Source organism: Mauremys mutica, chromosome 23 (genome assembly GCF_020497125.1).
Source record: "Mauremys mutica isolate MM-2020 ecotype Southern chromosome 23, ASM2049712v1, whole genome shotgun sequence".
NCBI lineage: Eukaryota > Metazoa > Chordata > Testudines > Geoemydidae > Mauremys > Mauremys mutica.
The window spans coordinates 6,472,108-6,542,980 of record NC_059094.1 but is presented as its reverse complement, the minus strand read 5'-3'; the positions used below and the strand labels follow the sequence as shown (position 1 = coordinate 6,542,980).

The 70,873-nt window shown below is 51.1% G+C and overlaps 1 protein-coding gene across 1 annotated transcript; it reads left to right on the top strand.

Annotated features, from left to right (window-relative positions):
• Positions 1-15,414: 15,414 nt before the first annotated feature.
• Positions 15,415-47,611, top strand: SERINC2 (serine incorporator 2). Its single transcript, XM_044998153.1, has 10 exons — positions 15,415-15,562; positions 32,363-32,524; positions 34,268-34,455; positions 35,510-35,589; positions 40,340-40,477; positions 40,919-41,088; positions 42,595-42,685; positions 43,627-43,762; positions 44,224-44,436; positions 46,262-47,611. Exons 1-10 carry the CDS (start codon positions 15,524-15,526, stop codon positions 46,398-46,400), a joined length of 1,356 nt encoding a protein of 451 aa, XP_044854088.1. The 5' UTR covers positions 15,415-15,523; the 3' UTR covers positions 46,401-47,611.
• Positions 47,612-70,873: the final 23,262 nt, after the last annotated feature.

The following is a 70,873-nucleotide window of genomic DNA, read 5'->3' as shown; positions in this document are numbered from 1 at the left end:
ATTTTATCAGTTCCTCTAACTCTTTGTTAGTCAACGTTTCTCTATGGTTCTCAATTAATTCTTCAATTTCTTCCTCAAGGATGTCGATGAAGCCATCACTACCCACTTGTCTGCCACCTTAACGATGCGTTTCACTTCTTTGTCAATGGTTGGGAAACCCTTAAAAGCACTCACACATTCTTTCGATAGGTTTTGCCAACATGCATTGAGTGTTTCAGGTTTGATTGCATCCATTGCCTGTTTAATATAAGTGATGCAATTGGCAATGTTGAAGGACTTCCAACACTCCATCACGTTAAGATTGGGATCAGCATCTGTGAGAACGTAAACCTCATGTACGTTGCCTTGAAACAGCGAGTCACTCCTTGGTCGAGAGGTTGGAGGATGGAGGTGGTATTGGGCGAGAGAAAGACGACTTCAATGTCGTTATGTGCAATCCGGAGTGCTGCAGGGTGGCCAGGAGCATTGTCTATGATTGGCAACACTTTAAAGTCAAGTCCTTTCTCTTCGAGGTACCACTTGACCTCTGGAATGAAACACTTGTGGAACCAACCCAGAAATAATGCTGCCATCACCCAAGCCTTTTTATTTGATTGCCAGAACACAGGCAGGAGATTTTTGTTCTTGCCTTTTAAGGCACAGGGATTTGCAGCCCTGTAGAGCAAGCCCAGCTTTATTAAATGCCCAGCTGCATTGCCACAAAACAACACAGTCGCATGGTCTTTAGCTGCTTTGAAGCCAGGGGCTTGTCTTTCTGATTTCGAAATGTAAGTGCGGTTGGGCATTTTTTTCCAGAAGAGCCCAGTCTCGTCAGCATTAAAAACTTGTTCTGGAAGGTAGCCCTTTTCTTCTATGATTTTCTTTAACTGTTCGGGCAGATGCAGCTTCACCAGTCGTCTGCACGTTTTTGAGGCTGAAGTGGTTCCTAAAACTGTTAACCCAACCTTGGCTGGCTTTGAATTCCTTCTCATCAGAAGGCTGTCCCTCTTCGGCAGGAGGTTTAAACAGCGCGTAGAGGCTAAGAGTCTTTCCTCGCAATGCGTTGCCATTGATAGGCACTCCTTTACGGTTCATGTCTTCCAGCCATAAGCTTAATGCCATTTCAGTCTTCACTAAAGTCACCTGGCTCGTCACCTTAGCAGTTATTGGAGCACTTGATGCCACGGCTTGACTAATTTCTCTCTCTCGAATCTAGCATCCATTGTGGCCATATTTAAGCGCCACATTAGAGACTGACATATCATCTCTCAATAAGTCCAACTCAGCCAGTTTTTCCTCCAGCCTTGGAACAGATCGCTGTTTCTTCGGCTGAGCACCAGATGAAGTAGTTGACTTGCGTTTAGGGGCCGTATTGTACAAAAAATACATATCTTTAAATACTAGAATCACACTCAGCGCGGTGAGATGCTCACACTATGAGAGGCACATGGGAACTGAGACCAACTGAGGGAACAGCAGATTCACATCTCCCATCTCACACTCACTCTGGGGCATATGCCTGCACTATTTACAGGTATCTTGTTTTTTGTTTTTTTGCAGAGCACATATAGTTGAATTTGCATAAGTTACATGCGCGTATGATGCAACTCACCTGTACATGCTCTGTGTGGGGGCACAGATCACAGTCTCTATAATCCTAATAAGATCCCAGCCCTTTACCATGTTTCCTTATGTTTTATTTTGATCTTTCCCAATAGCTCTGCAATAGGAGTCATTTTGGGGAAGTTCTATGGCCCGTGGTATATAACATATCAGACTAGATGATCACAATGGTTCCTTCTAGCCTGGGAATCTATGAATCTACTGTGGCATAACTCAGGGCAGGATTTGGCCTATAGCTCCTGAAATCAGCTATTCCCCAAGTTCCCTCCCTGCCCAGGGTTTCCTACTGTGCCCCCTCTAACTCCATCCAATCTACAAAGAATGACCATTGTCCCCTATGATCATAGAATCATAGGACTGGAAGGGACCTCGAGAGGTCATCTAGTCCAGTCCCCTGCTCACCTACTGGGTTGTTTCTCACACTGACTCCAGCAGGTAAGAATCATTTATCACAGGCGTTTCTTTCCCGCCAACCTTTTTCTCATACCAAAGACTTGGAAAGCTGAGGAGATGTGTGTGTGTGTGCGCGTGCGCACACTGCCAGTGAATTAATTGCTGCTGAAAGGTGTTGGATTAGCAGCCCTAGGGAGGAATCCTCTGTCTATCCCTGGAGCAGGGAAAGCAGCAGCGAGAGCATCACCCAGCATCACCTGCAGAGATGAGAGGGGAGGGAGGTCAGGCTCCATGGTGTACACAGGCTTCTGCCTAGGGGACAATGAACACCAGCTGGGTGTTGCAATCTGAGCCCCTGCCCTCCGGGTACTGGAGCAAGGCCCAGTAGATTGGGGCCCACAAACCACTGAACAGTCACCATAGCAACAATTTTCAACCTGTGTTGACATAGGTCCAATACAGAGCAATGACCTAGAGATGGGAGTTTCTGGGTATCCATTTCCTAAGCCCCCGAGCCAGCCAGAGTCCTTCCCCTCACCACCCTTCTGAAAACATGCAGCAGCCTGCTGCTACTAAGCAGCTGGGCTGGGCGTCTGGCAAGTCTACATCAGTACCCCCTCTCTAGCTCCCAGGCAGACTGCACTCTCTGCAGCCCACCTGCTGAGCAGAGCAAGCTCCCAGATTCCCGTTACCAGGCAAGTTGTCGATGCGCTGAAAAGGCTGCAGCTGTGCTGCTTCTCCAGATGAAGACAGGCCCTGAAATGCCTCTCCAGCTCCACACAGACAGCCTGGAGCTACCCTGCACCTCAGTGCATGGGACGCCAGCCGGGCAGGAGACAGCTCCCTGAGAGCAGGCCAGGGAACTGGTTGTCAGTTTCAGGCTAAATGCACCTGTATTTCCCCCTCTGTGGTCCTTCGAGGGCATCCAGGTAAGGTTTCTAGCTCCCAGGCATCACTGCTCTTGGGTGGAGACCTGTGTCTCTCTCCCTTCTGACTGGGGGGTTTTAAGGGTGGCTCCTCGCCTGCGCTGTGATATCACCAGCAAGTCAGGCTGCCTAAAGGCCAGTTCCTGCACATTACTTTCTCTCCAAAGGTTATGACCCATGTATTGTCAGCAGTTACAAATGACCATCCAACTCCTCCAGGCAAGCACCTTTATTCTTAAGGTAAAAGCACTACTAAGAAAACATAAAAACAATACCAGTTCCCATATGCATGTTAAATGCTCACCAGAGGTCACCCATCAGCCTTATGGGGCTTCAGTGGGCCAAAGATTTTCCAACTCTTCTGCAAGGGCGGGGCCCTTGAACTGGAGGTCCTGTCCGTTTGCTGGATCAGAAAGAAGTCCCTGAAGCAATGTAAACCCAGCCTTTTTATGCCAAAAGCCCTTTCTAGCTCTGTTGGTCTCTGGAAAATCCAGTATGAACCAGTCTATGCAGCCCCCGCCCCCCAAGTGTGGTATCTCTCTGGAGGTGTTTACAACCTGAGTGATTCTCCTGGATCACCTTCCGCTGTTCTTAGTTCCTGGCGGAGTTCCCACTTTGAGCTGCATACATAGATCTTCCAGATACTTATGCAATATGCTCCCCAAAGCTATTGCAGGCAACGTGTGTCACCCTGGTGACCCCCCACACTTTCTCTTCTCAGTCCATTACCCCAGCCTTCTCAGTAATGCCTGGCTGGAGGCATTTGGCAACACAAAGGGTTGGGGTGTTTCCTGCAGTTCTAGAACCCAGACATATTGCCAGGCAAACCCTCTTAAATCTGGATTTACTTTGGAAACATGGCCAAATGGATGAAGAGGATCTGATGCATTCCCCGAGGCAGGTGTGGGAGAGAGCCGGTACCTGGTGGGCTGCCTTCCCGGCAGCGTCTGCAATAGCCAAAACTAAAATTCAGAGCCTCACTCACACTGGTTTTACATCAGTGCAACTCAATTGACTTCAATGGAGTTACTCCTGATTTACACCAGTGTAAATGAGATGCATATCAGTCCCTAAACCTCCACCCTTATGGTTGCAAAGAAAACATTCCACATGTGATCCGATGCAGGCCCATCTGCCTGAGTCTGCAGACAGCCTGAAACCATAGCTCAGAGAATTGCCCCCAGTTAAGTCTGACGCATAATGTCAACAATGCACATGGTGGATGGGATTTTCAAAGGACCAAAAGGAGCTGGGTGTCAAAATCCCAATGAAATTCAATGAGAGGTGCGTCTAAGGGTCTGTCTCCACCGCAGCGGAAGTGAGTCTCCCAGCCTAGGTAGACAGATTTGTGCTAGCGGGGCCCAAGCTAGTGCTCTAAAAACAGCAACATGGATGTTCCACCAGGCTCTCCAGCCCCCCAGCCACGTAGGTGTCAGAGCCCAAGCTCCAGCCTGATCCAGAACATCCACCCTGCTGGTGTGCGTCTGTCTACCCCGGGCTGGGAGGCTCACTTACCCACTTAGGCCTCCCTGCTATAAATGATTTAATTCCTCTCAGGCAGACCAGCACCGACACACTGTTTGCTATCTTGAGTTAATTGCAATCAATGAGCTCAAATTAAAAGGACTCGGGTCTAGCTAAACCCTTTCGCCGTGTGGCTCCATTACACCAGGGAATGACAAAGGGGAAGAAAGGAGAGTCAGTAGCCAGAATACTGGTTTGAAGGTGGTCTAGCGGAGTGGTTCTCAACCAGGGGTCAGGGAGCCCCTGGGGGGCCATGAAAATAAACCAGAGAGGGGCTGGCAGTAGACTCGGTGGGGCCCAGCGCAGAAAGCTGAAGCCCAGGCCGCACCGCCCAGAGCTGAAGCCGAAGCCTGAGCGACTTGGCTTCACGGGCCCCCCTGTGGCGTGGCAATTGCCCTCCTCGCTACCCCCTAATGCTGGCCCCGGCGTTTAATCCACTGATATGCAGGAAAACAGCTGTGGCACAAGTGGGCTGCGGGAGTTTTTATAGCGTGTTGGGGATTGGGCCTCAGAAAGAAAAAAGTTGAGAACCCCTCGTCTAGTGATTAGGGCACGAAGCGGACCCAGGATGCCTGGGTTCTGGTCCTGGCTCTCTGACCTGGGCGGGGAGGGGAAAATCTCAGTATCTCAGCTCCCCGTCTCTAAAACGGGCTGGTGTGGTGAAACATGGGTCTTTGCTGTTGTGCTGAAGAACAGGGAGGACAGGCGCTAAACCAGGGCAAAAGGTTGCTATTGTACTCAGAGTAAGAAAGGGCAGAAAACAGGGAGATGTCCCTGCACAGAGAGGGGCTCCATGGAAACCCACCTCCAAATGAATTCACAAGTGGCGAGTGCTTCTATAATTAGTGATACCAGTCAGCTCTGTGTTCTTGGAGAACCAGGGCGCAGTATCCAGCCTGTCTGACTCATGAAAAACACCCCCCCCCCCCAGCCTCTGCTTGAACCAAAACCGATCTGAGAAAAAACTTGCAGAGAGCAATGAAGGGCGTTGGGAGACACACCTAGACCCCTCCTGAAAAGGGTGACAAGATTAAGGCATCCCCATTAGCACACAGAATGGAGAACAGAGGCAACTCCCCCTGCCCCATCTGCATGAAAGATGGGACAGGGAGACATCCCCATTAGCATACAGAATGGAGAACAGAGAACCGCACTGAACTCTGGGACCAGAAAAGCAGGGAAGCAGTGCATCATGGGGAATCTCTGCTCCAGATGTTAATGAACCTATGCTTGTCCATACCCAGCTCAGCAGTTATCAGACCAATTCTAGTAATGAATCCTTGATTGAATCCAAAATACTGAAGCTGCCTAATTGCATTGTGAGCTCCCTGGTAAGAAACACCACCCATAGCCAAGAGTGATCCGCGATAAATTGATCCACGAATCGACGCCCGTACTCCACCTCGGCAGGAGGAGTAAGCAGCGTCAACGGAGGAGCCGCAGCAGTCGACTTGCTGCCATGAGGACGGCCAGATAAGTCGAACTAAGATACTTCGAATTCAGCTACGCGAGTAGCATAGCTGAAGTTGCGAATCTTAGATTGATTCCCGCCCCCCAAGTGTAGACCAGCCCTAAGTGTTCTGATGCTTGGATGGTTCCACTGGGACTCCATCTTCTCCTGACTGATCGTGCTGGGGGCTCTGCCTGTCTCCAGCACTCCAGGCCCTCAGCCACCACCACCACCTGGGAACCCCGACCAGTTCAAGCTTCATGGAATGGGTGAGATCCCCCCCCCCCGTTTTATTTTCTACCTCAGGCAGGTACAGTTTCTATATATGACTTTTGTAACCTTTAATAATGTAACTGTTATGTTGGTTTAGGCTGCTTGTGTAGTTATCGCTATGGGCTGGCCTACACTGGGGTCGGGGGGGGGGGGTCGATCTAAGATACGCAACTTCAGCTACGCTATTCGTGTAGCTGAAGTTGAAGTATCTTAGTTCAACTTACCTGGCTGTCCTCATGGCGGCGAGTCGACTGCCACGGCTCCCCTGTCGATGCTGCTTACTCCTCCTGCCGAGGTGGACTACAGGCATCAATTCGGGGATCGATCTGGTGGGTAGTATGGACATACCCTATTATTCAATAAAGAACTTTTATGGTTAAGCTGGTTGCTTCTTTCTCTCTCTCTCTCTCTCTCTCTGAACTTTACTCTTTTGTGTCTTTAGCTTTCCCATTTACTCTTCAGCAACGCTTCATTGACCTAAGCCAAAGATCCCTGTAGCGCCCAAAAATACGGTGGGGTTTGCTCATCAAGTGGGTTACTATCAGTACAATTGTGATGTGAAAGTGGGGATAGGGACGTGCTGAACCTGTGACATATGAGGGCGGCAGCTTGAAAGTGCTGCTCGACCCAGGATACCGAGTCCAGGAGCATATAAGGGTGGTAGCCTGGAAGTGCTGTTCGACCCAGCCTGCTCAGGCTTACTCTATTCCGGTGCGGTACCTTGGGCACATAAGGGTGGCAGCTTGAAAGTGCTGCTTGGCCCAGCCCACTGAGTCCAGGGACATAGAAGGGGTCAGCTTGAAAGTGCTGATTAACCCAGTCCACTCAGACTTGTGTGTGTGTGTGTGTGTGTGTGTGTGTGTTGATCCGGTTCTGGGGCTGGAGGAACCCAGCCCTGGGGAACCCAGGTCCTGCAGGATAGCTCCATTGGGAAAGGACCTTGCAGCAGGAGGAGTACAGCTCCATATGAAAACACACGTGACACAAGCAGCACATTGATAGAATTACAGAACTCTCCCCCCCCGAAAGAGTAACCCTAATAAATGAGTGTACCCCAAAGTAACGGGCAAGTCTGGTAACATTAGTGTTACACAACTAGGACTCTGCATCATCAGTCTGTCATGCCAAGGCCTCCTCAGAGACCATCCCGAAAGCTGGTGCAGTCAGGCTGGGAGAGGACGAGTGTGTACAATGCCTGACAACAAAGCCATTGCTACTTATGTGTGGGCCCGATCCTGAGCACACTGACCCTGGTGTGAATCAGGAGTGACTCCACTGAGGTCCCTGGAGTTACAATGCTGATCCCCTAGTGTCAGGGAGATCAGAATCAGGCCCCCTATGGTAGGAAGAAAGAAACATGAAAATGCAAAAAACGACTAGCTGCTCTCTTTACAAATGCAGGGATCACAAATCTACAGCACCTTAACTCCCCCAGCAGAGCCAGTGCCTGCTGCCCTGCACGACTGCCCCCTCTTCTAGGGGACCCTCAAATGCTCCCTCCCCCCGGAACTGTGCTCTCTCTGGATAGCTTGCTGCATTGAGACCCCAACCAGCCTATAGGGAAAGACATTCCAGTAGCATCGCCTGGATACTGCTCCCGCCTTCACCTTTGGTCCATGACCTCTTCCCAATAGCTCCGAGAGCTCCTTGGCCTCAGGCCAGCCCTTCCTTTCATGGCTCCATGGCATCTTTGTCTCCTTTTCTCTAATTTACAGTGGGAAGGGCTGGCTGGTCTGTACGTGTAACTCATCCGCACTCAACACTTCTGTCTCTGTCTCAGCATTTTCCTTGCGACCAGACTAGTGCTTTTTGCCAGAAGTAGACTCACCCTCTTGTCTAGTGACTTACGTAAAATGTCAGAGAAACCCTGGTTCCTATAGATCCTCCAGGCTTCTCTGGATGCACAACCCAAAATCTCATGTATCTTTGATTTGGGTGCACTGCCTAACAAAGGGCAAATTCATCACAGTCATTCTTCACTCCCAAAGTCATATTGCTAGTTTGCCATCTGAATCAGGCCGCCTCCCAGCCTGCTTCATTTTGCATAACATCTTTCATACTCCATGCATACAAAAGGGCTTCCCAGGGGATAAATAACCGAGTTTCAGAGTGAAAGGGTAGATACTAGCTGGAGGAGGGGGAGAGGGAGGAGGTCTCCTAAGGAGCTGATAGGGTGGGAAGATGCTCCAGATGGCAAGATTGGCTCATTCAAAGGAACTAAACCACAGTGTTTCTGAATTTTGTAGGAACTCAGGCCTGGCCTACACTAGAAAATTAGGTTGGTTTAACTACCTGGGTCAACGGTGTAAAAAATCCACCCCCCTGAGTGGAGTAATTAAGCCGACCTAAATCCCCATGCAGACAGCACTAGGGTGATGGTGGAATTCTTCAGTCAACCTAGCAACCACCTCTTGAGGAGGCGGATTACCTATGCCAGTGGGAGAATCCCTGCTGTGGGGTAGCTAGTGTCTTGCTATGGCAGAGCTGCTGCAGCGGAGCAGCTGTGGCACGGTAGGAATTTCAGTGTAGACAAGCCGCCAGAGTCAGCACACTACCCACACAAACGAGGCGTGAGGGACCCAGAGGGAGCTGTAAGAGCTAAGAGGAGGAGCATGCAGAAAGAGGGTTTTAGGTGAGACCAGCCCACCTTAGCTGGGGACAATTCACGGGGCTTCACACAGGGCTGTTTTGTTCATCTGCCGTTGCCTTGAAGAAGTGCTGCATTTTAGGTCCCTGGGCCTGAATACTTTCGAGAGACTTTTCACAGGAAATGGTTTGGTGGGTTTAAATTTAGCTCAGTAACCACCTGAAGATCTGAGGAGTGTAAATGAGGAACAAGACACTGCAGCTGAGAGAACTTTCCCAGCCAGCCAGATTTAGGGCGTCAGAGACTTTCTTTGACTGATGAAATCGCTCCCCGAAAGCAAACGGAACATGGGAATGGGGCAATGAAAGGGAGGGGTCTTGAGGCCCCACAGCTCTGCAGAAACCTGCCCCCTCCCCTCTGGCTTCGGGGTCAGATTCTGTCACCCTTACTCCCATGCCTGGGCACCCGCAGCTCCCATTGACTTTGGATGGAGCTGGGGGCGCTCAGCACCTCTGAGAACCAGGCCAACGGAGGGTGAAATTCCCCGCTGTGCAGAGAGCCCGCACGAGGTCTAGGCACCGCTTTGGAGGCGTTGCGCGAAGCAGTTCCTTGTGCTGGCCCTCTTCAGAGGGATGTATCTGAGCCACTGAGTAGCACCAAACGCCACGAGTAAGACACTACTCACTGTGGGGTGACAGAGAAACTGTTCAGCACGGTCCTAGATGCAAACAAAGGAAAATTGAGGCTGAATGTTAGCGAAAATGCCCTCCTTTTGGAAGCTGCAGAACAGGGTGCATGCGTGTCCCACGGTACGGCCTGCCAGTTAGGGTGCTGGGGTAGAACGGAGAGGTTTGAGGCAGCTGCTCAGAAATCTGCAGCCTTAGGCCGCAGCCTAAAAGTTGGGGGTGAGGAGGTGGGGGGAGCAAACCAAGGTTGTAGGGACAACTGCTGCCCTTCCCACCCCATAGTGAATGACCCCCCTGCTCCCCTCTAGGCACCTAACTTAAAGGGCTGGACTTTCAGTGTCCCAAGGGGAGCTGCTGAGTGCTTTTGAAAATCTGGCTCTACACTGGGATTTTTCAGAACCTAGGGGAATCAGGAACCTCAAATCCCATGGAAACACAATGACAGCTGGGTGCATAACTCCCTTCGGGCCCTTTCACCACCCCTGTGATTTCACAGGTCCCAGGTAAAATCCCTCCTGCTGCTGACCCACCTGGGGACGCAGCATTACTGAGTGGGTGATAGTAACAGTTAAGCTGTTTCCTTCTCCGCAGACGGGAACCCCCTCACCAAGGTCAAGGGAGCCCCAGGCTGGAGCACAACTCCTGCCGGAGCAGTGCTGAGCTAGACAAACAGCGGCAATCAGTTATGGCTGGGCACCTCTTTGCCAGAAGACACGGACGGAGGGAGTTTGGAGAAAAGCGACACAGATTATATGGGGCAGTGGTGAAGGGACTGGTTATGAGGAGAAATCCATGCCTAGCTTGGCTAAGCAACAAGGTGGTTACAGGAGGGGCAGGGGTGGGGGCAGTGAGGTGATTGCGCAAAGTTAAGAGCCGCCCAGCCGCACCTGAAGGGTGTGAACACCAATGTGGGAGAAGAGCTATTCTGGCTCCTGTGAGAGGGTGTAACTAGGAGCTATGGGGGGAACCAAGAAAGGGAAAAGTTAAGATAATGAAATGCAAACCGTCCTGGCAGTGAGATTTGTCAGGGCGTGGAGGGAAGGGGCGGAAGAACCATTTTTCAAGAAGACTGCAGGACAAGGGGTGCTTTCGCAGGCAAGGCAGCGGCTTGCCATGCAGGAGACCTGAGCTGAATTCCTGACTTGGCCCTGAGTTACTGTAAGACCGTAGGGAAGTTACTTTGTTTCAGATTCCCATCTATACAGTGGGGTTAGTAAAACCCTCCTCTCTCACGGGCACTGGGCAGTGCTCGGCAGGAAGGCAATAAGGGCTGTGTACGTACGTCTCTAGTTTGGTTTGGTGGCCAGCACTGCAGTAAATGTGCAATAGGGAACAGGGCTGCTTTGGCAGAGGCACGGACTAGATGCGATTTCTCTCTCTTCAATCTCTGAGCTCTGTGATTTTTTTTTTAAGCTGCAGATTCTCCTCCCCAGTTCAAGGGGAAGCTGCAGTTTAGCATTTCAACAGCTCATAGCACTTTTCATCAGTAGGTCTCAAAGTGCTTTACAAAGGAGGTCACCATCATTATCCCCTTTTTACAGGTGGGGAAACTGAGGCACAGAGCAGTGACTTGACACGCCCAAGGCCACCCGGCTGGCCAGTGGCAGAGTCCCAGTCCAGTGCTCTAGCCAGTAGGACATACTGCCTCATTTAACACCCTGCGTTTACCTTCAGATATATCCATTGCCTCAGGTGAGATTTTTATAATCACCCCTCCATGAATTTCATCTTGCGGATTACTCTGGAGTCATCTTCTTTGTTAATCAGCCAACTCCGGACACTGCAGCTTTGTTACCCTGCTCCTAGGTTTTCTTTTGCACAGAGCAGTTTTCCAGCTTGCTCAGAATGACTCTCATTAGTCACCATTAGCAGAGGCTGCATTCTTCTCCCAGCGCTTCTAGGGGTTTAGCACTGTCAGAATCAGCCCCCAACTCCCCATTATTCCCAGTTGCTCTGAAGCCATCGGTCCTAAATGTATTTTGACACCTGCTCATTATTCACCAATATCAGGTAAGGCAAACGCTGCACCAGATTCTTGGAATAGGAACCTGCTTATAGGGCTCCCAGATCCCTAACAAAGGACCCCCAGCTTCTTCTTATTGCTGTTTGAATTGCAGTAGCAACTAGAGGCCCTAACCCAGACCAGGGCCCCATTGTGCTAGGTGCTGTACAGACAGGCAGTGAGAGATGGTCCCTGCCCTGAGGAGTTTACAACCCAAACAGACAAAGAACTGGTAAAGAATGAAAGGAGAGAGATAGAATTAATGCCAGTCAACGTGGTTCTATGAAAACAGTCTTGTCAAACACACCTGATTGCATTCTTTGAGATTACCATTTTGGCCCATAAAGGTCCCTGTGTAGATGTAACATACTTAGATTTTTCTAAGGTGTTTGAATTACTGCCACATGACATTCTAATTACAGAAATTAGCATGATACAATATCAATGAAGCACATGTTAAATGGATTGAGAACTGGGTAACTGACAGATCTCAAAAAGCAATTGTCAGTGGGAATCATCATCGAATGGGGGCCTTCTTAGCATCTGCACCTGATATAAGAGCTAATATGAACACAGGCAGTGCAGGAAAAGGGTAAAACACCCACCACATAAATATAGTGGATTCCGCTCCTCCAGGCCTTAAATAACAAGGACTGCAGGGAATTGATTTCATGGAATACACTTAATGAGGGTTTTAAAACCCTTTTAAATGGAAACCTTTCAAGCCCTTGTGCTGGGTAACAGGGGCAGCTAGAAGCTGAGGCCAAGAATTTAAAAGATGAGTGTCTAAAGTTTGTCTGTAGAGTCTATAATCAGGTGAATAAAATGGTTTGTTCGCAAAACAAATAATGAACAGCACCCTGTAGGTCAGTTGCTGACAGAGCAACAATAAAACTTATTTGATAGCAGGGAGTCTGAACAAGAGAACAGAAGTAAAAAGCTTCAGAATTTGCAGTTTAGTTTATGCTCAGGCTTATACAGAACATAACCAAAGAGATGCTGTATCTCTATTGGTGTGCATTATTTACTAGACTTCTAGTGTAATAGGGACTAGGATGAGACCTTCACAGGGGGCTGATTATCCCACAGCTGACTAATAACATCTAACTCTTATTCAGTACTTTTTATCCATAGATCTCAAAGCACTTTACAAAGGACAGCAGAATCATTAACGTCATTTCACAGATGGGAAAACTAAGGCACAGGGCGGAGACTGGCCAGTGTTAGAGAGAAGATGCTGAACTAAATGGACCTCAGGTCTTATCCATTCTGGAAATTCCTATGAAAATCCACAGGTCCCTGAGGTTTTGCATTTTACATGCTGGTTCTCCACATTCCCCACCCAGTCCCCCAGGATACAGTTTTGGATGTTTCGTTGCATTCCTCCTCTGTTTGGCAGGCTAGAGAAATGTTCTCCTGGGCTGTGGCCATTCATGGAGGAGAGCTGCTCATTGATAGTTTTTCATTGATTTTTTTTTCAGCTGCAGAGGCCACGTGAAAACCCATACTCCTGTGGTTAAAGCTGTTTAGTTACATTGGGACACGTCGTGGCCACATTTGGATCTCTAAGAAATTAATTCTACTGTACAGGGAGATGGGAGAACCATCTTCCTAGAGTACATTGTTCCCCAGCAGTCTCATTTCTTTAGGGCTCTGCCTGTTCTTACCTTGGGAGAATTTTCCCATGAATCAGTTATACAACCAAATTTTACAAGGTTTCCACATCCTGGAGTTTCTCCACGTACTTTCATTGCTTTCCTAGCAGTATGGAGGAGAATGTGGAAATCTGCATTTGATTGGCTCACCTAACAATCTCATAATCATAGCAACTGTTACTCCTTTTTGATCTGAGCAGTTTGCCAATTTTGGAGGCCTTGCCGGTTGTTTCCATTAGGAGGAGAAATGGATGATATGAATCAGGTATTTCTCTGATGCAATCTTGTTTATTTACAAAGAATGTGCAAAGACCTGTTTTCCTGAACACAATAGGAATTAAACAGTTCAGAGTCCCACGCCACTTTTCAGCTAGCACTCAGCCCCAAAGTTTTCTCTCCAGGTTTTTTCTATGAGTCATGTTCCCTGCACTTGTTCTGTTTATTCCTTAGCATTCTGCTCCTTCTCTGTGTCTGTTTCTGTGTTGCTTCTTGCTGCTTCTCTTCCTTTCTCTCACACACAGACACATTGCTCCAATCCAATCAATCCCCTGCCCCAGCATTTGTTAGCAGATCACAGTAGAACCCCCTTGGGCTGCCTAGCTCGGATCCCAGTCTAGCCTTGCACATGGCTCTGTTTTGGGAAGGGGTCCCTATTATTTCAGCTACCTAGACCACAAAGGAATTCAATTGCTTCTTACAGTTATCCTGGATGAAAGGCAGCTCTTCCGCCCACCAGCTCCAATGAGTTTTAACCCCACTCATACCACACCAGTACTTAAGACTGGCATGGTCCTAAACACCTTAAGAGCAGCATTTCATAAACATTAACCAGTTAAGCCTTGTAACACCCCTCTGAGGTATTTTCCCCATTGTAATCATGGGGAAAATGGGAAACTGAAGCTCGGGAGAGATTTAGGGCTAGATTTTAAGGAACTGAGCCAGGGGTTGGCACCCTCTGGCACCCTGGCAGTCCGGACCAGTTTGTTTACCTGCTGCCTCCACGGGTTCGGCGGGAAGTGGCGCAGGCCGAGGGATGTGCTGGCCGCCCTTCCCGCAGCCCCCATTGGCCCGGAGCGGTGAACCGTGACCAGCGGGAGCCGCGATCGGCTGAACCTGCAGAGGCAGCAGGTAAACAAACAGGTCCAGCCCGCCAAGGTGCTTACCCTGGCGAGTCGCGTGCCAGAGGTTGCCGACCCCTGAACTGAGCTGTTTATTAGTGGAAGCAATTTAGGTTACCTACATTATCAACATCTCTGATTGGGGGCACTCGGAGTGTGTCTACACTGCAGTAAAACACACGCGCTGGTCTGGGTCAGCTGACCTGGGCTCCCAGGACACTGGCTCCAGGGCTATAAAATCACAGTGTAGATGTCTGGGCTTGGACTGGAGCCTGGTGCTGAGACCCCATGAGCAGAGCATGTCTACGGCAGGGATCGGCAACCTTTCAGCAGTGCTGTGCCGAGTCTTCATTTATTCACTCTAATTTAAGGTTTCGCGTGCCAGTCATACATTTTAACATTTTTAGACGATCTCTTTCTATAAGTCTATAATATATAATAAACTATTGTTGTATATAAAGTACATAAGGTTTTTAAAATGTTTAAGAAGCTTCATTTAAAATTAAATTAAAATGCAGAGCCCCCTGGACTGGTGGTCAGGACCCGGGCAGAGTGAGCGCCGCTGAAAATCAGCTCATGTGCTGCCTTTGGCACATGTGCCATAGGTTGCCTACCCCTGAGCTACACTGTGTTTGTTACACCTAGGAGGGAGGGACAGCTCAGTGGTTTGAGCATTGGCCTGCTAAACCCAGGGTTGTGAGTTCAACCCTTGAGGGGGCCACTTAGGGATTTGGGGCAAAATCAGTACTTGGTCCTGCTAGTGAAGGCAGGGGGCTGGACTCAATGACCTTTGACGGTCCTGTCCAGCTCTAGGAGATTGGTAAATCTCCAATTATTACCACCTCTGCCGCCTGGGCTGCAGTCAGGTGAGCCAGGCCAGCTGTGGGGGCTTCACTGCAGGGCAGAGGTTCCCCCAGATGCCTGGCTCGTCCAGCGCGACTATCCTGCGGTGACGGACGCGGTACAGACATGGGCGGTGGGTGCCCAGGACTCACACCCCCGCGAACAGCGATCCGGCCCTTGGACTCACCCCGGCCCCCTCCCATTCCTGGCTGCTCCGCTGCCCCCTGCCCCACTGCGCGCCCCCGGGCTGGTCCCTGCGGGACGGCACCGCCCTTTGCCGAGCCCGAGCCCGGGACCGCCCCAGCGCCGCCCCGGGCCAGGCGTGACTCCGCCCGGCCAGGCAGGTGCTCGGCGGAACGAGCCGAGCGCCGGAGGCGGAAGGGGCCGAAGGGCGGCGGAGCCCAGCGCCGGGACCATTGTAACCGGCTGGAGCGGGGCTCGCTGCGCCCGGATCGTGCCGCGCCATGGGGGCCTGCCTGGGGGTCTGCTCCCTGCTGAGCTGCGTGAGTGCCCAGCCCGGGCAGCGCCCTCCGCGGCGTGCCCCGGCCTCCTCCGCCCTTCTCCGGGGCTCCCTTCTCCCATCGTCCCCTTTTCCTCCCCCGTCCCACTCCCCCTACCCCCGTCCCCGGCTGAGCTCCTCGCTCCGGCTCCTGCTCCTGCTCCTGCCTTCCCCTCCGAGTTCCGTTTGTTCCCGTGTCCGGGGGCTCGGACCTGTTCTCTTCCCCCTGAACTTGGCTCTGTCCCGCTCAGCCTGGTTACCCGCGCCTCGCTGGCTTTAAACCTCTCTCGAGTGGCTGTTTGTTCTGGTTAAAATCATTTGAAAGTGGGATCATTTTTTTTCTTTAATACACGATTGTGTTCTCCACTTCTCGTCTAGACAAAATGCTTCGGTCGCTACGATTTCGTAGTCATCTTTCCAACCTCCTGAAACTTCAGGAGGAAGTCAGCGTAGCACCGTATATTGTGCAACATACAGCTTGTGTGGGAGCCTTTTTGTGTCTCTAAATATTTCTAAAGTGTCTAAAATATTTATTTCAAAGCTTGAGCATGGTATTTAATTTCCTAGCTACAAATTCTTTGCAAATTTTGGATGCTCCCTGATCTCCCTAAACTTAAAAACCCCGAGTGTATAAAATAATACAGAACTGTATGTGGCTTATTGTTAAAGTGACTGGTTAGTTGTTACTCAAAGCTTGAGCGTGCACACACACACACACTCTTTTAAAATGAGAGAGGCTTGTATAGCCAGTTAGAGTAACTCTCGTGGAATCTGTTTCTTGTTCTTTCAAAGCCAGGAATTGCTTGTGTTTGTGGCATGCATCTTTTGTGACTGTTTATGAGACAAACTTCAAGGAAGTTAAGTCTGTGTGGCTTTGTGGCTTAAAGCAGCAGTGTAATGTTTTTACATGTTGACATTTTAAAACAAAATTGCAGATTTTGTTAAGACAAATAAAACTGTGAGGTGTGAGGAATCAGGACCCAATAGGCAAATCGGGACAGTGGGTGGGGGGAAATAGGAGCCTATATGGGACAAAGCCCCAAAAATCGGGACTGCCCTTGTAAAATCGGGACATCTGGTCACCCTAGGACCCAATCCTGCGAACGCAAGAATGAGCACTCCCAGTGGGACAACTCATTGTCAGACTTGAAATTGATAAAGGTGGCACTAGCATAAATTCTTCACAACAGAAAGTAAAGAACTCTTAAAAGGTAAAACACCCTTCCACTGCTCAGATAGGGGATTCTTTTTGGCTAAGTGCTTCTCAAACATTTGTACTGGTGACCCCTTTCACACAGCAAGCCTCTGAGTGCGACCCCCCCCTTAAAAATTAAACACACCTTTTCATATATTTAACACCATTATAAATGCTGGAGGCAAAGCGGGGTTTGGGGTGGAGGCTGACAGCTTGCGATCCCCTAAGGGGTCCCGACCCTCAGTTTGAAACCCCCCGCCCTAAACATTACTAGTTTTTTTTCGTTAATGTAGGTATTTTAGTTAGATCAAGTTAAAATAAGTAATGTGTGTCTATTAAATGCCAGGGCTTTATCAGTTTTTAGTTTTCATTCAGACTGTGCCGTGTGTAATTTTAATGTGTGGGGAGGGTCTTCTAAACTTTTGTGGTAATGTTGTTTGTAAGGTGACCAGATGTCCCAATTTTACAGGGACAGAACTGATTTTTGGGTCTTTTTCTTAAATAGGCTCCTATTACCCCCACCTCCCATCCTGATTTTTCATACTTGCTGTCTGGTCACCCTAGTTGTTTGGGAGTTTTCTTTAGCAACACTGTCATCTGATCCATCTTTTCAGTGGCATGGCCTGTCTTCCCAGTCAAATATTTCCAGTGCTTCAGATCTGTCTATGAGAGGCACAGTGGTTGTGTGAAAATTCTTAGGAGCTTGGAAACACACACGCATAATATACAAAATACATGAATAACTGGGACTGGAGGCAGAGAGCTTTGGCTTCTGAGCTCAGCTAATCAAGGGTGTATGTGCGCTGAATCTTCTTTCTCCTTGAATCACATGTACCTTTGCAATCCACTCACACCCTCCTTGTGTGTGAAATCACCAAGATGTTATTAAAGGGACCCACCCAAGATGGAAGTTTAAACACCAGTTTGTTTTCCTCTAAACACACCCCTACGTGATTACCTGTTGGAAGGAGGCCAATGTAAATTAACTTCAGAACAGGATCATGGGGGCCAACTTGTAGCCTCCACGCCTAGTAATTATTGCAACACAACTGAGAGCAGCATCAGGTGGCTGATACTGGCTGGAACTGAGATGGTTTCTCAACCTGACAAAATGCTCCAAAGGCAGTTGCAACAAGCGGCCTGCAGCCTTCTGCTTTAGGGCATTTAAAGCTCACAGTTTGTATGATTTTGAATAATGTTTGGAGGCCTCAGATAGGAAATGTAGAGCAGACTCTAGCTGCACAAATTCTGTGTGCGCCTACTATGTAAGTGCCAGATAATCAGTCTGTAGTCTGAGAGCACGTGTTGGCAGTTTGCAACCCTAATTCTGGTTTTCTCCCCCAAAAGCCAGAGGGTCATTCTAGGGGGCAGTCTGGAGGCTGGGGCTGTGGTCATTGTGGCAGATCCACAGCTAGCGTAAATGGTGGTGTTTCCATTGACTTCAGTGGAGCTGTGGCAGTTGCCACCAGCTGAGGTTCTGTTCTCTTATGGTGATGCACGTGGGCCCCCCACCAAGTGACAGGAATGAGGCAGCCTCCCTGGCACAGATTATCTGTGCTGCTAGTGGGAATAATCCATGTGGAGGGTGATCCTTTTACCAATCAGGATCTAGTCCTGTACTGTGGTATCTGAGCACACAGCTGTGAGTCTATTTTGGAGCCATTTACACAGTGCACCAGAATTTGGCCCCCAGTGTCAGGTACTGTGATATGACAAAACACATTAGCTGCTCAGTTTAATTTTTGTCTTCTTAAAGCAACCCTTCCTCGCGGTCTTCTGGAGGATGCACTGGTGAGCGGTGGAAGAAAAATGATAGAAAAGGGCAGGGGAGGAGAGATGGGTGTAATGAGTGGGTTCACCAGTCTCAGGTGAAGTGGTTATGGCCAAGCTGCTTCTGTCTAGAAAGTTTTAAAATTCCAAGCACATACGAGAACGGAACTAAATAAGTTCCTGGAGGAAAGGCCCATCAGTGGCTATTAGCCCAGATGGACAGGGATGCAAGCCCATGCTCTGAGTGTTGCTAGCCTCTGTTTGTCAGAAGCTGGGGATGGATGACATGGATCACTTGATGATTGCCTGCTCTGTTCATTCCCTCTGAAACCATTGTTGGAAGACAAGATGGACCATTGGTCCAATCCAGTATGGCTGTTCTTATGTTCTATCTTAAAATGCAGTAGCCTGCTCTGAGAACTAGGAAAGCGACGGTAAGATACCAAAAAACCCACAATGACCAGGGAATCAATTACACTGGAGATTAATTATATTTAATACAAAAAACCTGTTACTGCAACACTATAAAGCAGGGGCTCTCGACATTTCCAGACTACTGCACCCCTTTCAGAAGTCTTTGTCGTGCGTACCCTCAAGTTTCACCTCACTTAAAAACTACTTACTTACAAAATCTGACATAAAAATACAAAAGTGTCCCAGCCACACTATAACCAAACAATTGCTTAGTTTCTCATTTTTACCATATAATTATCAAATAAATCAACTGGAATACAAATATTGTACTTACATTGCAGTCCATAGCATACAGAGCAGTATAAACAAGTCATTGTCTGTATGAAATTTTAGTTTGTACTGACTTCGCTAGTGCTTTTTATGTAGCCTGGTGTAAAACCAGGCAAATCTCTAGATGAGTTGATGGACCCCCTGGAAGAGCTCTGCGTACTCCTAGGGCCACGTGTACCCCCGGTCGAGAACCACTGTTATAGAGCACCCAGCATTTAACCAATAGGTAGTGAATAGTCATGGCCTAGAACAGGGGTCGGCAACCTTTCAGAAGTGCTGTGCCGAGTCTTCATTTATTCACTCTAATTTAAGGTTTCGCGTGCCAGTAATACATTGTAATGTGTTTTAGAAGGTCTCTATAAGTCTATATATTTATATAACTAAACTAGTGTTGTATTGTAAAATAAACAAGGTTTTCAAAATGTTTAAGAAGCGTCATTTAAAATGAAATTAAAATGTTGATCTTATGCCGCCGGCCCGCTCAGCCCGCTGCTGGTCTGGGGTTCTGTTCACCTAGGCCGGCAACGGGCTGAGCGAGGCCTGCGGCCGGGACCCCGCTGGCCAGGGTCCATCAGCCAGAACCCCAGACCAGCAGTGGGCTGTGCAGGGCCGGCAGCCAGGACCCAGAGGGCTGGGGGCAGGCTGGAGTCAGGGCTGGGGGCTGGAGGTGTCAGGGCGGGGGGGGGGCTAGGCATGGGGGGGGTGCCAGCGTCAGGGCTAGGGTTGTGGGGGGGGATGAAGGAGTCAAGCAGAGGGCTGGGTGTGTATGAGGGAGGTACAGGGCTCAGGGCAGGGGCCTGGGGAGGGTGCGGGGCTCAGGGCAGAGGGTGTGGTGTGTGTGTTGGGGGTGTGTCAGGGCTCAGCGGAGAGGGCTGGGTGACTGCCCCCCTAAGAACTCCCAACCCCACTGCTCCTTGTCCCCTGACTACCCCCTCCTGGGACCCCTGCCCCCCAGGACCCCACCCCCTATCTAAGCCTCCCTGTCCCCCGACTGGACCCTACCTGTCCCCTGACTGCCCCGACCCCTATCCACACCCCCATCCCCAAACAGACCCCCAGGACTCCCATGCCTTTCTAACCACTCCCCGCCCCCTGACAGGACCCCCAGAACTCCTAACCCATCCAACCCCCCCCACTCCCCGCTTGCCCCAACCCCTCTCCACACTCCTGCCTCCTGACAGGGCCCCCAGAACTCCCAACTCATACAACCCCCCCAGCTCCTTGTCCCCGGACCACCCCCTCCAGAGACCCCCCCCCAACTGCCCCCTCCAGACCCTCCTTGCTCCCGGTCCGCTGACTGCCCTGACCCCTATCCACCCCCTGCCCCCTCACAAACCCCAGGACTCTCATGCCCCATCCAACCCCCCCTGCTCCCTGACTGCCCCCTGCAGAGACCCCCTCCCCTAACCCCCCCCCAGGACCCCACCCCCCCATCCAACGCACCCTGCTCCCTGTCCCCTGACTGCCCCACCCCTTATCCAACCCCCGCCCCCCAGCCCTGGGCCCTTTACCTTGAGGCTCCACGCAGAGCCAGACACGCGGCCCCGCCCCGGGAGTGTAGACCCCGTGGCTTGCCGTGCCAGGAGAGTGGGGCCATTTGCCCACCCCGTGCGCTCGGCTATGCTTCTGCTCCCTGCCCCTGCTGGGGGAGCAGAGGGCAGAGGAGAGCAGGCTGGGCTGGGCAGGATTTTTAATGGCATGCTGGAGTCCGGACAGGCTCCAGCGTGCCATTAAAAATCGGCTCGCGTGCCGTCTTTGGCACGCATGCCATAGGTTGCCGACCCCTGGCCTAGAATTTAAAATCTGATTCCCTGCTCAGGCTGTGCAAAGTTCTGGATACTCAACCACTGTAACATTATCCCCTTGTTTACATTCTTGTAGATGTTAAATGTTATGCCTTTGCCAACCACATTATTAATATTTTGCAGGTCACCTTTTAAATTCAGTATGAGAACTATAACTTGAGTTTTCTGGCTGTTGTGCCTGTTGGTTCCTGGCTGTAATGCTGCACTTTTGGGGGAGGGGGTAATTTAATTTCTTAGGGGTTTTAAAAAGGAAGAACATGAGTGGCCACTGAAATAAATGTTTGTAGATCAGAGCACGCTTTGGTCTGTAAGGAAAGTAATGTCTGGCAGATGTGTTGCATGTTAAATTCCTTTGTGCAACTTCTTTATTTAAACAACTTTTCTTTTTCAAGCTTAGTAGATCACACATTCTGTAGCGAGAAGATGGCGAATAACTTTTTTGACTATCAGGGGGTAGCCATGTTAGTCTGGATCTGTAGAAAGCAACAGAGTCCTGTGACACCTTAAAGACTAACAGATGTATTGGAGCATAAGCTGTCGTGGGTGAATACCCACTTCGTCAGACACATGTAATGGAAATTTCCAGAGGCAGGTATAACTATGCAGGCAAGAATCAGTCTAGAGATAACGAGGTTAGTTCGATCAGGGAGGGTGAGGCCTTCTTCTAACAGTTGAGGTGTGAACACCAAGGGAGGAGAAACTGCTTTTGTAGTTGGCAAGACATTCACAGTCTTTGTTTAATCCTGAGCTGATGGTGGCAAATTTGCAAATTTTTGACTGAAAATCACAGTTTCTGGGCGATCCAAAAATAAGAAACAGCTACATAAACTTTCAGTCCGGAAGTTCTTTTGTTTGAAATTGATCCGCTGGAAACGGGGGAACGAAAGTACGGTCTCAGCTGTGAATGTAGCTTTGTTGTCAGGAGTAATGTCTCCCAGGCGTGTGATGGTAGCATTGCCCTGTAGTCTGGTGCTGATAGTAACCAGGACGGCACTCTTAGCTCCATACTCAGGCGATGTCTTCCCCGCTAAAGAATGTGTTGCTGTGGGATAACTTAACCAGTGTTGGCTATCCTGCTGGAGAATCCCAGTGGAGGCTATCCGCGAGGTCAGCTCTATACCTGGCCTGCGGATGACCTCACCTGCCTCACGGTAAGTCTCCACTAGCTTTTTTACAGTGGGGTCGCTAACAGTGAAGATGAAACCTTGGAGTCGGATCTTGCTGGACTTCAGTTGGGCTACTTGTGTGAATAAAGTGAGCAGGACTTGGGCCTTTGTCTTGAAAGAGAGCTGCGCAACATGCCACAGCCTGTTCATATTGTAGGTGTCTGTGACTCCCCTCCCCCCCCCCCACGGAATAGCTTTCTAGCTAGAGACATTCCCCACCACCAAGCTTGCTCTGGGCGGTCTGCTGAACTGAAGCCAGCTGTATTTATTTTGCTACTTCTGCCCTGCTAGTGTGGGGGAAGTGAGCTGAACGGAGAGGTAAAGCTTAACTGGGTAGAGATTCTGTTTTAAAATAACAAATCTCTAGACGTCCTGGCTTTAGCGCCTTTAAAAGTCTCCGTCTGCTCTCAGAGGATGCACAAAGCTGAGTGACTTTGCAGCTGGGTTCACTTAAGAAACAATTTATTCAGCTGCTGCTCTCTCTGGAGCTGAAGCACTAAATTCTGACACTTGTACCAACTGGGTTTTACTTAATTGAATCCTCCTTCACTCCTGTATAAAATCTGCTTGAGTTCACCAGCACCCCATCCCCCGGAAGTTCACACCCATGCAGGGTGGACATATACGAGATCATAGGACCTTTTTGCATTTCTCCATAGATGTGCTGGTACGTGGATTTTAAAGACAGACTGGTAACATGTTTCAAAAACATTTTTTAAATTAAACATGAAGACTAATTTGTGCATTGTTATGCTCCGTTACGTAGTCAGAACTCTTGGGCATAAGCTATGTGGTGGTGTTTCCGCGTCCCCTTGAAGCATCTCTGAAGAAGAGTTCTTTGCAGGTTTTGAGCATATGCTACTGACCCACCCCTTGGAAAATCTTGTGTATTTTTGCCTCTCTCCAAAAATATTGTGGATGTATTTTTTTTTCCCTTGAGGATAACAAAAATGTAGCAAGGAACTCAAAACAGCTGTATTTAATTTTGTAATTAGAGTTTGCTCCCAGTATACTTCCTTTGGAATCGATAACAATCCATACATTTAACATCCTGCTGCCCAAGCACTACCCAAACTGCTTACGGCCCCAACCCAGCAAAGCACTGAAGCACATGCTTAACTTCGGTCTTGCACTCTTGTGATTTTTTTCGGTTAGTGTGAAGCCCCAGATGCTTGAAAAGTCATTGCACGAGAATCCCAGCTTTCATTTAAAAATGAAAAGTAAGTATCTAGTTCTCACAGTTGTGGAGAAAAGCCTGAAAATGTGAATCAAGTGTTCGCTAAGGGCTCAGAGCGCAAATAAAAAGAAACCCAAATTAAAAATAATAAAGATCTCATATTTTATTAGTCCCTACACGGTTTAAAAACAAACAAACAAAAAATAAATGTTGGGGTTGAAATGAACAGGACTACTTGTGCTTAAAGATAAACATGTGCTTAAGGACATTGCTGGATCAGGACCTACATTAGTCCGTAGCAATACATCAGAAAATACCCAAGGAAATCACTAAGAAGTGAAATAGTGTAGCATTGCTTTGTTTGAAATACTTTCTTGCATACATTTTAAGTTTCCCGATGTTTGCATCATCAAAAACAAAGAATAGCTATTTAAAAATTGGAAGCAATTGACCTCCCCTCACTCGTGTTTCAGTTCAGCAAACATTAATTTGCATCTTTCTCTCACACAAATGATCCGAACAGAGCTAAACTGAACATAACTTTTATATGTTCAGTGTAGTGATGCTGTCATAGAATCATAGAATATCAGGGTTGGAAGGGACCTCAAAGAAGGACCAACCCAACTAAATCATCCCAGCCAGGGCTTTTCATGCCTGACCTTAAAAACCTCTAAGGAAGGAGATTCCACCACCTTCCTAGGTAATACATTCCAGTGCTTCACCACCCTCCTAGTGAAAAAGTTTTTCCTAATATCCAACCTAAACCTCCCCCACTGCAACTTGAGACCATTACACCTTGTTCTGTCATCTGGTACCACTGAGAACAGCCTAGATCCAGGGCCGGCTCCAGACCCCAGCACACCAAGCGCGCGCTTGGGGCGGCATTTTGCCGGCAGGGCGGCAGGCGGCTCCGGCGGACCTTCCGCAGGCATGACTGCGGAGGGTCCGCTTGTCCCGCGGCTCCAGTCGACCTCCCGCAGGCATGCCTGCGGATGCTCCACCGGAGCCGCGGGACCACAGGACCCTCCGCAGGCACGTCTGCAAGAGGTCCCCCGGAGCCGCGGGACCGGCGTGCTTGGGGCGGCCAAATTCCTAGAGCCGCCCCTGCCTAGATCCCCCTCTTTGGACCCCTCTTTCAGGTAGTTGAAAGCAGCTATCAAATCCCCCCTCATTCTTCTCTTCTGCAGACTAAACAATCCCAGTTCCCTCAGCCTCTCCTCAGAAGTCATGTGCTCCAGCCCCCTAATCATTTTTGTTGCCCTCCACTGGACTCTTTCCAATTTTTCCACATCCTTCTTGTAGTGTGGGGCCCAAAACTGGACACACTACTCCAGATGAGGCCTCACCAATGTCGAATAGAGGGGAATGATCACGTCCCTCGATCTGCTTGCAATGCCCCTACTTATACAGCCCAAAATGCCATTAGCCTTCTTGGCAACAAGGGCACACTGTTGACTCATATCCAGCTTATCGTCCACTATAACCCCTAGGTCCTTTTCTGCAGAACTGCTGCCCAGCCACTCGGTCCCTAGTCTGTAGCGGTGCATGGGATTCTTCTCTCCTAAGTGCAGGACTCTGCACTTCTCCTTGTTGAACCTCATCCGATTTCTTTTGGCCCAATTCTCTAATTTGTCTAGGTCCCTCTGTATCCTATCCCTACCCTCCAGCGTATCTACCACTCCTCCCAGTTTAGTGTCATCTGCAAACTTGCTGAGGGTACAATCCACGCCATCCTCCAGATCATTAATGAAGATATTGAACAAAACTGGCCCCAGGACCAACCCTTGGGGCACTCCGCTTGATACCGGCTGCCAACTAGACATGGAGCAACTAGACATGTTATTTCCAGGGAGAGGCATTTAGCTAATGTGAGCTCCTTCTCACTGGCTGGTTATAGGGATCAGATCAAAAATACTGTAGGCTCAGGATAGGGTGACCAGATGTCCCATTTTTATAAGGACAGTCCCGTTTTTGGGGACTTTTTCTTATATAGGTGCCTATTGCCTCCGCCCCGTTTTTTCACAGTTGCTATCTGGTCACCCTAGCTCAGGATAAACTCTGGCGAACATGTTCCAAATTGACTAACAGTTATTGGTACCCAACTTGGTACCTTAAGGAGATCTCATTTTCAGAAAATTCTGAGTACTTGCCCTCTGAAAAACTTGCCCCTTCTAAGGAGTCCTTTGTCTGGCACTCAAAACCCCTGTTCTTCTGAGAATTGAGGCCTTTGTGTGTCTAAGTACATTCTCAGTGAGCAGGTGGACTATATGGTCAAGTGTTGTAAGATCTCTGGCAATATTAGATGATTCTCTGATTTGACGCTTGCATAATTTTTAATTCAGATTGGGCAAATTAATTCAGATTGGGAAGTTGGGCAAAAATGGGTTTATTCCATTTTTGCTTTTTAATTAGATACGAAAAAAAGTCTGAAAATAGTTTTTTTCCTTTCTCATGTGGGTGGGTGTGGTTCTGCTTAGTTGTTACATTAGAAATTCAGATGGCGTCAATCCTGTTTTTCCTGTTACTCTGTAGATGCCTGGGGGATCAGTAGCATTATTAGGTCACAAATGCCAAGGAAGTGAAACTGTAGCCACTTCTGTACATCATAAAACAAACAAAAAAACCAAAAAGACGCAAGCCCTAATCTTTCCGTTTTAGGTTGTCCTTATCGATGGAACTATTGATCCTTATTGACGTATGGTCCGGCTATTGTCCCATTCGTGGGCATAGCAGGGCTGTTTGCTCCAGTGCCTCACCTTAGCAGTATCACAGGGTGTGACGTTCTGTGCAGGGAACTGATGGGAGGGTGTTACCAGCAGCAGTTATGTTGTAATTCAGTTACACTAATGCTAACATACTGGTTTCCTGACGGTTTTTATCCCCAAATATGGATGTAACATTACTTGGATGTGTCATGCAATCCCCGAGTAAGGTTGTACTGTGCCCACGTCACACAGCAGGAGCAGGAGTGTCCACTAGGGTGCAGGGTGGGAAATAGTTTCTCTTCTGGCTCCTTGTTTTTAGAGACTCCAAAACATGCAGTTTTAGGACTGAAATTTTCCATGGCTAATCTCTGCCCAAGAGAGAGTGAGACTAGCCACTTTTGAAGCAGAAAGTGGGAGAAACAATATTTGTGTTACTGTCTTAAAAAAAAAAAATCACAACTGTTTTTAACCCATTTAAACTATAGGAAAACTGGATGACATTTTAAAATTTAAATTTGGCCCGGAAATGGTGAGAAGTAGCATGGTCCCGTGGACGGGGTCTATTCCTTGTTCTCCCACTTGGGCAAATCACTTAATCTCTCTGTGTCTTGATTTCCCACTTTTTTTGAGCTCTATGGATGACGAGCCCTGTATAAGAGCCATCTGTTAGTATTCGAGTATGGCCTTGATTTGGAAAACAGTGGTTTTGATTTGCCAGAGTTATGGGCACTGCGGAAATTATGTATGACGTGTACATAGGAGAGATTTTCCTTAGCAATTTAGCTTGTGTACATGGCCGCGTTTTGGTCTCTGAGCTGGGGCAGAGCTTGACAACCTTAAACACCCTTAACTTCAAAATTACAGCGGTGACTTTTCATTCCTCATACTTGTCTTGGTGTTCAGCTCTTGATTACGTCTCAAAAGACAAGGTCATTTTTTTGGTTCTCTCGCTTCTCCCAGTAGTTTTGAGCATATGTCAGTCAGTGAAGGGTGGTATCTTTCTCCTCCAGGGTAACGTAATCTTTTCTTCGTGGACATGCTGTCCTAAGAAGGACCCTACTGCTCATGTTAGCTTCCTTCCAGATGGGGTAGTGATCGCTGCTTAGGCGTTATAGATAACAGACACTAATGCTTTTTTATAATTTTATTTTTTATTTTTTCTTAAATCCTCTTTTCCTACTTTAAAAAACAAACCTTTAGAAAGTTCCATACAAATGAGGCACATTCAGAGAGCAATCAAGCTGCACAATGCAGCATTCAAAAAGCCAGGAAATCGGCAAGTTAGAGTAAGGATGAACACGCAACTTTGGCTCTTCCCGCTTGTGTGCATGCAGGGTCACGCTGCTGCTTTAATGAGGCACTGACCATTTTTGCCTAAAAATGTGCAATTTAGTCTCCTTTTAACTCCCGACCGAGTGAAGCGAGGCCTCACCATCCGCTCCAGGCGGCATTTCTCTGTCTGTAACATGATTACTCTTGATCATCACTTCCAAAGTTTCAGGCACCAATAGGCAGAACCCTGTTGATTTGGGTGAATATTGGAATAGCCACTTCTGCATAATGAGAAGTTTAAAACTAGGCAGGTAAAGCATGGCCGTAAGCTGAAAGGTTGGGTAACGGAGCCCAGCCGAGGTAAGCACAGAAGCGTGCGGCCCTGCAAAGAAACTCCAAAGAGGAGAACTTCCTTTCCCAGCCCCTGTCAAGCAGCAGCCAGTCTGTCGTGCTAGGGGTTTTACGGGTTCGCTTTTGCCCCACAAAAATGCTAAAATTTTAAATCAACTTTCAATTCCTGTAACATTCCCCCCATGACTTAACCTCACATGCCCTTGTTTCTTTATGCAGCTTGTCATAGAACGTATACACACACATCTCTGGGAGGCCTCTTCATACACACACATCTCTGGGAGGCCTCTTCAATTGTGTAAGCCGAACAAGACAGTACTTCCACGTCCCATATGACACTAGAGGCTGTCACGCTGTCTGGAGTAGCTCATGACTCTGAGTGCCTACCACAGACAGGGCAGAGTGTTAGACACCCCAAACTAGTGGTGTGTTCTGGAATTAGATTTCACCAAGCCAGTAACCAATGTGATCTCCTGGATTACCATAACCGTCTTACCATGGAGTCACAGACAGTCCCCTTAGACTCTCCTGTCTATCTTGTCACCCAGACAAACTGGACTTATGATAAATGGTCACTTACCCAAAAAACCACACCAGGTTCAGGTTGCATCCAGTCCCAAGAGACCAGTCACTTACTCCCAGATCAGTTGGTGCCCTAGATCTTACACCAAAGACAACGCCTGTAGCTAATCCTGTCATAAACTACCTAGAGGTTTATTAACTAGGAAAAAGGAATACGAGAGTTATTTACAGGTTAAAACAAGCAAACATACACAAACCAACGAGCTACCATCTAAATCCAAAGAGGGACAGAGTTGTAGTGATCTGTCAATTCAGTGTCTTTCAGGGCAGGCCCGGGAGTCAGACCCTGGAGATCTTTCGTTTCAGGTTAGAGCCTCTGGCCCTTTAGAGTTGAAACAGCCAAAAAGATGGAAATTTTTTCTGTGGCTTCGTTTTTATTTTGTTCATTCAGCTTCTAAGCCGACAGGAGGAGCTTCCTTGCAGGTAGCATTTCCCAGGTGTGTTAACCAACCCTTTGTATGGTGATGATTCTTTATGGGCCGTTTGATATCCATGGCCCTTCTAGGTGGGCAGGGTGATGATTCCGGTGCCTGAGTTCACAAGTTCAGAGCAAACACTTTTTAAAGTTATAAATCAAAATGTACGTGTTTTCTTATAGCCTGGAATCCAGACATTACAGGGGAGATAAACGCAGGCAGCAACTGACAAGCATTTCACAGCGTCTAAACACTGAATACATTCTTAGGAGACTAATACCTGCTTTGAGCAAAACGAACATATAGGTGACCTGCGCTGGTCTCTAGTTACGAGATTGTTAGTTCTTAGCGCAGTGGTTCTTAACCTGGGGGTGCGAGATGCCCTTTCTGGGGGTGCGAGACATGCCAGATTTTTTTAGAAGGTAAATAATTGAAAACACAAATTAAGCGTATAATTTTTCATGTATTCTTAATTTTACTGCAAAATTAGAATTATATATATTTATTTTATCTCTTTCACTCTATAGTTATGATATATGTACGTTTAAAGAACTGACCTACTTCAACGATTTTTGATAAGGGGTGCGAGAAGATATATTTTGAGAACCAAAAGGGTGCAGACTGCAGTAAAGGTTCAGAATGCCTGCAGCCTGGGCAACAGCTGGCATCCGGCCTGCCAGCGTCACAGGGTCAGTTTCAGGTATCCTCTCAATCCAGTATTCAGACTCTGTTTGCTTTGCATTCAGGTCCCAGTGGTGCCGGCAGCCTGGGAATCCAGAGCAGACACGGTCTAAATAGGTGAGAGTGGAAGATTGCAGCCACCAACGTTTAAGATTCATGGAGTGGGGGCAGTATGGCCTGGTGGCTAGGGCACTGTACTGAGACTCGAGGCCTGGGGTCTATCCCTGGCTCTGCCACTGGCCTGCTGGCTGATTGTGGACAAATCACTTGATGTGATATGGCCATTAAAAAAGCTAATGCAGTTTTAGGATGCATCAGGTGAGGTATTTCCAGCAAAGATAAGGAGGTGTTAGTACCGTTATATAAGGCACTGGTGAGACCTCATCTGGAATACTGTGTGCAGTTCTGGTCTCCCATGTTTAAGAAGGATGAATTCAAACTGGAACAGGTACAGAGAAGGGCTACTAGGATGATCCAAGGAATGGAAAACCTGTCTTATGAAAGGAAACTGAAAGAGCTTGGCTTGTTTAGCCTAACCAAAAGAAGGCTGAGGGGAGATATGATTGCTCTCTACAAATATATCAGAGGGATTAATATTAGGGAGGAAGAGGAATTATTTAAGCTTAGTACCAATGTGGACACAAGAACAAATGGATATAAACTGGACACTAGGACGTTTAGACTTGAAATTAGACGAAGGTTTCTAACCATTAGAGGAGTGAAGTTCTGGAACAGCCTTCCAAGGGGAGTAGTGGGGGAAAAAAATATCTGGCTTCAAGACTAAGCTTGATAAGTTTATGGAGGGGATGATATGATGGGATAACCTAACTTTGGCAATTAATTTGGCAATTGATCTTTGATTATTAGCAGGTAAATATGCCCAGTGGTCTGTGATGGGATGTTAGATGGGATGGGATCTGAGTTACTACAGAGAATTCTTTCCTGGGTGCTGGCTGGTGAATCTTGCCCACATGCTCAGGGTTTAACTGATCACCATATTTGGGGTCGGGAAAGAATTTTCCTCCAGGGCAGATTGGCAGAGGCCCTGGAAGATTTTCACCTTCCTCTGCAGCGTGGGGCACGGGTCACTTGCTGGAGGATTCTCTGCACCTTGAGGTCTTTAAACCACGATTCGAGGAATTCAATAACTCAGATATAGGTTAGGGATTTGTTACAGGCGTGGGTGGGTGAGATTCTGTGGCCTGCGTTGTGCAGGAGGTCAGACTAGATTATCATAATGGTCCCTTCTGACCTTAGTCTATGAGTCTATGACAGTTCTTTGCCTTAGTTTCTCCATCTGTAAAATGGAGGTAACGACATTGACCTCTTTGTAAAGCACTTTGGGATCTACCGATGAGAAGAGCTAAGAAAAGCTTGGGATAATTATCTACACAAAGCAAATAGCCATGCAGAAGCCCCATTATAGTTCGACCAGCCAATGTGGTTGGGAGCAAATGGTACTAGAACTCCCTATAGCATGCCTGTGCCCGGCTAGGCTGTGTCAGCACTGGCCTTTCCCTTAGGATTTCCCACTTGGGGCAGCTCCTGGGGGAGCCCTGGTGTAGCAGGCTGGGAGTCTAGCGCTGTTCACCTGCTCAGAGCAGAGTTGGACCACATGGTGGTGAAAACACTGGCAGCTAGTCCACACTAGTGGACTAGTGCTTCCATCCTCAGCGCTGCTGTGATGATACCAGCCAGGGACTGGGGAGTTTTAGGTTCAATTCCTGGCTCTGTTACAGACTTGCTGTGTAAGCTGGGAAGCAGTTCCTCTGAGAGGAGACTTGTGGGTGGATGCTCAGCTGGACGTGAACTTCCAGTGCGACGCTGTGGCCAAAAGGGCTAATGCGAGAACAGGAATCTCGAGTGCGAGTAGAGAGGTATTTTACCTCTGTATTTGGCTCCGGGGTGACTGCTGCTCGAACACTGCGTCTAGAACTGGTGCCCACAAGCCAGGAAGGATGTTGATAAATTGGAGAAGGTTCAGAGAAGAGACACAAGAACGATTAAAGGGTTAGAAAACCTGCCTTACAGTGCTGGACTCAAGGAGCTCAATCTATTTAGCCGAACAAAGAGAATGTTCAGGGGTGACTTGATCACGGTCTATAAGTACCGGCACGAGGAACAGATATTTGATCACGGGCTTTTCAGTTTAGCGAACGTATAACAAGATCCAATGGCGGGAAGCATATGCGCCGACTCCGTGGGTGCTGGAGCACCCATGGAAAAAAGTTACTGGGTGCTTTGCACCCACCAGCAGCCAGCTCCCCTTCCCTCACCCTCCCAGCACCTCCCACCCACCACAATCAGCTGTTCCGCAGCATGCAGGAGGTGCTGGGAGGGAGCGGGAGGAGTGGGGATGAGGCGTGCTCGGGGGAGGGAGCAGAACTGGGTGGGAAGAAACGGGGCGGGGTGGGGCCTTGGGGGAAGGGGTGGAGTGGGGGTGGGGTCTGGGGCTGAGCAGGGGTTGAGCACCCCTGGGGAAAGGAGGAAGCCAGCGCCTGTGGCTGGAAGGTGAATCTAACCAAACCCAGAGTGGAAATAAGGTGTAAATCTTTAACCGTTAGGGTAATTAGCCATTGGACGTTTGTGTACAAGATCTGCTCAGTTCATCCAGGACTGAACTCAGGGCAGTGCTCAGGCCTGTGTGACGCACGTCAGACTGGCCTTAGAATCTCTCAGCCTGGGCTCTGCCCATCCCGCTGCTCGTCAGCCAAACCTTGTCAGACCTGCCTGACCCGTACCTTCCCCTTCCCCTCACGGTTCGGTTTGGGGCGACAGAGGGAAGCCCTCTTCTTTTCAGCAACCAGGTGCCATTTCTTCATGGGGGCAGGGACCGGGGAGTCCAGGTTCTATTCCTGTGGCAGGAAACGCATTGGGCACGGCGCCGGGTACCATCTCTTGTTCTGCGCTGTTTGCTCAGTCTGACTCTTCCATTGCCAGGTGTCGTGTCTGTGCGGCTCAGCTCCCTGCCTCCTGTGCGGCTGCTGCCCCTCCACCAGGAACTCCACCATCTCCCGCCTCATCTTCACCTTCTTCCTGTTCCTGGGCACGCTGGTGTCCATTATCATGATCATACCCGGTGTGGAAGAACAGCTGCACAAGGTAAGCAGCATTTCCAACGTCTTGCCCTGCCCCGCTGACGTGGGACCTCTGAGCAAAGGCAGAAGCCAGGAGTGAACTGAAGGCGGGCGGGGGGGCAGGTGTTGGAAAATGTAACAGGGGAAAGAGGATTTAAATATTGAAGTCTCTGACATTTTGAAGAAAGGAAAAATGATGTTAATGCTTAGCACTCAGTGTTCCCGTCCCACCGCCCATAGATCCTAATGTGCTTTATAAAGACAGGGTGTTATTAACTCTCCTTTCAGATAAGGAAACTGAGGCACAGTGAGACAAAGTGACCTATCGCCCAGTTCTCACAACTCGCTGTCCATTGGGCCATGCTGCCTCAGTCCTGTCCTGGCATTGTAACTGGCTGAGTAACCAGCGGGTCATGAAGACTGAATTAATAGATTAAGTCTAAATTATGTTCAGCTCATTTGCCCTGTGTTCTGCAGCTCTTAGAATGTCACCCTGTAATTCCTGCGTGGAGGCCAATTGCTTGTGGTTAACTGAGGGGACCACAGCCAGTCTTCAGATGCCCAGCGATGGAGGATCCACCACATCCCCTGGGAAGATGTTCCAGGGGTTATTCACCCTTGCTGTTAAAAATGTGCATCTTAACTCACCCACCCCCCATTGCTAGAAGTGGCCACTCCATATTAATGCTGAGGCTCACTGGTGGAGATGATACTCCCGCTGCCAGGCTGTCCCTGTCTTGTGCACTGCACCCTGTAGGGCTGCCTGGCTGCACCCTTGCCAGCAGCACGTTCACAAGTGTTTTCCCCCAAAGAGGAACAGTTACGTTTCTGGTGAGAACTTTGTGAATTCTCGTCAGTCCTCGTGTGCAAGCTAGAAAGGGCCATTGTGAAGCCAGTCAGACTCTGGCTACCAGCTCCCTTTGCCTAAACTTGTAGAGAATTAAAGGCCCCTGGCCCTGCAAATTACTCTGCCTCTGCACAGAGCCTGTAAAGGGTTTGCCAGCACAGAGCTGCTTGCAAGACTGGGACTTATTTCCCCTGAAATCCCAGTTAAAAAGGAAAAGCAATTACCTAGCATGGTGGAGTGTCTGGGATATGGGAGGCATGGGTTCATAGACTCTCAGGGTTGGAAGAGACCTCAGGAAGTCATCTAGTCCAACCCCCTGCTCAAAGCAGGACCAAGCCCTAGATGGATTTTTGTCCGAGATCCCTAAATGGCCCCCTCAAGGATTGAACTCACAACCCTGGGTTTAGCAGGCCAATGCTCAAACCAGTGAGCTATCCCTCCCCCCTGTTCTAGTCCTAGTTCTGCTGCTGGCCTGCTATGTGACCTTGGCCAAGTCACTTCCCCTCCCATCCCCCTGTTTGGCCTATTAGCTCAAGGGATGGATTGACTCTTCTTTTGGGTTTGTCTACATGGGGAGTTATTCCAGAATAGCTGTTCCTGATTAACTCAGTTCCAGAATTAGAATGCCTTATTCTAAATCAGCTGAATGCACTTATTTTTTGGAAGTTGGTTAAGCTAATTTGGAGGCACTCGTTCTGGAATAAGAGCATCCACACATGCAGTTGATCTGGAATCATTAATCCACTTCAGATTCACACCTTACTTCATTCTGGATTAATTTTCATGTGTAGACAAGTCCTCTGTGTAAATTCAGTGCCTAGCGCAACGGCCCTGATCTTGGTGGAGTCTTTAGGCGCTGCTCTGAGATAATGTTCTGAGGTGCTCACAGAACTGTTTTCTCCCCGTCTCTCCTTGTAACAGCTTCCTGGCTTTTGTGAAGGAGGCAGTTCAAGTCTAGGCATCCAAGGTCGTGTCAACTGCAAGTCCTTCCTGGGTCATAAGTCTGTGTACCGCATGTGCTTTGCAACGGCTGCTTTCTTCTTCCTCTTCGCCTTGATCATGATCTGTGTGAGGAGCAGTAAGGACCCAAGAGCAGCAATTCAGAATGGGTGAGGCTGCTGTGACTTATCTCGCCTCGCTGATGTTAACAGGAAGCACTTCACTTCAGTCACAATTATTTTAAAATGGCCTTGGCATGTTACTAACAAAGCCACTGATTGTTCGCAATGAAGTAATTCAAAAAAATCTTGTCTGCTTTATACTGTGGATGCTTTTTCATCTCCCTGGTGGGAATCTGCTGGTCAGTTTTCAAGGCTAGAAAGAGATCATCTGGTCTGACCTCTTGTCTAATGCAGACCACAGAACCTCACCAAGGATTTCCTGCAATGAAGGCAATTAGGATTCACTCTCTTTGTAGGGAAGGCTATTGAGTCCAATAACTAGGCAGCACCCTGGTTTTGTGTTCTGTTTCTCATGCTCTAGCCCATTGCACTGTTTAGTTTGCAAACCCTGCAGGGGAAGTGGTGCAAAGGTAAATCTCGTAATGGTAGGTATGTAACATTTCTCTCAAAATAAACAAAACACTTTACATTTTGGCCCTGAACTCCCTGCAGCTCTCATGGTCGAAGCAGATGTTACTGCAGGGTAATAGCGTCCCGCTGCTAGATAAATACTGCAGTTCTTACTCATTGTAAAGCAGGCGTCACTGATCTATGACTGCTCTAGTCCACAGAATGCTGACGGGAGCTTTAATTATTTTCCCTGGCGAATGCTGCTGCAAGAAAGGAACAGTTCTTCTGTCTAGCATTATTTAATAGCTGTATTCTGATTGGCTGCTGCATGTAAACATTCTGTTTTCCAAGCCAATCACAGAGCAGCTTATCAACAAAAGCAGATTTTTTTTTTTTGGAAAGGTAACTAGTTTCCTGACCAGAGAGAAGTGTGAGTTATTTTTGACTGGAAACAGGGCAGGAAGCCAACACCTGCCCTAGATTCTGTGCACTATAAATAGCACGAGTCAACTGCACTCCTGTTCTCTGGTTCAACTCCAAGCAGCATGAGAGAGCGTCAGTGGGTGTAGGACTCGGCCCGGATGGGCCTCACCAGTTTGCTTCCCTTCCTCGGTCTCAGGTGGCTTTTCTTCCCTCTTGTCTTCCCATCCAGGTTTTGGTTCTTCAAATTCCTGATTTTGATTGGAATCACAGTGGGTGCTTTCTATATTCCCAATGGATCGTTCACGACAGGTAAAGACACGTACCTGTGTAAACACACCCATGCCTAGCCGCAGGTTACGTGCAACCTAGGCTGTGCCTTGATATAACTGTACAGTCAGTGCTTACAGGCCGCTCCTGCTGTTGGTCTTTGGAGTCTTGAACAATATCGGGACGTTCTCAGGCGAGGTCCCTGGCCTCTCAGACCCACTTCCCTTGGTGGTCTGCCGGAGCCCAGCTTCAGGTAGCTCAGGGCCTTGGTGCAATGCTGGTTCACACTGAATGAGTGTTATTTTTAATTGGATGTGAGCCCCCCAGGTAATGACACCATAGATACAGGGGTTCTCAGTGAAAATTATTTGGTGGCCTCAGAGTGCAGCCTTGCGGGTGGCTGCTCTCACACGTTGCCCTGAAATACTTCATTAGCTTTAGGAAAAACAAAACAAATATGCACATAGACACGTCCAAATGATTGTCATTTATTTATTGCTAGCTAGTAAGTCTGTTGTGAAGAGTGATATTAACAAACACACAAGTATCACTTTTCACAGTGGACTTACTCAGCCTTGGAAAGCCTGGGGACAAATTAAGCCCTGGATGGGGGCCAGGTGCGATGGGGGTGGGGGAGTGGGTAGCCGGGGGAGGCAGCTGGGGAACAGAGCCTGAAGCCGCGTGGCTGGAGCCTGGGGCCTGCTGCCATGCAGCTCCAGAGCCCAGGACTGGAGCCCGAATCCCCACGACTGGAGCCTGAATCCCCACACCTGCTGGTGGCCCTAGCAACCGACGCCAAATAGTGCACCTAGGAGCACCAGGGAGTGGGAGGGGCCGCTGTGGGTCCCCTCCCACCTCCCCAATCACAGCCCAAGAGGCTGTGACCACAAGAAAAGCCCCGGAGGCCACATTTGAGAAACACTGTCATAGAAATAGCTACAGAACACCCCTCACAGACACACCGTGTGCTTTGGAAGGTCTGATTTCTGGCAGAACATTTTAAATCTTTTTTTTTTTTTTTCTTCATGGTTTTTGGCTGTTAAAAAGTACTACAGAAAAGAGTTCTGCTGCGTAGTGCCCTCTGATGCAGGGAAGGGAAAATGCCCATTGCCTGTTGGACTAGAAGCAAGGCAGATAATTTAACTGGCCAATCACCATCATATTCTTCACTTTCTCTCTTGTCGATACACGGAACTTCTCCAGTTTAAAGGTGTGGGTTTAAACCAATTTAATTATACTGGTGCCACATTCTTATTTTGGTTTCAACCAGGCTTATTTGGTTTAGTTTAATTTGATTAGGAACAGGTATAAATTAAACTGGAATAATAGTGTCCATACATGGCTCTGTACCCGTGCAGCTTTGTGTGCAGACAAAGCCTTCCCCTCTGAGCTGTAGTGAAGCAGTAACTCATGCATGCAAACGGTATCTCAGCTCCACATACAGCACAGGGAACAGCTCTGTTAGCCATCGGCTCTAAAAGTAACGCAAGCGGAGCTGAAATGGAGCTGCTGTTTGCTGTCAGGCTGGTCAGAGCGTCATTATGCTCATTGGCACGAAAGGGCGAGAGTCACAAACAGGAACACGGGGAGTGTCCCTACCAAGTTGCCAAACTTTTGAGCAATGCTCATTCCCCCTAGCTGAGGGCAGTGGTGCTTACTAGCTACAGAAGCGTGGTATTAATGCCCCAACCTGGCATGGATAGGAAAGTCGCTGCTGGTGGGTGTGCACCCTGCGGAGCCAGGACAGGACACAGAAGGAAATGGCTCTCTCCTAGTGGCTGAGGCAGGCTTTAGGATAGCTTAGTTGACTAACCGCAAGAAATAACTCATGAAGCAAACCCAGTACTGATGCTGCTGTAATCCAGCCTGGCTGTATTCTGTGTCTCAGCAACTGGTTCTTGTTTGTGTAAGGGCTGGTCTGCACAGGGGAGTTAATCCAGAATAAGGTAGGGTGTGAATTGGTAGTACTAGGAATATTCTGCTATAGCTGCCTGGGTGGACACTCTGATTCTGGAATAGCTGTTCTGGTCAGTTTTCCTGCGTAGACGAGGCAGAGGAGTTAACAGGGAACAACATGGTGTCTTGCAAGATGCACAGCAACTCTAAGCTGGTTGATAAAGTGTGTCCCTTGACAGCTGCCTTATAGTTGCATGTTCTTGGGCCGGCCCCATTGCACTCTGCCCAGGGCATTCCTGTTTTGCAGACACAGTTATTTGCCCCCGAAGTTGTTACCTAGAGCGCAGCTGCCTTCTGTGGTCGGAGAAAATTTCCCAGCATCCCTCTCTCCGGAGAGAGCAGGGCTTTCATGGCTCCAGATCTTGTTGACAATACCGGCTCATCAGTCTGGTGCAGCAGTTTTCAGTGCTGGGCTTGGAAGCATGGAGACAGCCCCTCAAGGAGGGAGTGGGGACCAACTCTGTCCAGAGTATGCTTCCTAAACCCCCCCATGCCACGCTGATGCTGTGTCTGTTACGGCGCTGTCCTCCGGCCCTGGGCTTGTCATGCCCCCTTTCTGTTCATGCTTCATATTACGCTTCTGTGTATAAAGCGTTCATCTATGTTTGAATCAATTGCAGATGGTCCAGGGGGTCACAAAGTTGCTTATAACCATTTACAACAGCTTCTACTGCTGTGCTTATAACCCTGTGTAAAATACCCTCACTCCTGTCTGCAACATGCTGTAACATCTATTGACCCATTGTCAATGTGGAGCCTTCATGCAAAGTGTTGGCCCAGTTTCCTAGGTTGTGGCCACGGATGGGAATAGTCCGAGTGCTGCGAGAGGGATGTGATGGGGGAGGCACCAGGGGAGCTTTCCGTGCCCCCGTGGGATTGCATGTGCCCCCTCCACAATGTGTGCGATCGCTTCGGAGCTGACTGAGTAAGGAGGCGTGTGGAGAACACACCCAGAGTCCGTAGTGACCCTCCCCCAAGGCAGCTGTGCTACAGCTTCTGCTTTCAAGGAAGGTGAATGGTTTTCACTCTTCCACTAAACGTGAATTTGTTTGCCCGTTACATTAGCTGGAGTTGTTCGCATTGTGAATCAGCAAGTGATGACGTAGGTGAGTGTGCGTGTGATAGAAATATAAAAACAAACCCCTCCATTAGCTGGGGCGAGGACAGAACGTCCATTAGTCCCGCCACAGGAAATTATCTCCCATTTCTCTGCCAAAGCAAAATTCCCATTTGGGAAAAAAAATCTAAGTAGCCCCTGGCACAGCTTCAGCCTTTGGGAGCAGACTGGGATGTAATAGGATCAATACTCTGTGTCTGATCACATGGGCACGCTGGCAGCAGAGCGACATAAGAAAATGACTCTCCGGGACAGAAGGGTTCGTGTGTTCCCTGATCTGGTTCATCCATGCGGTTAGCGCGCTTGTGCTTGGCTGTGAAAAAGAAGCAGGGCGGGAGAGAGCTCCAGTAAATGGAGTAATGCGGCATGGTGCGGGATCCTTCGGGTCCCAGCCTGGCTTTCTGTTGCAGGCGAGGGAGTGGCTGTCTCTAGTGCGGTCCCAGACGAGGTTAATTGATTGTTACAGTGACTCTGTCGCTGGGCTGTTTGATCTCGGACTGGCAGACCGGTCTGTCTATTGCTGGGTGCTCTTTGAAAAGGCTGCCAAAGGTGCATCCGGAGCATTGGATGGACGCTCTTCCGGTAGAGAGTGGTAAAAATCCAGCTGAACAGCAGGGAGAGGGAGCTACTCTCTAGCCAGAAACACGGCGGTTTGTTGACTCTCCCTTGGCGGGTGAGTTCAGATTACAGGTCAACGGGTTCACAGATTCAAGCTAGTTCTTCAACCCCCAGAACAGCCGTATGAGGCATTGCCCAGTCCTGCAGCTCCCCCAGATTGGTCCCATCCTCCCCCGACCCTTCCCGATCCTGCCACAGCTCTTTGCTGGGCCCAGGTCTTAGGGCTTCTTTGGTTTTGCTGATTAACCCAGGTCTTTACAGACATCGTAACCACCTCGCCCCAGCTCTCCCTGGATGCTTGTTCCAGGGCCACGCTCTGGGGGCAGGGACCATCGTTCTTTTCTGTTTGTGCGGGGCCCTGCTCTGTGACTGGAGCTCACAGGCTCCAGTGCAATACAAATACTAACTGATGCTCTAAGCTGAGCCCTAGGATAACCCGCAGATATCTGCGGAGGGCCAAGCTAGCCTTGGTAGATGTGTTCACGGCCCTGAATTGACTGGCAATGGGGTACAAGCTGGTAGGGTGTTATCCCCACCCAGGCGAAGTTGTGTCCTTGACTCAGGTTACCTAAGTCTGGTTAAAATGGCAGTGATGACATGGAAATTCTGCTTTTCACTCAGGATAGCAGCATGAGTTCAGCTCTGGCTCCCAGGTACGCTTTAACCGTTGCAGCGTCTTCCCTGCTGTTTTAAACCCCAGTTAAGAGCACACCTCTTCTGTAGGTTAGCCAGGGACCCAGCATGAGCCAGTGTGTGGGGTGGGGGCTGAGAGAGAAGAGCAGCTGGCCTAAGCCTGCCGATGAAGTCTTAAGCACCTCTCCTGCAATAGGACCCTTCCCTTGTCTCCCAGAGGACGGACAGCTGTCCGTAATCTCTCCTCGGAGCTGATCTCCGTGCAGAGATCATCTCGGGAGGATGCACTGTGGACTTGCATCACTGACACACACTGAGCTGGTGTCCCCTCAGCAGCTCAGTGCTTGGGCAGAGACGCTAGGAAGAAGTCTCTTCTGTTGGCTTCATCCACAAGGGACTCATTGGTATTATCAAGACCGTATAACAATTCCCACCATTAACTCCTTTCTCTCTTTCTCCCCACCCCAGTGTGGTTCTACTTCGGCGTGGTGGGGTCCTTCCTCTTCATCCTCATCCAGCTCATCCTCCTGATTGACTTTGCCCACTCCTGGAGTCAGGTCTGGCTTCGTAATGCGAACGAAGGCAACGCCAAGGGCTGGTATGCAGGTCTGTATGGAGCGTATTCTGGTAGATCCACCCGAGTAGATTCCTGCCTCTTCGTGAAATGGGACAGATAAGCTGATTTTTAGCATTAAAATCCAATCAGCCTAAAAGTTGGGTGAGACTTTGCTCCTGCCCGTTGTGGTGGCTTAAGGACCAGGTTTCCCTGCCGGTAGCGTTTCTCTTCCCTACAGCTGTGGGGCTGTGCAGGAAGACAGGGAAAGGGACCCCACACAAGCTACAAAAACAGACTAACCCCTTCCTGTGACTTCTAGGGATCTCGGGTACCTTGTGCCAATAGCAGGTTAAAACTTTACAGGGTGTGAAACCCATGCAGGGCGTGTGACGTTGAACTCCGGGCTGGTGTCTGAGCCCAGCCCGGTTCTGCCCCCCCTGTGCGGGCCCCCAGAGAGCACTGCACCCAGTTCCATCCTCTCTCCTCCCCAGCCCTCTTCATCTTCACCTTCACCTTCTACGCGGTCTCCCTCGCGGCCGTGGTGCTGCTGTACGTCTACTACACCAAGCCTGACGGCTGCACGGAGAACAAGGTGCTGATCAGCCTCAACCTGATCTTCTGCATCATCGTCTCTGTCGTGTCCATCCTGCCCAAGATCCAGGTGAGGGGGGAAGCGGGCGGCTGCTGGACGCCTGCCGCTGCACAGGCTGCGTCGCCCCCCGCAGCTCGCGCGCCATCTGGTGGCTGAGCAGGGAACAGCAGCTGAGCTGCGTGCATGGGTTAGGCCCAGTTCGTAATGGCGATGAGTTGCTGATGCCGAAGTGGGTACAGCCCAGCCTCTGTGAAACAAAAGCCCCTCATCTGGCATGGAGACCTCCCCGGCTCTGGCCTGGTTTCAGATAACACCTCCCCTGACTTAGCCCTGGGGGAGAACCCCATTTCGGATAACAGAGCCCTGCATTTACAGGGGCCTCGGTCCTGCCGAGCCAGCCAGCCATCGTCTGCAATCAGAGCGAGTCAGCACGCTCTGCAGCCTGCATTCGTGGTGGGGCAGTGGGGCCAGATTCTCCGATTACCCTCCTGCCCCCTGGGGGGCCAGCACCTGTCTCTGCTGGACTGGCTAAAGTGATGGACTCTTGGAAGCAGAGTTAATATTCAAGCAATGGTCTGCAGCAAGGCTGCTCAGATCATGGCTCACAAGCTGTGTGTGGCCATACAGAGCTTCTCAGCAGCTCCAGCAGTGTGTGCTGGGCTCCCTGCACTCTGCCTGTGTCTGTCATTCTCTGTGCTGCCTGATATGGGGAGTGCAGAGTGACTGGGCCTGTAATACGGGGCCCTGCTGTGGGATCTTCTCGTTCCTTGACGCAGCCAGGAGAAGGGGAAGAGGAGAAGGGAGCTTCTGCTGCTCCTCCTGGCAGCCAGCTTGGTGAGATGGGGAAGGGCGGAGGTGCTCTGAGGCTGTGCCATAAGCTGGCATTGGTGGGTAACACTGGTCCAGCCTCCCAGATTGCTGAGCCGAGGTCACCTGGTGCTTTTTGGTCCCTCCGGTCGCTCAGCACCGAGGACCCCTGGCTTGCAGGGCCAACAGGATTGGGCAGGGACGTCTCGCAGGATTGTATGATGCTTCCCATAACCCGGCACAAAATTAACCTGTGGAATTTGCTGCCACAAGACCTCACTGAGGCCAAGCCATGTCTATGAATGATGAGCATATCGCCCGTTACACTACGTAAAACCTTCTGCTTCAGGGCATAGACCAACAACTGACTGTTTGGGATCAGGAAGAAACTTTTCCTTCGGGCAGGTTATCCCAGACCTGCTGCTGCGGCTTCCTTCACCTCCCTCTGAAGCACCTGGTGCTTTCAGTTCAGACTTGCTGGGCTTGAAATCGGTGGCTTGTCAGGGCCTGTCTGGGGCAGGGGGCTAGTCCGGTTGCTCGGGGTCTGGGGCAGGGGCAGGCTAGGCCTAGCTGTGCCGGGGCATACTCAGCAGCAGTAATGGGAGGAAGGTTTTTTCCTTTCCCTCCAAATCCCCCAGGTGCCTCTTGCTGGCATTGCCCTGGGCTGGGCTGGCAGTGCCTGCTGGTGCTGCCGGCTGGGCTGAGCCGGGGGGTTGGTTGTGTTGGGGATGGTGCTGACTTTGAGTGACCTGCTCGCTGCCTTTGCAGGATGCTCAGCCTCACTCTGGCCTGCTGCAGGCCTCCATCATCACCCTCTACACCCTGTTCATCACCTGGTCGGCCCTGGCGAACGTACCGAGTAAGTGACGCTGGCGCTCGAGGGTGAATCACGCGAACCCTGCCTCAGCCTCTGGGGAGACCCTGCCCGTGGAGCTTGGCAAACCAGCGTCTCAGACGAGCAGGGGGAGGTAGGGTTCGAAGGAGCGGATGATTGGCCAGCAGAGGAGCAGCTTGGGGTGGCACCCCCCCATCCAGAAAAGGCTAATGCAGGGGGTGTCTGTCTCCTCACCCCCCTGGCCAGGTCCTCTCCCTGCTCACTCCCCTCTCCCAGTCACTACGTGACCTTTTACTGTCTGGCGTCCAGTTGGCTTCATCGCCCCTCGCTGGCGATTGTTACCAGTTACAAACTGGAACCAAAGCCAGCAAGTCCCAGGAGCTGGAGCTGCGGCTCAGGGCCGACCCGTTCCAGCCCTGCAGCGGGTGGGTTGTAGCTAGAGGCCCCACTGGCTGGGCACTGTGACACAGCCCAGAGGGTGTGGGGTGTGCGCCAGTCCGGGGCTCGTGTGTGTGCCTTTGAGTGGGTGGAAGTTGTCAGTGACATGAGGATCGTTGCCCCCACTTCAGCGCGTGAAGGGGGTCTCAGCTTCAGAGGCCGGGGGTGGGGGAGGCAGTTCAGTATTGTCGGGCATTCACCTTCCGGTCTGTATTGGAAAGCAGCTGGGGGGAGGGACGCAGGACTCTGTGAAATAAGCGGGGTGCAGCGCACACCGAATACCTTTGCAATGGGCTGTCACCTCAACCTTTGTTAGCAACCTCCGCAGGGGTCCCTGAGCTGGTCAGAGCATTGCCCCGACCCTCTCTCCTCCCAGGGCCGGGTTCGCTGGGATGGTGGGAGGAGGAGCAGGGAGCTCTGCCTTTTCTCCGGTCTCCAGGGCCACCGGCCAGAGCCGCAGGCCCCTGCAGGCCCGAGAGGGTGGAAAGGGTCTTGCTGCTTACGCTGGCTTTTGAATTCCTTTTCAGACAAGTACTGTAACCCCACGCTCCTGGTGAGGAACAGCACCACTAGCCTCGTGGCTGACGGGCAGGTGACTCAGTGGTGGGATGCCCCGAGCATTGTGGGATTGGTCATCTTCCTCCTGTGCACACTCTTCATCAGGTGAGGGCTGAGGCTGCTGCGGCTCTCCTGCCAGGGCCGATGGGGCGTGTGTCTGCCCGAGTCGCTGAGCCGGGCGGGGAACCCCCTGGCTCCTTCTCCCCAGCAGTGCTCAGCGTCCTGTCCCCTGCCGCAGAGCAGGGGACTCTGGAAGTCGGCGTGAGGCGTTATAGCAGTGCTGGCCTGGGAGCTCCAGGGCACCCTCCCCACACACAGGGCTTTCTCCCGAGGGTTGTGCAGCCCGGGCTAGACAGAGATGCTCCCTGAGCGAGATGTACCTGAGGGCAGAGCCTGGCCTGCTGTGGCATTTGGCTAACGACCCTGTTCATTGTGAGTGAGCCAGAGGGGTGAGCCAGGAGGGGAGGGGAACTCCCCTGCAGGCAGCATCCAAAGCCGACAGGAGTATAGAGCTGCTGAGCCTCTCTGCAATGGCCTTAACTTCTCCCTGATGTCTCTGCTTCCAGCATCCGCTCCTCAGACCACAGCCAAGTGAACAAGATGATGCTGACTGAGGAGAGCCCGGCCATGCTGAGTGGCGGGGATCCGAGCGTGGAAGATGGGGGACGTCGGGCCTATGACAACGAGCAGGACGGCGTGGCCTACAACTACACCTTCTTCCACATCTGCCTCTTCCTGGCCTCCCTCTACATCATGATGACGCTCACAAACTGGTACAGGTAGGAGCTCCCCACCGTCGCCCTCTGAGTTCGCACCGGGGTCCCGCTGCGAGTGCCAGGAGCCGGTGCTTCTGGCTGGAGGCTGCAGGGCAGAGAAGGGGGTGACGCCTGCATGGGATCAGGCTTGCTTGGCAGCCCAGCATAGTGCCCCAGCAGTGTGGGGGCGTTTCCACCGTGATTTGGGGTGGAGGGAGCAGTCTGTGGAGCCTTCGGGTCCCCAGCCCATGGTGCGGCTGTTGTTCTCCCTCCTTCTCATACAGGGCTAAGGAAGCATCAGACCCCTGATTACTGCTTACAGGAGGGGTCAGGCCTGCATTGAGGCAACGGGGTTATCCCTGAAGCACTTTAATCTCCTCGTGTTCTGGGATTGATGGGTTGGTGGGTGAGGCCCTGGGCTGGAAATCCGGGAACCTGGGTTCTATTCCTGGATCTGCGTTGCAAGAAAAATGCTTCATTGCTCCGTGCCTCCGTTTTCCCTTCAATCAAACAGCGATGATGCCAGTGAGTCACCTTTGATTTCAAGGGCAGGGGAAGGCTGACCCAGACGCAATCTGTGTTGTAAACATGCTGTTGAGCCCACATCGCAGATCCTGAGACACACAGGGACAAACACAAGCAAGCAAGAGATCTCTGAAGGCGAAATTCACGCCAAGCAGAGCCCTGTGAGGCTCCAGCAGGCCTTGCGCTGGTCCTCCGCCCCGGGAGAGTTTCCTCCTGGCTGGCCACAGAGCTGGTAATACAGCCCACGGCTCCATGCCTCTCCCCGTCCTGTCCCTGCCACTCCCCCCAGCAGGCCCGTACGGCGAGAGGCAGATGAGTATTAGGCGTTCTTGGCCTGGTGTGACTGACAGCTTTCCCAGCTAATCAGCAAGCCCTAGCTGCCTGCAGCCTCCCAAGCGGCTCTGTGGCTCTGCTCTGAATGTGGAGTTTCTGGGCTGTGCAGCTTGGTTCGCTGGGGGCATGTGGCTCATGGCAGGCTCCCCCCCCCGCCCACTTCGCTGCCATGATAGCAGGGTTGCCTTGGTAACCAGTGCAGAGCGGCTGCAGCAGCCGTGCAGGCTGGGTCCCCTTGGAGGTGTCCTCAGCTGAACTCTGCCAGACACGCGAGCAGGGAGCTTGCAATGGAGCCTAACCTCTGGTGAGAGTCCAGGTGGGGGCTCTGCAGGCTCCATTGTAAGTCAGGATGATCTGGCTGTTGGAGAACCTCACCTGGGAGACTCTAACTGGGACCCTGAGACGTGTCTGTCACTGCCCCTGTCCTGCCCCTCCCCTCTCTCTCCTTTGTTGTATATAAAGCTCCAGTCGCTCAGGCACTTCTCCGGTCCCTGCTCCGGCAGTGCGGTGCAGTGACTTTGCCGTCAGCCCTGCGCTGACAGTCTGCCTTGCCAATGCACGCGTCCGAGTGAGCTCCAGTTTGCTCCCCAGCAGCTGTGCGGGGTCCAGCGTGCTCTCCCCATAGCTGGGCCCGTGTCCGGCTCTCGCTGTCCGCAGGGCAGCCTTGGTTCTGCTAGGGCAAGTGGGAGCAGGTGCTTTCAATTGGCAGTAATGCAGGCTGGTGTGGAGCGACCAGGGTAGCACCGGTTTAACTAAAGGTGTGAATTGAAACCGGTGCTCGCCTAGTTAAGGGAATCCCCCATGCATGAGTGACCCCTATAGTCAGCTTATCCACTTGGGTACATGGCTTCAGTTCCTTACTTCTCTCCCAGCTACAGAGCTGGGCACAGGCAGGGGAATGGGCAGGAGATTCCATTTGGAACTTGCCTACCTGGTACGTTGCAGTGACCCGATTTCACCTGACTGCGGGGGCTCATGTTTGGTGTTTCAGGCCCGATGAAGGTTCCCAGACGATGACGAGTCCGTGGACTGCAGTCTGGGTGAAGATCTCTTCCAGCTGGGCTGGTCTCCTCCTCTATCTCTGGACTTTAGTGGCCCCCATCCTACTCCCTGGCCGGGAGTTCAGCTGAAAAGGACCTGCAGACAACCATGGTCCAAACCTGCTGGACAGCTCGGACTCTCCAAGCCAAGGAGCTCTGTTGCCAAAGCTTGTCCCTGTATCTAGAGCTGGGTTTGGTTCTCATGGTGGGGAAAGTCCTAGCTATGGATGAATGCTGGGCTCCTGTTTCTGCACCGAGACCAGTTCCTTGGAATTGTGCCTTTCTTTGTTTATTATTTTAAAAGGGAAAAAAGTGCCAAGCAGGAAAAGTCTGTAGCTTGTGGGTGAAGTCGGAAGCGTTGGAGGAAATGTTGCTGGGTTTCTGGGTTGTTTGGGGGTTTATTTTACTATTGTAGACCTTCGCGTTTGTCTGGTGTTTCAGCGTGGCCTCTGTGCTGCTCTTTTGCAAGGAGGCAGTTGAATCACCTTTGAGAATTTTTGTTTTTAAGCAGATGCTTGTACAATGCATTCTTCAACTCGTGTTACCCGGGGAGCATTTTGTATAATTCTTGCACAGCCCATTTTGGCATGGACCTGTCCATGGACCTGCAAAGATTTAAATAAATGGCCAGAATTCAGTATCAATCGGCATTGGTTGAGTATCAACCACCCCTGTGTAATCAGCGATCGGCGCAAGGGAATATTCTAATGTCATAAACCAGCTTTCAATAGATCAAACCGTCTCACGGTTACAAGGCTCCAGGCACGTGGCTGAGGAAGAGTTACAGCCAATTGCAGCCTCGGAAACATACTGGAAACCTTTCACAAATTACACGACTTACACCATCCTTTGTCCACACAGACCCCTCCCAGGAGCAGTCAATGCACTCTGTAGCCCCTCCCTCCAAATCGTTATTCCCTGAAGCCCCGACTCCAAACTGACAGCAATGGGCGCTGTCCAGAGGCCGCCGCGGTGGATTCTGTGTGACGCTCACAAGCGATTGCCTTGGAGAACAAGAATGATACTTACGATATAGGTGTCATTCTGAAACCTCCTTGCCACAGTGTGCTCTCTGCTGTTCACATGACCCCTTACGTAGTCCGCCCTGCACGGGTTATACAAGAACAAAGGCGGGGGAAATGACATGCTGAAATCCAGCCAAATCTTTCCTCGTTAGTGTTCTAGGATGAGACGCTTCAACAGAACTAGGAGCAGAAATGAAAATGGTTGGGCTGTGACTGAAAGAGCCTTACCTGCCTCTTCAGCCCCATGGCACCCCAAGGCCCCGACCCTGTAACTGGATCGGTGTAGGAGCAGCCTACACCCTATGTGGTGCTCCAATGGGAATCCATGGAGGTGCAAGGATCTGCCCTCTCTGGCTGTTTGCAGGATTGGGGCCTAAATCCTGGTTCCCATGTCCTACGAGGACAAGTTTTCCTTTTGGCTGTTGTAACAGGGCGGACTCACCCCTGCGGCGCCTCCTGCTGGTGACTCTGGGAATTAGCTCTGTCCAGCGCTGGAGCGCCCTCTGCAGGCTGGTGATCCACCTGTCTTCAGGCCCCCATGTCCCACCTTGGACCTGGTGCCCTTTTACATGGGGTGCTGTCCCCTAGCAGTAACCCCTTTCTCTCTGGGTCTCCCCTCCTTGGGGAACCCTCACCCTCTATCCCCACCTTGCCTCAGTATTTGGCTACTGCCAGTCATTGTCTAGCCCCACACTCTGGGGCAGACGGCAGTGTCAGCCTATTCATCACTGGCAAGGAGGGTTTGGGCCTGCTGCCTTGGCCTACCCCTGGGCTGCCCTCTGCAACTCCCAGTACCTGTTGGCCCTTCGCTAGGCCGCAGCCTGGGGCTTTCTAGGCTGGAGCTCCCCAGCTCCTCAGCCTTCCCCAGCCCTGCTGCACTCAGGTATCCAGTCTCAAGCTCCTAAGCAGCCAGGTCCGTCTCTCTCTGAAGGCAGAGAGAGACTGTCTCCCTCTAGCAACAGAGAGAGACTGCGTGGGCCTCCTGGCTTCCCTGCCTTCTTATAAGGCCCTGTTCCTCAGTTTGGGGCGTGGCCCCCAGCTGCAGCCACTTCCCCAATCAACTCAGCCTAGAGCAGCAGCTCTCAAGCCCTGCCAGGCCATTTTTTAAACCCCTCACAGCAGGAGCAGGGTCCACCCTGCTACAGCTGTGAAACGTCTTTGCTTGTTTGGTTTGGTTTTTAAAAAGGGAGACTGCTACCAACAAAATCCCTTTGTCCGGCAACGTGTGATGTGTACGGTACTGTCAGTGCCCAGGGAGCAGGCAGAATGTCCACACATGGCCCCCACAGAGAAACTGACACTAAGGTCTTGATGGGCCCAGGGAGCAGTTGGCTGTTATGCAGGCAATGGAGGTGAGGTCAGCGTGGCTGGGATGCTTTGTGCGGCAGGTGAGTTCTCGGGGATTTTTGACGGTGACCTTCATGCAGAAGTGTCTCATGCTTCATCCCAGCAAATGCTGTCTAGAGCAGGGGGCAGTGTTCCCTTTCCTGTCTGCAAGGGGGCCTGTTCTGCTCCCACAAAGGGGTTTCTGCAGGTATGGGGAGAGCTGACCATGAGGCAACATCTGGCTTAGTCCTAGTTTTGCAGTTCAGGACCCTGTCCCTCCCATGCTCTGGGGTTTCTCTCACCATTCTTGGTGCTGCAGGAACCTGCAACCCCCTTGGCTATAGCTTTGGGGGCGGGGGGGGGAGGGGGAGGGTATACAAAAGATGATAAAACCATAAGCATCTAGTATATAAAAAGCAGAACCATAAAGGGGTTATAAAGCATCAGAGCCACGTTAGTGCACTTCCGAGGGGCCCATTCTGCCCACACAAATATCCAGGGCCTGATTCTCCCTTGCTCTGCAGCTTGTATCATTTACACCAGTGCAAAAAAGGTGTAACGCCACCCATGCAGGACAGCTAGTGCTGAGCCCTGGTGGCAATGACAGCCACAAAGTACAGAGGGACAGGATCTGGCCCCCAAGCTCCTCAGTGGATTCAGAGCATGCCAGTGCTGAGACAGAGGCTTGTGCTGGCTGCTGCCCCACCATGAGCTCTCTCCCTTGACCTGCTTCTAGTTCCAGGCAGAAGAGGAGCCTGAGGAACTGCTGAGAGCCTTGTGCCCCCTTCGAGCTGCAGCCATTCCTTACAACACGGCCACTGTGATTGCATGGCTGCGCTCTGAGGCCCAGGACTGGAAAGTCCCAGGCCTTCAAAGCCCATGACCGCTCAGACTGGCAGTTCCCTCTATCTGAGGGCATGTCTGCACTACAAAATTGAGTCGACCTAACTTACGTTGGCATATAGCCGCCGCAGTAATTACATTGCTTACAGTGCCTGTCTATGCTTGCTCCTTGTGTCGGTGGTGCGTATCCTCACCAGGAGCACTTGCACTCATTGAACTGCCAGTGTGGGGCATTGTGGGATGGCTTCTGAAAGCCAGCAACAGTCGATATAAGCAATGCAGTGTCTACACTGATGCTGTGTCGACCTAGTTATGTCGACATTGATTCTATGCCTCTCGTGGAGATGGAATGATTGTCAGTATAGAGGGCAAGTTATGACGGCGGGAGCAAAATTTTACTATAGACACTTCCATAGTTAGATGGTGTAAGCTGCCTTGCATCGACCTAACTCTGCAGTGTAGACCAGGCCTGACAGGGATGCTCTGGAGTTTTTGTTGCTTGGTGCAGAGAGAGTGTCTCATGTACAGCAGGAGCAGCAGGAATCTGGGCTGGGGGCTTTATCCTAGTGGCTCTCAACCTTTCCAGCCTACTGCACCCCTTTCAGGAGTCTGATTTGTCTTGCACACCCCAAGATTCACCACATTTAAAGACGACTTGCTTACAAAATCAGACATAGAAATACCAAAGTGTCCCACCATGTCATTATAAAATGAATCGATTGGAATCTAAATACTGTACTTCCATTGCAGTGTATAGTAGATAGAGCAGTATAAACAAGTTGTCTGTAGGAAATTTTAGTTTGTACTGACTTCGCTGATGCTTTTTAGGTAGCCTGTTGCAGAGCTAGGCCAATCTCTAGATGAGTTGATGTACCTCCTGGAAGAGCTCTGCGCACCCCCAAGGGGGTGTGTACCCTGGGTTGAGAACCGCTGCCTCAGCCTAATCCAGCTCGAATCCAGAACACTATTAAACGGCGGCAAGGGAATGCCAGGAACCAGGTCTCAATTGAGACTTGCTACGGGTTGTAGGCAAGTATAAGTTACATGTTTTTGCCACTAGATGGCGCGCTCAACCTACCTTTGGGAGCCTGTGTGTCGGAGCCCCCAGCAATCAGCTAATTCCAAGGGGGACTGGAGTAAAGGAAGATGTTTTCATGCAACACGCTTCAGTGATGCATAACAAATTCCAAAGGCATTGGCCACATGCTCAATACAGGAGCGCTCCACACCTTGCCATAGCAGGGCTTTGTGCTCCAGCGGTGAAGGCAACTAGTGTGAAATGCTGATCTTAGCTTCCACTTCCCCGGGCCCCATGGAGAATGCCCAGGTCAGTCGCGAGTAAGATCTCCAGCAGGACAAGGCCGTAGACGTCTGAAGGTGGAAGTAACCATTGTTTCCCTTCCATCGCCACTCGTGCACGCTGAGGAGCACTTCACTGAGTGCCAGGACGGCAGGTTGGGATTTGCAGGAGAAGTGATGTCTGAGCTTGATGTACTTCAGCCTCCGTTGTGTGTGTGGCAGGCTGGATGTGTCCTCCTGGCACAAACACGGGGCTGGCACCTCCGGGCGCTCTCCTCTGTGGCAGATCCCAGAGCAGGCAGCTCTCTTCAGCCGCCCAACTTCCTGAGCTGTCTGGCTACGAAAGTGCTAGCTGCCCATTCCCGCAGCTCTGCGCACCTGCCTACGCCCTTACCCTCCAAGAAACCCGCCGCTGCCACCAGCTGGCAAACCACAGATAGTCATGGGCTGAGGGGGGGTTGCATAGCTGGGTGCTGAGGCAGAGAAAAGACTGAGCTGGTGAACCAAAGGTTTGGCGATGGAGGCAGCTGTCATCTTTGCCTGCTCCTAGAGAGGACAACCCCCCCCCCCCAATCAGGTGAGAACAGAACCTTCGGTGGGCACAGGACAGAACTTAAACCAATTCATAGCGTCTACTCTGGGCCTGCTTTGTTGTTGGTACTTTCACTGGTTCACTGCGGCCGCATGAAGCAGAAAAAAGCAAATGCTCTAGCAAGAGGAAGGATGGTCCAGTGGTTAGAGCACTAGCCTAGGATGCTGGAGAACTAGGGTCAAGTCATTGTTCTGCCACAGTCTTCCTGTGTGCCCTTGAGCAAGTCATTTACCCTTTCAGTGCCTCAGTTTCCCATCTGTACAATGGGGATAATAGCACTGCCCTGCCTCCAGGGGTGTGTGAGGTGCCCAGCTCCCCCAGTTAGAGAGAGGGGATAGGTACAGGTCCAATCCCTTACTTATTTCCCTTTGCTGGCAAACTGTGCAGTTAGTCCATGGGACTGGGACTTAGAGCTCGTGAGCTGTAGTCCCAGCCCTGGCACTGACTCACTGTGTCACCCCTGCTGAAGCCACCCGGCGTGGCACCCGGCCTGCCCACGGCTGGGGGCAGCTATGGTTCGTGAGCCAGCTCAAAGCCACTGTCCGGTTTCCCCACTACCCCCTTATCAGGCAGCAAAGAGCCGGAACCCGAGTCAGAGCTGGGGCCCTGCTCCTGAGGCTGAAACGGCGACCGCCAGCAGAGAAGCATTTGCCACAGGCAGGGCACAGGGCCTCGCTGCTGATCCCCGGTGAGGGGGGGGCTCGGCAGCACAGCAGGGTGACAGCTCTGGGCAGAGACTTGACCTCGTCACCCCACTGCATTCACCTCAGGCTGAGCTCCCGGCCCTTCTGTCTGCAGCCCCGTCTGAATGAGCTACGGGGAGGCGGGGCGCAGGGCGCATGGTGTGAGCACAGGAGGGGGGCAGGCAGGAGAGCTGAGTGTGAAGGGGGGCCCTGCCTGCCGGGAACTGCCGGGGGAGTGGGATGAATCACTCGCCAGCTGCTGCTGTGATGCAGGTCTGATGCAGGGCGCTTGCCTGCCCCGCCGCTACGGTGGGTTAACTCTGAACAATGGGGCATGGCCTTGGGCATCTTCCCCAGGAGCGAGGGAGTCCGCTCAGCCGAGCGCTCATGCTGGGGGGAGGGAGAGGACCAGGCACTGCCAGACCTGGGCCAAGGCCTCACCCAATCGGGTGGGAGGGACTGAAAAACCATCACCGTGGCCCTGAAGGCTCCCCTGCCTTTAAAACACCCCCAGCCAAGTGCCTCCTGCTCACACACAGGCCCCCGGGGCCACTGCTGTGCGGGACGGGGGCTGTGTGAGCCAGCCAGGGCCTGACAGGCCTGGTGCTCCGAGGTGCTGGCCCTATGTCCAGCAGGCCAGGTGAGCTGGCCCTGCTCCCTCGCCACCCGGAGCTCAGCCTACACGGGAGACCCAGCCTGGCCCTGGGCGCCTGCCCTGGGCTGGGCTGAGAGTCCTCAGGGCCGGAGAAAGTCTGTGCCCAGCCCCTGTCCTTGCTACCCCCTCCAGCCCCATTTGCCCAGGCAGCTCCGGCTCACAGGCCCATTGCTATTGTGCCTCTGCCTGCCAGCCCGAATACCTGGCTGGAGAGCCCAGGGGTCCGGGAGGGGGAGCTAGGGTTGCCGGGTGTCCCGTTTTTTACCAGAACGCCCGGTCGAAAAGGGACCCTGGTGGCTCCAGTCAGCACTGCTGACTGGAGGGGTTAAAAGTCTGGTCAGCAGCGCAGTGGGGCTAAGACAGGCTAGTCCCTACCTGTCCTGGCTCCACGCAGCTCCCGGAAACAGCGGCATGTCCCCTCTCCAGCTCTTACGCCTAGGGGCAGCCAGGGGGCTCTGCGCGCTGCCCCGTCCACAGGTGCTGGTACCGCAGCTCCCACTGGCCGGGAACCATAGCCAATGGGAGCTGCGGGGGCGGTGCCTGCAGACAGGGCAGCACACAGAGTCATGTGGCTGCACCTCTGCATAGGAGCTAGAAAGGGGACATGCCGCTGCTTCCAGGAGCTGCCTGAGGTAAGCACTGCCCGGAGCCTGCACCCCTGACTCCCCACCCCTGCACCCACAGGCCAGAGCCCATACCCCTTTCCACACCCCAACCCCCACCTCAGCCCAGAGCCCCCTCCCGCACTCGGAACTCCTTGGTCCCAGCCTGGAGCCCCTTCCTGCACCCCAAGCCCCACACCAGATCCCGCACCCCCAGCCGGAGCCCTCACCCCTTCCCGCACCCCAACCCCCTGCCTCAGCCCAGAGCCCCTTCCCATACTCTGAACCCCTAGACTCCACCCCAGAGCACCCTCCTGCCTCCCAAATCCCTCATCCCTGGCCCCACTCCAGAGCCCGCTGTGACGTTGCACCCCATAATGCTTTATGGAAATATGCTTATGAATGTACAGTAACTCCTCACTTAGCGTTGTAGTTACGTTCCTGAAAAATGCAACTTTAAGTGAAACAATGTTAAACGAATCCAACTGTCCCATAAGATGTAATGTAAATGTGGGGGGTTAGGTTCCAAAGAAATTTTTTGGGGGGCAGACAAAAGGCATTATATACTGTACAGCTCTGTACTCTACTGTGGTTGGGAAGTGCCCCTGGCTTACCCCACACAGGCACAGCCCGCCGCAGGCAAGGACGCTAGGAAGCACCTTTGCTGCAGCAGCGTCAGCTTCCCCGGAGAACAGGCTCGGATTTTGCCGGGAATGCTCCAGGCCGCCTCTTCCTGTCCCCGCTCCACTCCAGGCCCACCTCCCCCCCACCCAATCCACCTCCTCTCCAGAGCACGCCACATCCCTCCCCCTCCCCCCCCAAAGTCCTAAGTGCTGCCAAACAGCTGTTTGATGGCACTTAGGACTTTCTGGGAGGGAGCGGGAGGAGTGGAGATGCAGCACTTCCCCACTCCTGCGCCTCCCTCCCAGAAAGGCTTAAGGGGGGAAGCGCTGGGAGGGAGGGGGAGGAGGTGGAGAAGTGGAACTTGCGCGATGCTCCCTTGTAAAGTCGCTGCTCTTCCACAGAATCTTACAAGCAGGCAGCCAAACGCCGTTATAAGGGAGCATTGCACAACTTTAAATGAGCACGTTCCCTAATTGAGCAGGGACGTAGCATTGAAACAACGTTAAGTGGAACAATGTTAAATGAGGAGTTACTGTATATATGATATAACTGGAATATGTTTTATGCCACGTAACATATCTATGTCAAGGTTATGATCTACTGAATGTATTCATCCTATTTGTATGCATGTATCATTTTTGTATTCGAAGTTATGAATATTGGCTGTGTATTTGTTCGATTTTAAGTAGCCTTAGTAAGGAATTTGGTCAGCTTCTTAAGAAAGGAATTTGCAAGTTAAATGCCCAATCAAGAAACGCTTAATGGACAATGGAACCTTGGAAGACTCCAATCCACATAAGAAGTCAACCTGGGGACTTTCAAGATAGCGCGTGAACAATGGCTGCCACCTGTAAAGTTCTAGGTCATGCATGGACATGTGACTTGCCCATGTGACTCCAAAACTCCAGCTTGCAGCTGGATTCTGCATAGGAGAGAGAAGGGGGTCTCCACCCACAAGAGAGAGTTTATTTAAGCCTCTGGGAGACACACACACCCCTTTTGTCTTCAGTTGGCTCAAGAGATAGCCTCTCCACCCCCAAAGGATACCTGAAAGTAACTGGAACAAAGGACAGTAACTACGGGGGTGGGAGTGATTGCTGGACCCAGACTAGAAGGAGGTTAGCCTGTAAAAGAAGCTTATTGGAACATCTCTGAGGATGAGATTTCATCTGTATTCAGTTTCTTACTGTATTAGGTTTAGACTTGCGTGTTTTATTTTATTTTGTTTGGTAATTCACTTTGTTCTGTCTGTTATTACTTGGGACCACTTAAATCCTACTTTCTGTATTTAATAAAATCACTTTTTACTTATTAATTGACCCAGAGTATGTATTAATACCTGGGGGAGTGGGGAAACAGCTGTTCATATCTCTCTATCAGTGTTATAGACAGTGAACACAATTTATGAGTTTATCCTATATAAGCTTTATACAGGGTAAAACGGATTTATTTGGTGTTTGGACCCCATTGGGAGTTGGGCATCTGGGTGTTGGAGACAGGAACACTTCTTAAGCTGTTTTCAGTTAAGCCTGCAGCTTTTGAGGGACGTGGTTCAGATCTGGGTCTGTGGTTGTAGCAGGCAAGTGTGTCTGGCACGACCAGGCAGGGTTCTGAAGTCCCAAGCTGCCAGGGAAAACGGGCTAAGGGGTAGTCTCAGCACATCAGTTGGAAGTCCCAAGGGGATTTCTGTGATCCAACCTGTCACACCTGCACCCCCAGCTGGAGCCATTACCCCTTCCTGCACCCAACCCCCTGCCCCAGCCTGATGATGCCATAGGGTGAGGTGGGCTGAGAGCTGTAGCTGTGGCTACGAGGGGACGCAGGTGCCCAGTTCCTGTGCATGATGGAGTGAGCTGCCTAGCCAAAACACAGGGTGTATGCTGGCTATTTTTATATACTGTGACCTGATTCGCATTGTCCTCCATGCCCAGCCCTGTGTGGGTGTGCAAACCCAGGTTACAGACACAGACTGCTTAGTTAGCCAAATCCATGTGCAAAGCAGGGATTAGCTCACTTGCTCCTGGTTGTGCACGGACAGTTGTGTGTGCACAAGCGCCTGCTGGCTGTGACACTGAACATCAGACCCAGGGCATTTCTATGGCTGTTGATGACCCTGGGATTTTGTGGTTTTTATACCTACCTACGATGAGGTTCTCACATCTGTCTCTGAAGCATCTGGAATGGGCCACTGTCAGAGACAGCACCCTGGCCTAGCTGGCCCTTCTGTCTGAGCCAGTCTGGCAATTCTTTATGTGCAGGCTCTTCTGCATTGTAACAGCCCCTGACTTGCCCACTAGCAAGTTCCCCCAGTCCAGGTCTTCATTCTCATTCCAGTCGCTGCCTTCCCACGTTGGCCTGGCTAGCTGTGAGCCTGGGGCCAAAACTGACACGGCAGCGCGAGAAGAGAGCTCGCCTACCGGCAGCTGAACTCAGGCAGGTGTTTGCACTTACCCCATGAATCCTAGTCTCTTATGATCAGCAGCTTTAATGGGTGAAGCCGCTGCTGTGCCTGGAGCACCCAGAGAGGAGGGCTAGGAGGGAGTGGAAGGGGGAGAGAGATCCTGGCTGGGTCATCCCCACGGCAGAGACTAACAAGGGGAGCAAGGTCTGCGTGCCCTCTTCTCCCCACATCTGGCCAGGGGAAGCTGGAGTTGCCCTCCTCCCATGACGGCCACAGATGTTTAGGAAACATGCTAATTTAATATCAACTCTTAGGCCCCAATTCTCAGGTGTGGGTGACTCCCTTGGGTGCAGGGACCAAGGTGGGGGCATAAGTGGCTTTACACTTGTGACCGGGGTCCTAGTGGGGAGCCAGCTGTGGTCACTCAGTTAGGGTGAACTGCAAGGAATGGGGCAGACAGTCCCCATAGAGCTGGTGGATATTCCAATACTTAGATTTATCAAGACAGAATAAACAGCTTCTTTATTACCTCACTGGTTACTCAGAAGTCCAAACAACACAGTTCCCTTAAAGTGATCCAGCCTCAGGCCTCCATCCAGGTACCCACGTCAAATATGTTGAAAATGTCTGTAAATCTTATTTCATCATATGAAGGTTCTACCAATCCCAGAGGATCGGACACTGTTACCTCCCAGGTTAGTGAATGTTTCAGATCTTACCCAAATACACGCTACAGCCAATTCTTATTAACTGAACTAAAATGTATTAAAAAACAAAAGAGAGAGAGAGAGTATGGTTAAAAGATCAATGTACATACAGACATGAGTTCAATCCATTGAGGTGCAGATTCATAGCAGAGATGGGTGAGCTTCGTAGCTGCAAAGAGTTCCTTTAGAACTCAGTTCATAGGTCATAGTCCAATGTCCAAATCTCATATTCAGGGCGTGCCGGCATAACTGGGACCTCAGTCTTGTGACTCAAACTTCCCCTGATGAAACCTAAGTGGATCTGAGACGACAGAATCAGGACCCAAGGATCTTTTATACAATTTCATGTATTTTGACAAGTTGGGAGTTGCTCGCAGAACAAAAGGTAATTAGGCTGACTTTGAAGGAGGTCCATCACTGGTACTTAGCTATAGAATTAACATAAGGCCATTTGCTTGTTGCTCCACCATTCACAGATTATTTGCTATCCATTTCAAAGAGAGACGAATACCGAGATAGCCCCTGTTTACAATTCATTTAAATGAATGATCAGAATACAGCATGGACAGGGACTGTTGAGTACATTGTTGACCCTACTCATACATATGTAAAAAATACACAAAAACAGAAATATTCTCTCACCGTATGGCTTTTCAGGGTTATTTATTTTGCAGGTTGTTTAACCATTTCTAGCTATGCATCACAACACTCCTTTGTGCTCTCCCATTATGGGGCCTGCCCTGGCGTACATTAGAGCAGCCCCAAGGCCAGGCTGTCCCAGCCCCAGGAATAGCCAGAGTGTAGACATGCTCCAGCTACATCCCCTTTCCCCTGTTATGTCTCCTACCTGCCCCCTATGCCAGGAGCTGCAGGTAGCCTTTACCCTGGCTGTGTCCCACACAAGGATTCCTTCTGCACCAGGGGAATTCCCCAGTAGCCAGACACGCTGACACCGTGGCACAAAGGGTCTGCAGTCTGATAGAAAATCATGCCCTTAGTCACTGCAGCAGTGAGCCCATTAGCTTTCAATCCTAACTCAGGCAATTTCAGCCTTTTCCTCTGCCTGGGAAAGAAGCTGCTAGATGCTCCCTCTGGTCATTTCTTGGGCAGCCAGCTCTGGGGATCATAAGGTTTTTCACCCCCACAGAAGGGGAATTGCTGGGCGGAGGGTGGCCATGGGGATGCTCAGTCAAGGAGCCTTCCCTTGTGGCAGTGTCGGTGCCAGCGTGGGGTATTTGGAAGGCTAATGAGCAGATTGAACACCCAGCTCTAACTCATAAGCAGAACCATAAAACACAGGCGAGACAAATACAGCACCACAGGTGAGAGTAGCCGGGTACCAGCATGCCCTGGCATGGGGGCAGGGGCTCCAGAGACCAGTACCAAGGCCATGCCACATGCAGCTCGGCCAGCGGGCTGGAGCGGGAGAGCCGTGCTAGCACTGGCCACGTTCTGGGAAGCACTGGGTGATGGGGCTGTGTACCACCGAGCAGAGAAAGGGAGGAACATGAGGAGACAGGCAGTGCCCAACATCTCCAACAGCAACGCTCCCCAGCTCAGCAGGAACCAGTGGCCATCAGGACACGGGCCCCAACGCCTCACCAGGAAATGTCGGGTTTCACAGAACACAGTCAAGCATATCATCTGCCAGCCAAAATTCCCAGAGAATGGGCCAGGCCTATCTGCCTCCCCCGGCCCTTCCGTGAGCGAGATGCAGTGTGTCGGCCCTGCCAGGGGAATGGCTGCAGGACCTAATTCCCTACGGGAGCAGCCCAGGCACAACAGCACATGGACTGGCACGTCGGGTCTCTCAACTGCTGCGGGTTTTTTGGTATCTACTGCGGGAAGTGCTCAGCCAAGGGCTGTCTCAAAACAGGGAACAGAGGCTGAGCACTGGCACACTCTCACCTGCATGATATCTGTGCATGTGGTGGTTAGAACAGAGGAGCAGGAATCAGGACTCCTGGGTTCTTTCCTTGTACTCTCCTTGACTCGCAAGTCACTTTGGGCTAGATTTGTAAAGGTATTTAGGTGCCTAACTCCCATTGATATCTATGGGAGTTAGGTGCATAAAACTAGCTCTTTAACTCTGTGCCTCAACTCTCTCCTCTGTAAAACCCAGGCACTAATGCTGAGCTGGCTGGCAGGGCTACAGGCTGACTTAATGGCCCAATGTTTGCAAGAGCTCAGAGACTGCAGGCTAACGGCTGCTATTAAAGTGCCACTTATTGTTACCACGGTAATACTATAACCACTTGGTGCGTGTGAGTGTGTCTCTGTCATCCTCTACTGCTTGGAATCTGTACTTCTGAGCTCTGTGTCATACGCCCTGTACTGTCAACGGCTGACAGGGATTCTTGGTTACCTCCAACGGCAGGGCCGGTGCTTTTGGAGCGGGAGGATCTGGGTCTACCCCTGCCACCCCCCACATGGTCTTGGGGGAGGGGGCATAGTCAGCTGAGCAGTCCTACCTGGCCAGGCTTGTTTCATGCTGTTGGCACCTCCCTCCTGCTGGGGGTTGAGATGACAGGCAGGATGGGACTCCCTTGGCAAAAACTGTTTAACTTCAAGTAGAGAGATGGTGACGTGGAGGTTGGGGGTTCAGGCAATGGCCCAAGCCATCTGAGCAGTCCCTGCTGGTGACCCCAACCTTGAGACCCTGGGCTTAGCCTTGCATGGAGCTGGTTCCAGTGAGCCGGGACTATTATGAATATTGGGATAAAAGTGGCACCAAGCAAGATCAGGCCCCACTGCGCTAGGCAGGCGTTGTACAGCTGTACAAAGAGAGAAGCCCTGGCGTGTTTACAGCCTAAACAGGCAAGGCAAGGGGGGGGAGGGAAACAGAGACACAGCAAGGGGAAGTGATTGACCCAAGGCCTCCCAGCAGGGCAGTGGCAGGACCAGAGCTCAGGTCTCCAGACTCCCAGTCCAGTGCTGAGCCGCGAGACCATGCTGCCTCCCCGGCCCAGCCTCTGTGTTAAATACGAGGAGAGTGGCACAGCGCCGTAAGAGCAGCCCAGCACTCCGGAAGCTCCTCTCCTAGAGCATGGCTGGCAGGTGCTGGGACGCAGTCAGCAGCCTGAGCTTGCGTCACAATTAGAGCCAAGAGGTTAATGCTCTTGGCACAGGAGCTGTGGGAGCCTCTGTCCAGGTTTGCTCCACATGATCTGGAATGAACCCCCATGAAATCCCTCTGGTGGGCCTGGTCTCCATACATCAGCCCAGACTTCCCGAAATATCCAGCCTAGGTCTAGAGCAGGGGTAGGCAACCTATGGCTTGGGCGCCGAAGGCGGCACGCGAGCTGATTTTCAGTGGCACTCACACTGCCCGGGTCCTGGCCACCGGTCTGGGGGGGCTCTGCATTTTAATGTAATTTTAAATGAAGCTTCTTAAACATTTTAAAAACCTTATTTACTTTAATACAATAATAGTTTAGTTCTATATTATAGACTTATAGATAGAGACCTTCTAAAAAGGTTAAAATGAATGACTGGCACGCGAAGCCTTAAATCAGAGTGAATAAATGGAGACTCGGCACAGCACTGCTGAAAGGTTTCCGACCCCTGGTCTAGAGACTCTGGGGATGGGTGCATTAGAGAGGCCATAGATTAGACCTGCTCAAGCTCTCTGCAGGTTCCCACCCTCAGGGCCTTTCTCCAGGAGACAGAGGACGAGGGAAGTATCCCTGCAGCTCCTCTTCCAGACCGTTCCTGGTGCCAGTTCTCCTTTCCAATTTCTCCTCCTCCTGGGCCCTGGCCCACCCTTGCTGAGAGCTCCCCGTACTTTAGCAGCAGCTCCCCGGGTCTCTCCTTTTCCAGGGCATATCTCTGCAGCAGCATCCTGCTGATTGGAACACGTGCGGGCAGCTGCCATTGCAGAGTCTCCTCGGCCGAGCTCTGAGAATGCAGCTGGGCACCAGCAAATCCCTGCAGATCTGGCCCTGCAGAAACACTTACCAAAAGGCAGATTCCTGTAAAAAGCCATTTACGGCAAGCCAGAGGCGCTGCTAACAGACCAGCTACGCCAGGCGGCCGGAACACAGGAAGGCTCAGAGCCTGCGGTCCAGACTCTCGTGCTGGCTTCTCCAGGAGCAGAAGCCACTCTCTTCGTGGTATTGATCACTGCACTGTGGAGCGCTGAGGCTTTCTCCACCTCCCCACAAATCAAAGCCACTTTGCATCTTTACCTGCAATTAGCAGAAGCGGACACTTAGTGCCCCAGCTCTACTCTCCTGCTCTGGGAGCCAAGCAGATGAATAGCACAGGTGGGAGTCGTTTAGGCTTTCAAGAACTCTCCTTCATTCCCAGCGTGGTGGGATGCTACGAAGAGCTGGACGCTCAGAGGAGCCTACACTGGATGGGGATGGACACATTAGAAATCACTAGGGATCACTCCCATTGCCTTTGGTGGGAGCTGCAGGTTCTCACACAGCCCTGCTCCATCCCTGCGGCCTGTCCTGCACTAAAGCCATCGCAACTGGATTTGCAGTTAAAAACCATCCCTATGCAGGGAGATTTAGCCAGAGCCAAGCAGAACTGCCTCCAATAGCAAATCCAACCCATCCTTCCAGGGCACTGAGGGGGCATATGTGCATCTGGGATTTCCTGTGCTTGGGCTTCATCATAGCGGCTGTCTCACAAATACCAAGCCCCGCAGCAAGCACTATCCACCTTCCCCGTATCCCTAGGAGCCAGAGCACCACACGCATCAGGTCCATCAAAGCACCCCATACGTCCAAAAATTGGAGGGGGCCTTTAGCAGCTGGCTGAAACGTTCATTGCAGCATGCCAAGCACTCTACTTCTGCACTGATTAGCTGGCCAGGACTGGAGTAGACCACCCCCTAGCTAATGACATTTCTCATAGAGTATCAGGGTTGGAAAGGACCTCAGGAGGTCATCCAGTCCAACCCTCTACTCAAAGCAGGACCAATCCCCAGGCAGATTTTTACCCCTATTTCCTAAATGGCCCCCTCAAGGCTTGAACGCACAATCCTGGGTTTAGCAGGCCACTGCTCAAACCACTGAGCTATCCCTCCCCTTGTCAGTAAGGCTGCATAAGCATTTATACAAGGAGACAACATCGTTCCTGGCAGCTGCTTCCTCGAGTGCAATGGCTGACATAGTCCAAAAGGCACTATGGCCTTACCTGTCCAATAAACAGCAGCACCTGACTCGCTGTTTCACACACAGTAGATAAGCATCACACTCAGATCCAGCTTCCTCTGCTCCCCCCGGCCCCTTGGAATTATCTGGTTCACTGAAGTACTATAATGAATACTAGCGGCCAGCTGTGGCTCTGTACTGATTGGCAGTGTGGAACGTTCCTAGCTCCTTGCACGGTTATAGCCTGAGGGCAGCCGCTTGGTACTGGAGAAACGATTTCAGTGGGAGAGGGGATCAGGCAAAGAGAACAGGCATTCACTACTGCTGTGCTCAGCTTTTAGAAAGAACGGCACCACACCTGACAAACAGTGTTTCACCCAGGTCTACATTTGCGTGCAATCAGTTAAAGAGGACTGGTATCATAGTGCCGCCTGGGGACTCTCAGCAATGCTATAGCGATGCAGGGACCGGGTGGCTCCGGTGTAATGAGAGATGGCTCCATGCATACAGCCAACAACAGGACTCAGATCTGGTACTGATCGCACACACCGCTCTCACCTGTTCTCCCTCGGCTGTGAGGTGGCAGCAGGCTCTGTAGGCCTGGGCCAGCCACGAGCTCTCTCGCAGGCCAGTAATGATAATGGACAATAGCACCTTTGCTGCTATTGCATCAGTTCAAATCCAGCCCTAGCCAGTCGTTGCTGAACGATGTTCCGCTGTTGGCTGTTGGATGAGATGAGATGCGGGACTGACACCATCGCAAATGGCATTAACCTTGCCCGGTACTGGGAGTCTCAGAGCAAAGGTGAATTAGGCCAGGGAGGCTGAGCCCCTCTTGCAGGGGGTCCCTCAAGGGCAGGTCTTGGGGAGGACATTGGGCTCCAGGGCTCTCGACGCAGCCCCTTTAACCACAGTCCTAACTTTGAAAAAGAGGTTGCAGGACATTCACACAAACAAGTGGACGCTCCACTAGGAATGGTCAGTGGCTGTACAAGGGAGAGGGGCCTGGGCCTGGGGCCCGGTGCCTCGCTCCTGTGCATGGATAGATGCCTGCTGGGTTCTTGGTCCAGGCTGGCTGTGTCCTACACAAGCTCATTCTTACTGTTGCTAGTGCAGAGGGGGTCTCAGCTCACCCGGAATCCAGCGAAGGTGAATCGTTGGTCCATCCTCACGGCCCCACATGGGTTCAGCTGCATGGTCCCCATTGAGTCATGCAGTGAAATCCCCCCGCCCCATTGTGCTAGGCGCTGTACAAGCACAGAACAACGAGATGGTCCCTGCCCCACAGAGCTGACAATCCTGGTATAAGACAAGAGACAACCAGTGGATACAGGCTGACGGGGTGGTGCAAGGCAACAAAGAGACCTTCAGCACTGAGGCACGTTAGCACAGCAGGGTGGACGATGCTCACGCCACTGCCTGGGCTGTACCTGTTCAGGGGGCTTTGGACTCAGCACTAAACTCACCTCAATCCCCTGAATGTGGCTGGCCCTTTACTCCGCTTGCACCCCTTGGGCCACCCTGGTAACAGCCTGCAAACCGCCTGGTGGGATGAGTCTCAGGCCAGACCGTGTTCGGGCCCGTGCAGTCCAGGAGGCTGTGTGGAGCGAATGAGAGCAACGCTAGGCCCTCCAAATCCCTCAGTGCTACGGGGTCATCAGCATCCCGGTGCTCGGAGAGTGAAACCAGCCCAGGCTCGGGGACACAAAGCCAGCGCCCTGCGTCTCAGGCACAGGCCGTACTCCCAAACTGGATTCCCTGCCTCGGCCTTTCATGCCTTATGGCAGCATCTGTGGTTCTTTCCTTCGTCAGGTTGCCTTCCTGCTAGCATCTATTATACCCTGCCAAGGGTTCCCAGGCTAGCCTGCTCTTAAAAAGCTAGCACCCTATCTCTAGCTCCTTTCCCAGCCCCACATCTGGTAGCCAAACGGCGCCTTTTGGCATCCCGGATGAACACTCAGCAGTTCTATAGCGCTCTGTACAAACATGCCGCGCTCTGTACAAACATGCAAGGATTAACCCTCACAACCCCCTTGCGAGGTGCATAATTGTTATTATGGCCATTGTTCAGATGGGGAAATTGAGGCCTAGCAACATGAAGTGACTTGACCAAGGTCACATAGGGAGCCCTTGGCAGAGCGAAGGTGAAAACTCAGGTCCCGCTAACTCCTAGTGCCCTGTTCTCCCCGGAGCTCTCTGTAGCTAACTGCGAATGACACCTGGAGGTATGACACCTTTACCCAGCAAATGCAATGTAAAGTCCAAATAAGCATTTTAACTCCGGGCTCAGCTACGGATACACAGAACTGCACTGGTGGGGCCAGAGTGGGGCGGTCTGGTGACTTCTGAAACAGTGAGCATCACTAGAGGGCTCACAACTGTGTAAAGGTATGGCACCCAATCGCTGGATACTGCCTGAATAAAAGACTCTCACAGCTCCAAACTCAGCCGCATTCCTTTAAGGCCTCTCGGAAAGCTGAGACAAGCGGGCACAGGAGGCCGCTGAGAGATTGATCACCTGCCTCCCCTGCTCAGTAAATCGCAGCCAGTAATACACGGAGTGACTTGCTCTGCGGAGCTTTCCTCTCTTAGCTAGAGACAATGCTTAAGAGCATTAACAGGCTCCAAGGGCAATTATTTACTAAGCGCTGTGTAATGATGTGTTCTCTGTTGATTTCATTGCTGTAAAAGGTAATAAGTGGATTGCCTCCCTATTACCCTCAATCAAGCCAGCGCAGTGACATCATGTACATTTCCCACTAATTGGTCTTAATCCACTTGCTTCAGTTTGGGTAGGTTTTGACGACTCAAGTGGGAGAGGGGGTGGGAGAGAAGGGCTCCAGGGCAAGGGGGGGGTTTACACGTGAAGGAATTTTTAATATTGAAGTCCCCTCGGGGGGAAGGGCAGCAGGAACAATTAGCAAGGCCCCAGGAAGTGGGGAGCTAGTGCTCGCCCGGCAAGAAAAACCTGAAAGTGGCTCGGAGGCCAACACTGAGATTATTTTTTGTCCGCAGGGGTGGACGCTTGTCTGGAGCTGGCCCCAAAACGCAGGAGGAAAGCATGGGCGACAGCAGGGAATCTGAACTTCCCTGAGTCCAGAGCCCACGTGGCTGTTGTGGGGCCGGCTCTTCCAAAGGGCCGAGGGCCAGATTCTCAAGGGCTCAACACCCACAAGCAGGGCACGATTGTGAAAAGCGTTTTAGCCCCCAGCGGGCAGAGCTCCTATGACGATCCGGGTGACTGTGAGGGTTTGTGTCTGTGTGGGTCTGCTGGGGTTTTTGCAGGTGGCTGTGCATCTCTGCATTTGTGGGTGGGTGGGTGCGCACCTGCATTGGGCAGGTGGGGTGGAGGAAGCAGTGACCGTCACAAGAGGTGACTATCAGGTGGCACAAAGCACGGTCCCAAGCCAGAAGAGAGTGACGGTGCAAGGACAGAAGAGAGATGGAGACACCACAGCACTGTCTGCTCCAGTGTCCCAAATATGAGGGAGGACAAGAACAAGAGTTCCTTACACTGTCAGGGATCATAGACGAACATGTCATCAAAAGCAATGCCTGACCCCTGGGAAAGGAGAGGGACTGCATCACATCACGGTGCAGCCCGTAATGAGCACTGGCGACAAATGGACCCAGGATAGCAAACCCCAAACAATGTATAGTCCTGCCTTTGGGGGGGGGGTCAGACGCTCCTCGGACAGAGACCGGGGGTGGGGGGTGGGGCTGTCTGTTTCTTATACTTTGGCAACACTTGCAGTACTTGCCATGACAAAAAGTGTCACTCAATGGGATTGAGGGCTCTGTGTGTGTGCGTGGATATCTGCATTTGGGTGGGTGTGGCTGGACATCTGCATGAGTCTGTGAATGTATTTGCATGTGGTGGTGTGTGTCCCTGCTTTAGTGTGGGTTGTGTACGTGTGTGTGGTGAAGTGTGTGTAGGTTTGGATAGTGGTGTGTCCGTCAGTGTGGTTGCATGTGTCTGTACGTCCCTGCTTTGTGTGTGCATTTGTATGCATCTGTTTGCAAGTGACTGGATTTTGTAAGCCAAACCGACTTCTCCCTAGCAGTGGAAGTGGTGGGCCCTGGGGCTTTGTACCTGGGGCAGCAGACCAACAGCCCTGCTTCTCTGTAACCAGCCTGGGCTATGTACATCTGCTAGTGCAGTGCGCTCACCACAGGGCTGTTGGGCCTGCCGTGCGGCTAAGGTGGAGATTGTCTTGCACACTTGCCATACACGTTACCATTTGCTTTGTTTGCTTTTTCATTTCGTCAGACCTTTTCCCACCCGGTACAATTAGTGCTTCGCTGCTCCCTCCACTGAGATGCAAAATGAAATGGTCACGAGCAATAAACCCACTTGGCAGTGGGCAGGGGACCAGTTAGCTGTGAATTGTTAAAATGCCCCCCAGAGCGATTAATTGCTAGAACTCCTAATGTCTGTAATGCTGCAAATGTGCCCTTTTTCCCAAACACACTCAGACCCGCTCCCTGCCCTGGAGGGCTTCACCTGAGGCAAACAACTCAGAGCCTAGGCAGGGCATGCGGGAAAGGTGAGAGAAGGACTGGGAACTATTGTCGGTGAGAAGGTAGGCAGGTTTCTTGGGAGAAACAGGATTTAAGGAGAGCCATGAACCAGAGAAGGGAGGGTGATCTTGGGACATGAGATCAGGGGAATTGTCCCAGGCACAGGGGTGACAGAAAGCACAGAAGCCGTGCGTACTCCCACCTTTTCATGTTCTCTGTATGTATAAATATCTTCTGTCCGTGTGTTCCATTCTGTGCATCCGAAGAAGTGGGCTGTAGCCCACGAAAGCTGATGCTGAAATAAATTTGTTAGTCTCTAAGGTTCCACAAGGACTCCTGTTCTTTGTGCTACTCTGAAACCTTTCAAGGGAAGCATGGTGCTCTGCTGACTCCTGGGCAGAGCGGGACATGGAGGAGATTGGAGGAGGGATGATGGAGCAAACTGGAAGAAAGAGCCTGCAGGGAATGTGAGGAGGAGGGGGATGGCTGCCACAGCCATAGGGTAGGCAAGTGAAAGGAGATGGGGAAGGCAGCATTCAAAGTTGGATCAGGACAGAGGGCTGGGGAGTGCGAGGAGGTGGGGAGATAGGAGACATAGCGGGAAGCACCAGCCTCTCTTACATTAGCAGATTTACAGATTATTTGAGGACCTGTCTCTAACCAAGATCACCTTTTAAAAAAACTAGCATTCCTACAGGCCTAGGAGTGACTTGCTCAAGGTGACACAGCAAGCCAGTGGCAGAGTCAGGCCTACACCCCAGGAATCCTGACTCCCAGGTCCCTGCCTTTACCACCAGTGATCAGCACTGTAAAACAATCCCAACTCATGAGAGCCAGCCTCGAAACGTGCTCCAGCGACAGCCTCATCCCGGGAAATCTGCTGAGTCAGATCCTCTTGTCGACATTAATTACCCTCATTATTCCTGGCCTTGTCATAACAGACTCTGCCTGTAAGAGAGTCGAGTGTCTACTGCCCCGTTCTTCCAACATCTCACTGCAGAATGAGCTCTGCACTCCGCCAGCCCGGTTTTTCATCCGACTCCTGTTCAGGGCTGATTTACAGACGGTAATTACTGCTCACTGCTAACAGAATAGCACCGGATAAATTATGCTTGACTCCAGGAAAGAGAACTTCAGCCTGGGACTCAACAGGTCAGAGAAGAGGGAAAGGGCTCTGGTACTCACTGTGACATTCAGGAAACTATAAGGACCGCACCCCAGGTGTCTGAGTGCCAGCATGACGTCAAACATCTGAGTTCTAGTCCCCTCCCCTGGGAAGGGAGCAGGCTGCTACAGATTGCTAAGAACCAGCAGAGAGTCTCCCCTTTAGCGCAGCAAATCATGGCAGTGGTTAGTTCTTCCTGATGCCCAGATAAGAAGTGCCTTGTCGCTGTTCTGGGGCTTGTTGTCCCGTGGGGCTTAGCGGGAAACAGAATTTCAACAAATCCAGAACAACAGGCCACGGTCCCGGATTGGGATGTCTCTCTTCACCACAGAGGCCTGGTACGATTCTTTCCCAAGCTCTGCTGTGTAATGCTGTGGGTATGAGATGGTTAAGGCAGGTCTTTCTGATCCTTCGGCAAGACTGCTTCTGTGCTGGGTATTAGCTCCTGCCCTATGCTGGGCCAATCACACCAGCATTCAGACTCATTCCTGGCATTTTGTGACGTTCTGGTGTTCTCCATATAGCCTGAACTACATAGCGCCCTGCAAGGACCCTGGAATTGCAATGAGATTACAGCGTCAGCTTCAAAGTCCTCTCTCATTGAAATCACCGGATGCTGACCCCTCCTAAGTAACCGGGCCAAGCACGCCTTATACAGTTTGCAGGTGTGTGACATTGCTAGTGGCTACTTTACTTAGTTCTAATTTCTGAGGGGAGGCTGGGAAGCTGCTGAAAATGGCACCCATGTTTATCTGTATTATCCTGAGCCTCTGGAGAATCCAGGTGAGCAATAGGCCTCTTTGATAAGGTGTCAGCACCACCAGGGACTTCATTGTGCATAGTCTTCAGTGACTCCCATTGTGGTGTCTGTCTCTGGAAAACTGGGCTGCCTTTTGTTTTCTGTGTACTGCACCTTTAAATTTCTAAATATTCTCCCTGTGTGTATAGACAGCAGCCATTTTATTCACCTAGTTGCTGAACACTGTCATGTGGGAGTCACACACACTGTGCTCACCCCTAGTGACTTTACGTATGTTCTTGCTTGTTGTTTTCTTAATATAAAATAAAAGCTATTTTCACCAAAGGTACCTGATTGCTCTTTGGGGATGGAAAACCCTAGCAGCCAAAGGTAGGGCCTCATGGTGAGTGCAGGCAGTTGGGAGCTAGGGCTCCTGTGTTCTTTCCCTGACTCTGGTACTCATTTGGTATTTCTCTTTGGGCAAGTGTCTTGTACTTCATTAACTGACTGTACAATGAGGATAATAATACCGAGGATGTTTTCTCCATAGCTCACAAAGGAAGTCACAGTCATTTTACAGATGGGGAAACTGAGGGGCAGATAGGTGAAATGATTTGCAGCATCACATGGCAGAAGCAGGAACAGCACCCAGGTTTCCCGAGTCCCAGTGCAGTGCTGTATCCCTTCTGCCACACCTGGGAGTTTGTGAGATTTTGTTGGCATGTGCAGGGCTCTTTGTGTGAAATTATGCTCTAGGTGGGTCAAACTGCATTCTCAGATACCCGGGGTAATTACAGTGTGTGCGCATTAAAGGCAGTGGGGTTATACTGATGTCACCTCTTTCCCAGTCTGTAGCAGGTGAGGGAACATCGCATCTCAGCTTTCCACTGCTGGAGTGATGTGGATAGAGCCGGGCAAATAAAGGATTTTTCAGTCTGTGGCGGGAAGGCAGAGGCCAAACAGCAAAATCTGGAGGGTGGGGAACAGGTTTGATTCAAACCAAAATAAATTTGTTTGACTTTTTTCATTGAAACAAGAACCCAAATCAAGCGAAATGTTTCAATCCCCTCAAGCCAAATTATTTTTCAGAGGTTTTCATTTTGATTCAGCTGGTTTGGATGGTTCTCCTCCTTTGTGCTTTGTGTTTTTTAATTGGACAAACTTGAAATCAAACCACTGTTTCAGATCAAAAAGGCAAAACCGAAACATTCCAACTCTTTCAAAACAATTTCTCATCCAAAATTATTTGTTGAATTTGACCCAAATAATTCCGGGCCACAAACATTTTTTTCAACGACAAAAAACAATTTGTCAAAATTGTTTTGTCCAGGTCTAGCTGTGGATTCTGGGCACTTTCTTATGTAACTTGCTTTAGCTACACGTACACAATAGGGCTGGGACAGATCATCGTGAAAGGCACCGAGGCAATCCCATTTCAGAACTCTCAGCCAAACACCAATGCCTGGTTCTCATAGGGCAAGCATGGACTCTAACTACCTGACAGCAGAGACCAAACACTTGCTGCTTGCGCCAGCTACCCCAAAGACAGGGCATTGCAAAAACCTGTCATTAAAGATTGAACAGTGTTTGCATGCTAAGGAAATCATATAAGACCATGAGTTTGTCTACACTGCAAAAAAAAACCTCGCAGCTGCCACTCTCAGAGCCTGGATCTACAGACTATGGCGCTAAAACTACTGGTGTAGATGTTCTCACTTGGGCTCTGAAACCTGGCCAGGGGGATGAGTGTCAGAGCCTGAGTTCCAGCCCAAGTAGCAACATCTACACTGCCATTGTTAGTGCAAAACTGAGTCTGTAGACCCAGGCTCTGGGACTCGCAGCCACTGGTTGTTGGGTTTGTTTGCAGTGTAGACATGGCCTATGTGCGACAAGTGCCGTTTGATGACTCCCACCAGCGCCACTGAGTGCAGAAATGGGCTGAAAGTGTGAAGCATTGTTAGAAATCTGCTGGCTCTGCCGCCAGAGGCAGGTGCGCTGTTTGAAATGTGCTTTCCCAGTCTCCAGGGAGAATGGTTTCCATTGTGCAGTTTAGCATTCAACTCTTTAGTTTGGTTCTGTTTTCAAAGCCGTTGGCCTGAAACAAACCAGAGCATGAAATGAACCCTGTCTGGCAAAGCCTCTCCAACCTGTTCTTTCTAGCAGCTCTCACCTGGCTGGGGGATTAGAGGTGAGAAAGAGGGATAGACACCGTGCTGGAATACAGCTCTGCATTCCTGGCTGTGGGAACCCTCCGGATGGGCAAATCCCTTGTCCCA

Excerpts from the sequence above, each read along its gene's own strand:
- SERINC2 (XM_044998153.1), top strand. The coding sequence starts at position 15,524 with ATGGGGGCCTGCCTGGGGGTCTGCTCCCTGCTGAGCTGC. Across the intron at positions 32,525-34,267 it reads TGGAAGAACAGCTGCACAAG|CTTCCTGGCTTTTGTGAAGG; the intron begins GTAAGCAGCATT and ends TCCTTGTAACAG. Across the intron at positions 41,089-42,594 it reads CCATCCTGCCCAAGATCCAG|GATGCTCAGCCTCACTCTGG; the intron begins GTGAGGGGGGAA and ends CTGCCTTTGCAG.